The following is a 72,089-nucleotide window of genomic DNA, read 5'->3' on the forward strand; positions in this document are numbered from 1 at the left end:
TCCCTGGGGGAAAAATAAACTTTCTATAAAAAACAGTTTTATGGATTTACTCAGAAAAAACACCATATACCTTTTCCTCTGTTTGGGAATCCCTGTAGAGGAGAAGTGCCACCTGATCATGTTATCCTGTAGATAGTCATTCATTACCCTGTTTGTTACCAGTGTTTGAGCGTGACCCTGTTTTGTGTCCACTAGGGAGAAGAGCTCTTATTTTTGCTAGTCACATTCTAGGCTTTGACCTCCATTTTTAGATTTCCCAGTCAATACAATCTATGAAATTATGGGATTCTCTGAGGAACTTCTTTGATATGTACATGAGAACAATTTTCATTTTCAGGGTGTTTCATATTTATACATCCTTCCTAGCATTTCATAGTTGAGAAGAGGAAGGAAAATAAAAACATATATTTGATGTACATCTTTAACCAAAACTCCTACAAAGATGTAACATGATACAAAAACAAACTGCTTCCCAAGAACAAAAATAACAATTTTATTTATTAGATTTTTTGCAGTTTATATTATTATGTTCCTAAAACAAAATGTATTTATTTACTCCTTGTGATTTATTTTTTGTCATAAAAGTACTTGATTTTAGGACGTCTTTCTTCAGTCTTTGGAAAAAGGTATGAGAAATTATGATGCCATCATACAATTTATAATTATGAAAATAATATCTAACTTAATAATTAAAAATGCCTTTGAATATAATGGGAAATATGTGTAAATGAAAAGTTGTTGTTTGTAATCCATCTCATCTTCTAGAAAAGTACCTTCACTGTGAAAAGATACTAGAAAAAAGATTTTTAAAATCCTAGATTTCAACCCCACAGGAGAGAAACCATGATTTCTATGTAAGGTAAAATTAATGTTTGGCACTAATATAGATACATAACTGAGCTAACAATTGATGACCATGAAGATTCAGAGGGTAGAGAGAGTTTAGTGTTAGCAAAGTGAACCTTGCATTTCCGTTCTACATGCATGGTTAGCAAATGTAAGTTATAATAGTTTAATCTGTTAATGAAGAAAAGCCAAACTCTGTAAAATAGTTGAAGATGTTTATTATGAGCCAAAGATGAGTGATCATGACCCAGGATACAGCCTCAAGTACACATGCCCACGGTGGTAGGTTACAGCTTGTTTTTATACATTTTAGGGAGATAGAAGTTATAGGCAGATACATAAATCAATACAGATGAGGTATACATTTGTTTGGAATGGAAAGGCAGGACTTCTTGAAGAAGAGGGATGGGTCTCACAGGTCACAGATGGATTCAAAGATTTCCTGATTGGCCATTGACTGAAAGGAAGGTTTTGCCTAAAATTTAAAATCAGTAGAAAGAAATATTTGAGTTACCATAAGGGGAGTGGGGGGGGTTGTGGAACCCAAGGTTCTTGTGATGTAGATGAAGGCTCCAGGTAGTACGCTTCAGAGATAATACATGGTAATTTTCTCTTATTGGTTCTTAAAAGGCATCAAATTCTTAGGTAAATTTTTCCTGGATCATGAAAAGACCTGGAAAAAGAAGGAGATTATCTAGAGAATGCAAATTCACCCACACAAGATGACCCTTTCAAGATATATCAAATAAACATATTTTGGGGTAAAACACTGGTATTTTTCAGGGCCTGTTATCTGTCATGTGATATAATACCAGAGTCAGGTTAGAGTTGGATATCTTATTGCTGCCAAGAGTCTGCCGCGTCAGTCTTACGATTTCTAGTTTAATGTTAATGCTTGTCGGTTTTGCCTAAACTCTAAAGGGACAGGTTGTAATGAGGTATGTCTGACCTCCCTTCACATCATGAACTGAACTCATTTCAGGCTTTCTTTGGAATCTTCTTGGTCAAGAGGTACGGAGGGTCCATTCAGTGAGCTGGGGAGCTTAGAATTTCATTTTCGATTTACGAATCTTAGTAGTGAGGCAGTTGTATCATGGCACTATCTTCTTTCTATACTGAATCATTGTAAAAATGTGTTCAAGTGATTCTATTTCTCCTGAGGTTTGTTTTCATCTAAAGAATCAAATACAAAGGTCTTAAGAATCAAATACAAAGATGGCATGCATATATATATATATACACACACACACACACACACACACATAATATACATATATATACACATGATATATATATCACATTATTTTTGCTTTAGTGAATAATTCTATAGAAGGTAGCTTGGCATATTACAAAGAAAGAGCTGTGAAATATCCAGGAGATATGTTCCTTCAAGTACCGTTCTTCCTGGCATGTACGAATTGCCACTTAAAAACATAAATGTTGTTCCTCTGAAAAATTCAAATGAGATCAATTAATACTTTCTTGAAGATAATTTAATTGACTATTCCTTGATGCAAACGATTACCGGTGTTGGCCAAGCATAATATAGACTCAGTCAGCTGTGAAAGCTTTTTCAAACAACCTTGCCAACATAGAGACTCAGCCACTGAAGCTTCTCCCTTCCCGCAGCCCTACCGCAAGCATGGACCTTCAGAAACAAAGACTAAATAGGGGTTTGGTGCATAAGAGTGCCAGAATGAAGTCAACAAAAACATATTCAATTGTGCCAGGTAGTTGAATTTTCCTGTATTCCATTCCACGGCTATGGCCAAGTAGTTTAAGTGAGATTTTTTAAGATAATTAAACAAAACACAAATATCTACAGTTTATCCAAATGGGGCAAGAACTCCAGATGTTGCTAGTTATAGGAGTTATTTCAAAGTATTAAGGCATATACAAGAGTTTAGGAGGCAAAATTTATCAAGTGAGTAAGCACATTAAATGGACAAAGATTCCATATGGTCTATGCACAAAATTCGGTTTTAAAAACCCTATAGCCTTTATGTGTAGAATATAAAATAAAACAGTGCTGTTTATGAGACTGTTCACTACTCAAGGCAAATTGGGTGCCTTCTAGTTGTAGTGGTGTTTGTTCTGTTCAAAGAAGTTAAAGTTCTCATACAATGATTCATTTGACAGAAAGAACTTCAATGAGCAATGTGAAGTAAAGAAGAGAGAGTAAGATGAAGGGAGGAGAAGAGAGTTCAGAGATGCATTTGTCAGTTTATCAAGGTATAGTTGAAGCTACCTCACTTTCCAGACACACACACACACATGCACGCACACACACACCCCCCCTACCAAACAATAGTAAAGAATGTATGATCCGTTCTTCCTGCTTTTGCATTTCTCTCTGCCATCCCACTAAAATAAGATTATTATCTCTGACAGAGAAATGTTTGTTCAAGTTAGCTAGATCCTTTGCATACCATACTCGAGAAACCCCACAAGGAAGCCAGGAAAAATAATTTTCTATATGAATAACTCTATAAGGAAAGTTACTTTGTGTGTACGTGTGTTTTCAAGTCACCCTTTTCGTGAGGGCTTAAGGACGATATAAAAAAGCAAAGCAAGGACTACATCTTTCTGCTTTCTCTGACAAGCAGCAGTAACTGACTCTTAACAAAGCAAGTGTTCTGCTGATGTCTGAGAAATCTAAGAGATTGACATTTTGCTCTGGACAAAAATGGGGATGTGTATTTTTTTGTAATTTTGTGTCAGCATGTGTTGGAGCAGTGCACTTCCTATGAGATTGATGCCTTTAATTGCTTGAAATAGAACATCTGTGGTTATCTGCCTTATTTTATCATACACACCACTATCAATCACTCAGGAGAATAACACCTGGTAAAGGTTTATCTGTTGATAGAGTGTGATAAAATCAGCATCCCACATTTTGACATATGTTTTCACAGAAGTCACTAAATCTACATATGCATGAGGTTCTTCCTTAGAATTCCTCTGGAGTTATCTAGTTTTGCAGATAATTTTTTTAAAACAACATAGTATTAGCTGATGTTTTCTGACAGCTTACTTTATGTAAAGCATTGTTTAAGGTATTTTAAATGCATCCTCTCATTTAGTCCTCAAATCCACCCTTTGGGGCAGGAATTACATTTCCCTTTACTGATGAAACAGATGTCAGATAGTCAGTAATTGGTAATTTTTTAGTAAGCTTAGGCAGCTAGTAACTGACAGCCAGGGTTTGAACTTAAGACCTTCTCCTTCCAGTGCCTGTAGTCTAAATCATTGCATAATGTAATTTCTCAGTACATTTCGGGCAGGTTATTTTACATTTGTTATAGGTGAGTTCTTTGCTCTGGGGATTGTACTATCTCAGTAAAACCCAAAGCCATATTGAGTCATCACTGTAGAAGGAAGACCTAAGATGTTTCAAGAAAGTGATGGATTTGAAGAGCAATTTGAGAACAGGCAGAGTGGCTATGCCTCAGCAACAGGGGGCAAAGCTGTTATCTTTGAGTGAAGATTGTAGAGAATAAAATCAGAGCTCTCACATGGAGAGAGAGTCAAAAATATCTGAAGAGAAACGTCAGACAACCGTTTGACAAAGTACAGGCTTTCAAAATGGTAACAAAACCAATGTTTATTGTATGAAAATATCATGACCTGTTTTCTTTTATGTAGTATCAGTTACATAGATGTGAGAGTCAACATGTGTATTCTGGTAAGGGTTTTGTGCAGGGTTGTATAAAAAGTCTATATGTTTATATATTTAATATGTTTTATATATTATGTCTGCAAATGGTACAGTTTGTGTTGTTATATAGGGTTAATATTGGTATATCTAAGGTTAGTAGGTACAATTTCTTTTTAGTTATACATATACATTCTCATATATGTATAATTACATATATAGATAGATATAGAATATATATATTCTCATATATTCTCAAAACTGAACTCTCAAGTATATATGAGAATATTTATCCATATCTATCTGTCTATATAGCCTTTATGTGTAGATAGATATGGATAAATATTCTCCCTCAGAATGCTTTTTTTAGAAATGGAATCAGTGAATGAGTTTGTCACATCTATGCATATAGGTATATAGCACTAATATATTTGTGAAGTGACTATATCTTGTTCCAGCACTGTTAACAATTTAATCTTTTCTTTTGACTCTGGTCCTTTCACACTGCATGTGTTTGCATGCAGAATCTTTCAATCTCCAACAAAGCTCCTAAATTGTAATGCTAACCAGATCTTAGTGTCTCTGACAGTGTCTGCCTTTGCAGACGAATAGCTCAACTCAGAATAGCAGTAATTTGCGATTTCCCTGTGACTGGTTCACGAACAGATTATTTGGCAGGGGTGAAGAGAAGTGAGCAGGAGTAAGTATTGTTTTGCAGAAAGCCCAAAGGGAAGAGCCCTTCTTCCATTATGAAATTCATGATGTGAGAGATGGGACATCAAACTGTATGCACACTGTGTATTTAGGTAGCACCATCCTTCTTTGAAAGAGAATCCTTTTTTAATGTTCTTTAAGAGAGTGAGTTCACAGCTACTCTGTGTGTATTCTTATAGCGGGAATGCTGGGCATATGACTCAATTCTGTCATGTAGGCAAGAGAGGCACCAACAGGATCTCAAATAATTTCTGTATTATCTGAGAAACTTGTGGTACAATGGAAATAACTTGAAACAGGAAAGTCTACTATTCTAGATTATGAATCAAAAGAAAAACTGAACTCTCTCGAGTAACAGAATTTCTCTTTGGATATTTGTCACTATGAAAGTTAAAGTAATAGAAGTTTGTGTTCCTTTTACTATTAGTTCTAAAAATGTAAATGCCTAGCCTGCTTTTTCATTTCTATAAGTTATTTAATATTATTGTAATTCTTTAAAATAATCCTGAGGTTTAGATATATTTTCTCAATTTTATGGATAAGTTAATTGAGACTCAGAGTGATTAAACAGTTTCTCCAAGGTCATAGAGTGATTGAAGTAGTGCAGGTGGAATCCTTACCCAAATGTGTCAGATTCTAAAACCTGCATTTCCTTTCATTTTGCCTTATTATTTCATTGCAAGAAAGAGGAGGCTATTTATTAACTGGGCTTGTTGCTTGGTTTTCTATTAAGATTTCCCTTGTGCATTTTTATCACCAGATATTCTGCATGAGTACACTTCACAAAAATACTTTGCATTTCTGAGTAAACAGTTGCCACGCTTTATACTTAAATAATCTGTTCTTATTTAAACAATATATAGTGAAGTCCAGAGCTAACTCTGTTTCTAATATTTAAGAAACTAAACCTTTAGGGGGAAATTAGTGAGTTTTACATGTTAACTCACAATTTTGAACTAGCTAGTAGTACACAGGTACAATTTATGTTCCATCATATGGACCCTGATGTATTCTAACCTACCTTGTATTATGTATTAGACTGGTTTCCAACTCTAAGAGAGGGGACACACAGAAATAACAAAAGAAGAGAAAACATTCAACCCTGGGACTATGTGACCAAAAGAAATACTGAGCATGAATTCACACATAAAAACATTTCAAATGTTATCCTGATAGTGAAATTTGCCTCAAGTGAGATTTATCTGATACTGTTCTCTGTTCTTCAGATTTGATTTTTTTTTATTTCTCTTCATTTTTCATCTATCAAGACTCTCAGTTTCAGTGGGAGTTAGACAGTCTGCTTTGTTATCGCTCTCTCTTTTCTTAAGACAGGTAACCTATTATGCCAGTCTCTGTGAGCTTCAGAAGAAGAAAATGAAAACCAGAGTGAGAATGTAGAGGAGGCATTAAGGGACTGTGGGAGTTTCATGAACTAGGCAAATCATAACTGAAAAAGAAACACAGGCAGAAACACAGGGTTATTCTTGTTAGATTGGTTCTTTGGTTTTTGAAATGTTCATTTCTAATTTTGCAAACTATATCAGTACAAAAGAATTAGATGCTTGTCTTTCAATGTGACAAGAATTTGGGAAAACATTACCCACTGAGAACTCTAAGTGAAATTATTAATAGTAAAACTAAATATTTTCTGAATCCAAGTCTATGTTGTTTTTTAATACTGAAATGCCATTCCAAACCTCCCTTCTAAATCTATCTTGTAAGACCCTGCTATGCTCCAACCACCAATGTGAAGCTCCTCCAATTTCCATGCTACCCCCACCTCCTGGCTGCTTCCACTAGACAGGATTAATTACAACTTCTTTTTCTTCTAACAATATGTAACTAGCCCTTCCACCTAGTACTACTTAACTGTGACTTGTGTTATAGACAGTTGTGAGTTGAGTCTGCTTTCTATGCTAAGTATAGCTTCCTATCTAACTCCACCCATCAGACTACAAGCACCGAATGTCTGACATACAGTGGGTGCACAATCTTTTACCTTTAAACTGAATTGAAAGTTAATTTCTAGCTAATTCTCAGGCCAAAGCAGAGTGTATAGGACTGAGATTATTTAGCAAATCTGGTTGTTAAAGTTCTATATTCTCGTATACCCAAAGATACTCTACAAACTAGTGCTGAGAAAATTTCAAAAGCTGCTGGAGAAGCTTTTAAGCAATACAGAATCATGAACCGTGAATTCCAAAGCAGCTTCTGATGCCTGTATTTTCAATAACATTTCCTGGTGCTGCTAATGAACAGCAAAGTTTGGTAACCACTAGTTACAAATTACTTTGTATTTTGCAAGGCAAAGTATTAATAAGGCAATAAAGAAATATAGACAAAGTAAATTGTGTATTTATTCAAATAACGTACATTCATCTCCAGTTTCACATAGTGCACAAAATAGTGTTTATTGTTGGCCTCTTTTATTAGAATATAAGCTGTAGGAGAGCAGGAAACATGTTTGTCTTATTTGCCTCTAAAATTCAATGCCAAGTGCATGGATAAAACAGTCACCCCATAATTTGTCTCTCCTGATTCCAGTTAGCAGCAAGAGTTATTTTTCCAAATCAAGAGCCAAACATAGAATTTTCTCCTTGTAAACATAAGGCTCCTTTTCTCTTAAGGAGTGGTTTTCAAACTTTAAGATACATCAAAACAAGTTATGGGATTTAAAATATATATTATTTTCTGGATTTGCCTATAGAGATTCCTTCCCATTTGATCCTTACTGGGGTCAGGCAGCTCTGAAAATAATTCTTAATCACAGCCAGTATCAAAAACATCTACTTTGATTACAAAAAGCCAAACACTTTCATAGCACTCAGGATAATTCAAAATTGGACCCCATATTGCCCCAGGTTCTTCTTCATAAGACATTATACTTCAGCCATGAGTTGCTTTTGACTACTTGCAATCCCCCAAACAATTTTCATTCTTCTCAGGAATCATACTTTCCCATGACCAGAATACTTTTCTGTCTCATCATTTATATTCAATGAAATTGCCATATGGCTCAAAATCTAGTACTAAAGTTACTCATGCTGTAAAACACTTGTTTGCCCTAGAACTTACTATTTTCTTCGCTTTGCTTCCATAAGACAGTTTATACTTCTTATAATATTCATTTCATAAACTCATATTTTTTGTTGGCCTCTTTCATTTAAAGATTGCAAAGCACATATACGCACATAAGTACACAGACATACGTTTAATTTTTATATCATCATCTTCTTGAATACAAGTGGGCACATAATAATGCTTAACACATATTTGGTGAATTTCGTGAAAGATGTTTAGCAATATGGTTCATGCACATACTCAACAAACTAGTTGGCATTGTATGTGCTAATTGTAGTATGAGACTGTAAAAATAATTAGCAATAAGTGTGTATGAAACAAATGGAATGCAATTATAATAGTATGAATATTTAAAGAATAATAGTTTGGTAATTTTTTGTATCTAGCTTTCCATGAAATGGGTTTATTTCTCTAACTGACGTCTTCACCTCTTATCAGTCAGCCAATAAATGTAACAAAAGCACCTATTTATGTAAGTCCTCTGTGGCCATGTAATTTCATAAAAATAAATAAGAAACATGCGTCTAAGTTTAAACATTCTAATTGCATGTTATAAATGTTTAGTAAATGAATAACTGCATAATTACACATTGGAAACATATCCAAACTGTGGAAAAATCAGGTGGTTGAAAGATAAAATGTCAGTGAAATATTTTAATCCCTTAAAAAATGTTATGTAACTTTTTGCTATGTTTTGCAAAACTGTGATCCAAGATGCTTTAGAATAACAATCTAACTTACTTTTGAACATTTTCAGAGGAAAAGGTAAATTATCAGTGTAGCTTATTAAAACTAATGTAAATGAATTACACAAATTATTTTATTCTATTAGAACTCTCTTGAGGTAATATGCCTCTAAGTGTTTTATAGCCAGTGACAAGGGCTTTGTTCTATGGAGATATTATTTACAATGCTAGTAGAATAGAATTTAAATTCTATTTTATTGTTTAGTTTATGTTGACTCATTTGGTATAAAATATAATTGAAAGTTTTTCATCATTACCTAAGATCACTGCTACTGAAAGCAATAGTTTTAAAAATCCCAACAATCCATGAACGATAAATCTAATATATCAATTTAAATAATAAAATTTCTAAAATCCGTCAATTAGTACTGTTGAGAATTATTAATGTTGGTAATAATGTTAACTCAGCCAGACCCACATATTTTATAAAAGAGAAATTTGATATCCAAGGAAAATAAGTAACTCATAAAATGTCACAGAGATAACCAATGACAGAGCTAGGACTGGAATCTAGGCTCCCAACGACTCACGTAGTACTAGGGCTAGTTCCATTAACTTATGTTGTCTTTTGTTGCTATTTCCATTTCCATGGTACATGCCATTATCTTGACTGGTACTCAAACCTCACCGTTAGTGTCGTGTCTTGCTGTTCTGTGGCCTTAGCATTTGTCTTGAAACTCACTGCACCAGAATCAGTCTTTTGATATATGTTGTTATTTTCACTTCAGAGTTTATGCTTTGGAGGAGACCTTGTCTGAAAACATAAACAAACTATGAGCTGTGATTAATTCTAATGGTATGGTTGGAAAAAACTTTCACTCTTTCTATTATGCCTATCAGTATTTGTTACATATTTGAAGTAAGCAACTACTATATTACCTTTACAATAAAAAGGTTTAAAAGGGGATTTAAAATAACAACAGGAAAAGTTTATTCTTCAGGTGGTAAAGGGAGCAATAGGATTCTCCATTTGCAGATGATGTGATGTTATATTTGGAAAAACCTAAAGACTCCACCAAAAAACTGTTAAAACTGATAAACAAATTTAGTGCACTCGCAGAATACAAATTCAACATACAAAAATAAGTAGCATTTTTATATGCCAATAATGAGCAATGTATAAAAAATTGAAAAGTAGTATCATTTGCAGTAGCCACACATGAAATTAAATACTAGGAATTAACCAAAGAAGTGAAAGATCTTTACAATGAAGATTATAGAATACTGATGAAAAAAATCAGAGAGGACACCAAGAAATGAAAAATCATTACATGTTCATGGATTACAAGAATCAATTTTGTTCAAATGTCTATACTACCCAAAGCAATCTACAGATCCAATGCAATCCTATTGAAATACCAGTGATATTTTTTACAGAAATAGAGAAAGAAATTCTAAAGTTTATATGGAAGCATGAAAGACATAGAATAGCCAAAGCATCCTCAACAAAAAGAACAAAATTAGAGGAATCACTTTATCTGACTTCAAAATATATTACAGAGTTATCGTAATCAAAGCAGCATGGTACTGGCATAAAAACAGACATAAACCAATGGAAGAGAACATAGAAGAAATCCACACACCTACAATGAACTCAGTTTTGACAAAAGTGCCAAGAATATATGCTGGGGAAAAGACAGTCTCTTCAATAGACAATGCTGGGAAAATTGGATATCCATATGCATGTGAATAAAATTAGACCCCCCTATATCTTACTATATACAAAATCAAATCAAAATGGATTAAATACCTACATTTAAGACCTCAAACTATGAAAGTACTGCAAGAAAACATGGGAGAAGATGTCTAAGATATTGGTCCTGGCAAAAAGTTATTGAGCAATACCCCCAAAGCAAAAAATGGACAAATCGGATCACATCAAGTTAAAAACCTTCTGCACAGCAAATGATACCATCAACAAAGTAAGAGACAGCCCAGAGAATGGGAGAAATATTTGCAAACTACTATTCTGACAGGGATTAATAATCAAAATATATAAGGAGCTTAAACCACTCAATAGAAAAAAAAATCTAATTTAAAAATGGGCAAAAGATTTGAATAGCCATTTCTCAAAAGAAGTCATTCAAATAGCCAACAGGCATATGAAAAGGTGCTCAGCATCCCTGATCGTCAGGGAAATGGAAATCGAAACTACAATGAGATATCATTTCACCCCAATTATATCCAAAAGACAGACAGTAATAAATTCTGGTGAGGATGTGAAGAAAAGAGAAGCCTGATACACTGTTGGTTGGAATGTAAATTAGTGCAACCACTATGGAGAACAGTTTGGAGGCTCTTCGAAAATCTTAAAATAGAGATACCATATGATCCAGCAATCTCACTGTTGGATATATACCCTAAAAAGGCAATCAGCCTATTGAAGATATCTTAACTCCTCGTTTGTTGCAACACTGTTTACAATAGCTAAGATTTGGAAACAATCTAAGTGTCCATCAACAGATAAATGGAAAAAGAAAATGTGATACATAGACACAATGGAATACTTATTCAGCCATAAAAAATAATGAGATCCCATAATTTGCAATAACATGGATAGAAGTGGAGATCATTATGTTAAGTGAAATAAACCAGGCACAGAAAGACAGATATCACATGTTGCCACTTATTTGTGAGACCTAATAGAACAATAAAACTCATGGACATAGAGAGCAGACGGATGGTTACCAGAAGTGGGTGAGGGTAGTGGGGAGCTGGCTGGGAGTTGGAGAAAAAAATGAGTAAGACCTACTATTTGATAACAGAACAGAGTGACCATAGTCAATAATAACTGTACATTTTAAAATAACTGAGAGTATAATTGAATTGTTTGCAACTCAATGGATAAATTCTTAAGGGGATAGATACCGATTCTTTATGATGTGCTTATTTTATGTTTCATGCCTGTATCAAAACATCTCATGTACCCCATTGTAGGTGGGTACACCTACAATGTATCCACAAAAATTAAAAATGAAAATAAGTAAAAAAAATGTTTATCTTTGATTAGCACCTCTATCATTCCTGTTGGTTCTCTAGGCTGATTTTTATAGTCTATTAGGAGGCTTGCTTCTCATAGGAATACATGGAGGGAAAATAAAATTAGGAAGAATTCTTCTGCTTTTAGACTGCATTTTATTATACAAAATCACAAATACTGTATTAACTACATAGCCTTTCTCTTACGTTTTCAATCTTTTTCCCTTTAGTGGCTCTTTTCACTTAGCCTATAAATGTGATCAAGATTTTCTTGTTCTAGAACAGTTAAAACAAAATCAAGCAGACATTCCATCTCACTTTTACCCCCTTTCCCCTTTGATCCTGCATAATTATTGCCATTACTTATTCTGTTGTTACCGTATATATTTTTCCATCCTTAGAGTATGCAATAACGCCTGGAGCATAATGGGCAAACAGGAAGAAAGTTAATACATACTCTTTTTTTGTTTGTTTGTTTTTGGTTTTTTTTGTTTTTGTTTTTGTTTTTTTTTGAGACGGAGTTTCGCTCTTGTTACCCAGGCTGGAATGCAATGGTGCGATCTCGGCTCACAGCAACCTCCACCTCCTGGGTTCAGGCAATTCTCCTGCCTCAGCCTCCTGTTAATACGTACTCTTACTGAACTTTAGATTGATCTCTCTATGCTGTCCATTTCTGTTATTTAACATGCACTTGAAAATAATGAAGGCAGTGATGGAATCAACCAAACTTTCCCATAAAATAAACAAAGATATCAGATGAGTTCTCTGAATTTGAAGTAACTTTATATTTACTGAAATGGACGGGAATGGAAGGGAGCAATTTCAGGTATTCAGTTAAATATGCTCATAGAACCATGTACTTTTCCTAATCAGAAATTTTCAAACTAAAATTTAATATGTTTTATGAAATTATTTGTGCTATGTCAATCTCTCCAGGTAGAGTGAGAGCTTAATGAGGGCAAGAAAAGTGTCTACGTTTTTTACTGCCCTTTCCAGAATCTAGCAATTCTGGCTTGACCAAAACCTCCCTCTACAATCACTTGGTGAATGAATAAAAAATGAATGAATGGACATGCTGAACAGTTTTCAGGACCTTATGAAAATGAAATTACAAGTTGAGTTTAGGAAGGATATTCAGCATATTTAACAATTAGCAGACTAAATGTTACACAAGTAATTTAGAAAACTTTCTAAAGTTTTCTGATAACTATTGTGAGGTGAAAAGTATATCTTATCCTTGAAATCAATTCATTTATAAATATACTAGTATCTTCGAATAAGTTTTGATGATTCAGAGCAGATGATTTCAAATATCCAAAGCCTTCATGTGGATGGCTTTTTAAAGGGAATTGGGTAAGCTTTTATTTTTGCTTCATTCTTTAAAGCTAAAAGCTGAACAGTGCTCTAAAGCTAAAAGACACAGTGCTAGAGCCATTATTTTCTTATGCTTCAGAAAAAAACCCATAAGTTATATCAGATGACATAGCATACTCCTTTCAGGGTGGTAAATAAATACTCTTGTTATTTGTCTTGGAGATACATGAAACCAGGTAAGAAAATGGCAAGATTTATTCTGAATCTATAAATTAGACTAGCAGATTTGCCATATTTTAGGCTATTTCATCACTTGGTAATCTGCAAGCTTCTATCAGTGAAAGTATAAGAGCATTCTTTTTGCTATAAGATACCATTATTTCACTGCAATTCTGTTAGGATTTCTGTGAGGTTCCTTTATATAGAAAAATGCCCAGAGCTATAATTTCATTGTCTTTCAAGGGTTGTATCTAGTGTGTTAAAATTGTCTTAATATCTTTAGTTCTGGATTTTATTTCTTTTTACTTTTTAAATACTATTTTTTAATTTTTAGTATTGCATTTTAAAGAGGATACACTTGTATGTGAGTGTGGCTGGGCAATTTTCTTAATGTCCAAATATAATTATTTTTTAATGATACTTAATTTCTTGGTATCTTTTTATAATTTGACTAAGAAAATTTGGTACACAAACTACAATGATTTCCATGATGTGCAAGTGACAAGTGACAATGTTCTTTGATTGGCATTTGTACCTATGATCCTCTGGGCCTTACAATGTTTGTAAAACAAAACATTAGAGTAATTGATCTATATCATAGTTTTAGTCTTCATTCCAGTTCCCTTCTTGTAATGTCACATTATTGAACACTAGCATATTTTGTTATAAAAAAGGTACAGATTTTATTCATTATGTTCAAGTTTTTATTGATTTTTTTAAACCTGGGAAGTTAGTGGCATATTGGGAGTGTAGGGAATGTGGTTACCTCCAACAACCTATAGGAAAGATTTAGAAAATTCCTCATGGTGTTGAGGGAATGTGTTCTCTTTCCGGGTCCACAAGGGGGCGTATTTTTAAGGGCAAGAACTTCCTAGTGCCATGCGCCCATCCCATGCCTCTCCATCCGGGAGATTTAATGGTTTGTGGTTTAATTTTCAAACGAGCAGGAAGAATCAAAGAGTCGTCAGTCCAGCGGAAGTTCAAAGGAACTCCTTTCATTGGCCAGGGGTCTTGGAAAAGGAGGGAATTCCTTCCAGGTTAAAAGTCCCTTTCTTCCACACCCCTTTGGATTCCATACTTGGGTCCTCTTCCACACTATTCGTGGAAGCCTTTTTCTCTCTTATCTTTTTCTCTCTGCTTTTTCTCTTTCTCTGCCTAAATAAATCACGTTCTGCAAAAACTTTTTGGGTCTGGTATTTACAAGTGCACCCACCGTAGTCCCCTCTCCCATTCTTGGGAGAGCGAGAGACCAAAAGCCTGAAGCCCACAGGGAAGCGAGCTGAGCTCTCCCCTGCACCCCAAAACCTGGCAACAGTGTCAAATGATTAAGATACATCCCTAATAGGAGACAAATTTTCACTAGAATTCCTGGAACATATTCTTGAATTATAGTTTCATCGATGATATTAACCAAGTTAAAGGATGAATTTATCAGTGAAGGAATGTAGCTAACCTGGGGTAACTTTTTTGTTGTTATTGTTTGTTTATTGAGACAGAGTCTGCTCTGTTGCCCAGGCTGGAGTGCAGTGGCACCATCTCAGCTTGCTGCAACCTCTACCTCCCAGGCTCAAGCAATTCTCATGCCTCAGCCTCCCAAGTAGCTGGGATTACAGGCATGTGCTACCATGCCCTCCTAATTTTTTAATTTTTAGTAGAGATGGGGTTTTACCACGTTGGCCAAGCTGGTCTCAAACGCCTGGCCTCAAGTGATCCACTATCCTTGGCCCCCCAAAATGCTGGGGATTGCAGTTGTGAGCTGCTGTGCCCAGCCAGGCATGTTTGAGAGGGATATTCTCTCTCTCTCTCTCTCTCTCTCTGTGTGTGTGTGTGTGTGTGTGTGTGTGTGTGTGTGTGTGTGTGTGTGTGTATGTATTGTAGAATTGCAGTCCAGAGAAAAGCTAAGTCTGGGGGATACAGGCAATCCTGCACCTATCGTCTTTAATAATAAGTTGACAAACTGTAACCTGCTTGGTACATCAGTCCTATGTGAATTTAGCTGTTATAAGCATACCAATAAGCAATTAATCGTTTGCAAATGTACTAGTAAGGTTTTGGTTTAGAATCTTCAATGCTTGGACCACTTGTACTACTAACCTGTTACCTACTTCTATTTATAATTCTAGAAGAATTCAAATAACATGTTTTCTTCATGTCCTATAAGCTTTTGATGTTTAGCAAGACAATTTGACCTAGATTATTCAAATATATGTATTAATTTTTGTTACATCAATCTTGGATATGAAGACTGCTTCTTGTGGAATTATTTTATGTTTAACTTACTCCAGGTGGGTATTTCTGCTGAATTATACAAATACCTAAGACCAGAAGATACAGGAAGTGGAAATAGAGTCAAGTAAATCGTCACAACCAAAATTAGCAGATGCCAGTGCAGAGTAAAGATACATATATGTATACAGCACCAGAAAAATGGCATAGAATCACCATAAGCGATACATAATTGGTGCCAGGTTGGTACTACTTTTTATTGAAAGCAGCAGGATGAACTAAGCAACATTTCTAACCTACAACCGAACCTCCTTGTCTGTTTTGGCTTTTTTGTTTTTTTTTTCTGAGATGGATTCTTGCTCTTGTCGCCCATGCTGGAGTTCAGTGGCACAATCTTGACTCACTGTAACCTCCACCTCACAGCTTCAAGTGATTCTCCTGCCTCAGCCTGTCAAGTAGCTGGGATTATAGGATCCTGCCACCACGCTCAACTAATTTCTGTACTTTTAATAGAGATGGGGTTTTGCCATATTGGCCAGGCTGGTCTCAAATTCCTGACCTCCTGATCTGCCCGCCTTGGCCTCCCAAAGTGCTGGGGTTACAGACATGAGCCACTGTACCTGGTCTGTTTTGGCTTTGATATCGGCTGTTTCTGAAGGAATTTCTTCAAGGTAAAATGTGTTTATGGTATTACTATTAGGAGAATTTCTTCAGTTATTTATTTAAAATTTTAGTTTTTTTTAAAAAGAAGAATAGTTTTAGTCATGGCAGAAAAATAGGCATTAGTTTCTCTCTCCAAATGTAAATAACTACAAAATTAAATTAAATGTATGAAACAATAGGTTGTATTCACAAGAAACAGACAGCAGAGAGATATGTTTTTGATAGAAGGAAAACACGTGAGGTAAACTTTAAATTCAACCTTATTTCCTTTTTTAAAAAATTATACTTTAAGTTCTGCACATGTGCAGAATGTGCAAGTTTGTTACTTAGGTATACTCACGCCATGGTGGTTCGCTGCAGCCATAAACCCATCATCTACATTTGGTATTTCTCCTAATGCTATCCCTCACCTACCCCTAACCCCTGACCGGTCCCCGTGTATGATGTTTCCCTCCCTGTGTCCATGTGTTCTCATCGTTCAACTCCAACTTATGAGTAAGAACATGCAGTGTTTAGTTCTCTGTTCTTGTGTTAGGTTGCCAAGAATGATGGTTTCCAGTTTTATCCATGTCCCTACAAAGGACACAAACTCATCCTTTCTTATGGCTGCATAGTATTCCATGGTGTATATGTGCCACATTTTCTTTATCCAGTCTGTCCTTGTTGGGCATTTGGGTTGGTTCCAAGTCTTTGCAGTTGTGAACAGTGCCACAATAAGCATACATATGAATGTGTCTTTATAGTAGAGTTATTTATAATCCTTTGGGTATATACCCAGTAATGGGATTGCTGGGTCAAATGGAATTTCTATTTCTAGGTCCTTGAGGAATTGCCATACTGTCTTCCACAATGGTTGAACTAATTTACACTCCCTCCAACAGTGTAAAAGTGTTCCTATTTATCACATCCTCTCCAGCATCTGTTGTTTCCTGACTTTTTGATGATCACCACTTTAACTAGCATGAGATGGTATCTCAATGTGGTTTTAATTTGCATTTCTCTAATGACCAGTGATGATGAGCTTTTTTCTTATATGTTTGTTGGCTGCATAAGTGTCTTCCTTTGAGAAGTGTCTGTTCATATTCTTGCCCACTTTTTGATGGAGTTTTTTGTTTCTTGTAAATCTGTTTTAGTTCTTTGCAGATTCTGAATATTAGCCTTTTGTCAGATGTGTAGATCACAAAATTTTTCTCCCATTCTGTAGGTTTCTCCCATTCTGTTCACTCTGATGATAATTTCTTTTGCTGTGCAGAAGCTCTTTAATTTAATTAGATCCCATTTGTCTACTGTGGCGTTTGTTGCCATTGCTTTGGTGTTTTAGTCATGAAGTCTTTGCCCATGCCTTTTTCTTTTTAAGGACACTTTCCAAAACAGGGTACAAAGCAGGGAACCTAAACAGTTCATATCAGTCTATCTGGGTGCAGAGACATTGGAGCCCAGGCATCCTAAGGTAGTCGGAATTCATGGGGGCAGGCTTTTAGAGAAGAGAAAAAACTAAAGGAGGTAGCTCTAAAATCTGCATTGAGTTCCCTTGAGATTTTATCAAAATGCTAAAATGAATATACTTGATACTTAAGGTGAAAATCTTTGAAGCATAAGAAAATAACTACTACAGGAATTTGAGATAAATAGATACTCTGGAATTCACACAGTCTTTGGAGACCCTGGATTTCTCAACAGAAAACTAGAGAATCTCAGTGAATATTATTGATCCCTCAAAATCACCATGTCTTAGCAAAAGGACTAGTTTATATATGCTTTATTGTTATCAAAATCTTGAAAATAATTATTTTTTTAAATTATTTTTTAAATTTTTTTTTTGAGACAGAGTCTTGCTCTGTCTCCAGGCTGGAGTGCAGTGATGCAATCTTGGCTCACTGCAACCTCTGACTCCCTGATTTAAGTGATTCTCCTGCCTCAGCCTCCTGAGTGGCTGAGATTACAGGCATGCACCACCATGCCCAGCTAATTTTTGTGTTTTTAGTAGGGGTGGGGTTTCACCATGTTGGACAGGATGGTCTCGATCTTCTAACCTCATGATCCACCCGCCTCAGCCTCCCAAAGTGCTGGGATTATAGGCTTCAGCCACTGCACCCAGCCAAAAATTCTTAAAGTGTCAAGTCATCTATCACTAACTTATTTAAAAGAAGACAAACAAATGCAATCACTCAGTAATATGTCATTCACAGTATTCAGCATGCAAATAGACATGCTGATCCATAAATAGGAGGAAATACTACAGTTACTAAAATTAGTTGCAGAAATAATAAGAATTTTAGTACTATCATACAAAGAATTTAAAATAAGTATTATAAACATGTTTGAAGACTTACAGTAAAATACACCACCATGAGGAAAACACAGATACAGGGATATAAAATTTTTTATTATAAATGATCATTTTTTACATTCTTAATAGTAATAAATGGAGACAGGCTCTCACTATGTTACCCAGACTGGTCTCGAATCCCTGACCTTAAGCAGTCCTCCTGCCTTGGCCTCTCAGCGTTCTGAGATTACAGATGTAAGCCACTTTGTCTGGCCTCAAAAATTATTTTTAAAAACAGTTACCTGGACATACTGGAACTGAGAAATTAAACATCCGAAATAAAAATATTACTGAATTGAATTAATAGAACATTTATTAAGAACTGGTGAACCTGAAGACAAGATAATGGAAAGTAAGCTGAGATAGAGACAGAAAATGATTGCAGTTTAGTGACCTGTGAGATAATCTTATACAGTCTAAACTATGTGTAACAGATGCTCAAAAAAGGAGGACAGATAAATTAGAATGGAAACATATTTCAATCTTAAAGTCATGTTTATCCAAATAGAGGGGAAAAATGTCAAAATAGAGATTCAAACAGTTCAGTGAGCCCCATTCAGGATAAAACTTGGAAAAGCACATCTTAATCCAATTACTGAAAACCAAAGATAAATAGGAAACATTTTAAATCAGTTAGAGACAAAAGACATTCTATGCAGAAAAACAATAGGAAAAATGTACTGCTGGCTTTACACTGGAATCAATACATGGCAGAAAATGATGAACCTATAACATTACAAAACAGGAGAAATTATCTTGAATTATATACCTAGAAAATGACCTTGCAAAAGTGATGGTAAAATACTGATATCTTCAAATGAATAAAAGTTGGTGAATTTTGTCACCAGGAAGTCTGCTGTGTAGGAAGTATTGACAAAAGTTCTTCATGGTGACAAAAAATAATATCAGACACAAATGCAAATTTATATGAATAAACATTGTGATAGAAATGGAAAGTATGTGGGTAAATATAAGATTTTTTTTTGCTCTTATTTATAAAAATAAGACAGTTGACTGAAGAAAAGATAAATAAAATGTGCTGGTGTGAAGTTTATTATGTGTGGAAAAGTAAAATATCTAAGAATATTAGCATAAAGAATGATGGGTGTATAAGACAGCACTCTGTTTTAAATTTTAAATTGTATATGAAATTATACAATATGCATTTAAGATATATTTTGAAAAGTTAAGGACCTATAGTGATTCCTAGAACAACACTGAAAAACAAGAAAATAAAACTGAAATCCAAAAGAAGACAGAAATAAAAAAGAGTTGAGAAGAAGAGTTGAAACAAACAATGAATAAAAAATATAAAATAGATGTCCACTCAACAGTGTTAAAAAGTAATCCCATTAAATGCATTAAATAAAATAATCACACAAATTAAACCGCATAGATTTTCAGATTGCATAATAGATAAGCAAGACAACTACATCTTAAACTAGATTCTTTCTAAGTATAAAAGTACAAAGAGATCAAAATAAAAAGATAAGAACAAGGCACCTTGAAAACTAATTTTAATAAATCTAAAATATTAATGGAAACAAAGCCATGAAAAAGTGTTCATTAGTCTTCAGGGAAATACAAATTAAAACTTACGAGATACCATACCTCTAACAGGAAGGCAAAAACAAATTAAAAAACAAAATGAAATAAAATACATCTAAGCTCTGGTATCACCAAATACTGGCTCATTATTTTGTGATAAATTATAAGTGATGGATTCTTGCACACTGATGGGTGGAAGTGCTAAATGGTAAATCAGTTTGGAAAAGGATTGCTGGTTTCATAAAAAGTCATACATATCTCACAATCCAGGAATCCCTCTCATGAGACTTTTCTCTTGATAAATAAAAATGTATGTCCTCAAAAAAGACATACAAATGTTCATAGCAACTTTATTCAAAATAGTAAGAAATTGAAAATAGACCAAATGTCAATCCACAAAGGAATCACTAACTTTGAGGTGTATACATACGAAATAAGAGAATTCAGCGACAGAAGGAAATACCTGCTGATATGCACAACGCAGATTAATCAGACAGCAATGAACAAAATAATTCATACACAGACGAGTACATATATTATGATTTTACCCTTCCAAAGTTTTAGGACAGGTGAAATTAATCTGTGCCGACAGAGACATTAACAGGGTTTGTCCCTGGAAGGGTCATGATTGACTGGGTAGAGACATGAGCAAAGTTTCTCTTGTGACATAAATGTTCTGTAACTTGACATGATTGTATGCATTTTCACATTTATTAAACTTTTCAATTATAATCTATTTTTAGCTAAGTATGAATTATACTGAAGAAAACAAAAGACATTTTCTAACTGTTACACATTTTTCTATATTAAAAATGTAAATTGAGCTTTAACAAACCTTAATCATGAGTGAGGAACCCAGATAACATATGCATATTCCCTAGTTCCAATTTAGCTACATTAGTAAGTCTGATTTTCACGTAATTTTGTGCTTCCTAATTAGAGACCCTCAGTTATTGGAAATGTAAAAAAAAAAATTAGAAGATTGATTAAAAAATCCGTAATACTGGCATGTGTCAGCACAAGAAATGTCTTTTTCTTCAAATTGACTTGAAATGTATTTGACCAAAGATCTTGAATCTCTGGTTTTGTTGCTATGGTTCCTTAATTTATTTTTTTATTGTACTAATACAGACACATATAAGAAGTCAAGTAATTCTGCAAGGTTTTTATGAAAAACAGTCTCTTGCTCACTGATTCTGTTCTCAAAAATATATGTGCGCTGCTACTTCTTGAACTATTTACTCTGGATAGACTTTATTTTCTATTATTGTCTTTTTGTGGTAGTTGAGAGGTTTCCTTTCTTGCATATATATACACTATTCCGACTTACATGGTTCTAACACTCCCATTTTTTTTCTTTGTAAATTATATTTAATGAAACAACAACGAGAACTTAAGATAGTATAATTATGCTTATGTTTATCACTCCTAAATAGCTTCTTTTAAAATTATTTTAGTTTATTCTATAGTTGTTGTTACATTTGTTTGCTTAGTTTTTACACTGGGACTGGCATTCCACCGGATATACCTCAAAATATCTTTCAACAGCTAACAGTACGTAATTTTCAATGCCGAGACACAGTCAATATTTTAAATTCCATTCATCCATCACATTTCACCCTGGCTGTTCCTCCGATAGCTTCCATCTTACGGCAGCAAGTCTGGGAAGATTGCTTTTGCTATCTAGATTACACTTGCTACCCTGGGAAGTCCCTTTTTTTCTCCTTTCCTGGCTTACACACCGTGATGCTATGTCTTTCTCTTTCATCCTCTGCCATCATCCTTCTATTCTCTTTGTCCTTAAAAGTTCACAATTTCTACTTTTCTCTTGTGATTTTGATTGGATACGAGCAAAAAGATAAGCACATGTGATCAGTATGCCATGTTTAGACCAACTTCCTGAGCATGCACTTTGTATTATTCTCTATCATTGTTGTCTTAAAACTTAAAATGCCACAGCAAAGAAGAGCAAGTAGATGAATAATTTTGTTGGTATGTGAAAAATGGCAATCAATTAAGTTATTGATTCAAAGGAAACAGAAATGCCCATCTATCTCCCAATCCAACCTGATGCTGTCCTAAATCCACTTCTCCTTGTGCTCAATATTACTGTTAGTACCTTATGTTATGTTTAACAGCAATTACTTTTACATAAATCATATAAGAAAGGACCTGTCATCATTATTACAAAGAAACATCTATAATTAAAAGTAATTAGATACTTGTCAGCTACAAGAAAATAGGCATATTCTCAATTCCTTATCTATAAAATTGAATTAAAATTTCCTATATTATGTTATTCTGAAGAAATATTAAATTTTGGTTGTAAATGATTTTGAATTCTAAAGTACCGTTAACAGTAGAGAGGTTTATTGGTGCTTAATCTGCACAAAAAGTTATGTCATTAACTGGATTAGTTTGTCTCTAGAAAATGGAAAGCAACCTGGAAAAACAATTTATTGCCTTTTTGGCAAAAGTAAGTAAGGGGTAAGGTTTGGAAGGCAGATTAATTTGCATTGCTGCACAGGGAAGGAGCAAGTGGTGTTGGTAAGTGCTTGATAATCTCAAAGAAATTAGAGCACCAGTTCCCTGATTTAGGAAGTTCTGAAGAGACCAATGCCCACTTCTGTGCATAATGACGGTAATTAGGCAATTGATAACTACAATTGAAGGGAGTTTTTAATGCGTTTTAATTCTGTTTGTAAATACAGTTGATTGATTTGCTGAACAAAGATAGTTTTGAGATATGTGATGTTGTCTAATAATAGACAGAGGTTTGATCAGCAGTCCTCATAAATGCATGTGGAGCCAGATGCTACTCAGTGATTAAATTGTTAAATAATAAAATCGATGAGTGGATGCCTTCTCCTATAATATTTAATGATTGCACAAAGGAAGTATCATGCATTTTTTTTACATATTAGGATTGGAATTAATTTTCAGCTCAGATCACTGAAAAAGAAGCGGCAGATACAACATCATTCTGTACAATTTAAAGTAGATATGCAGAAGAGAGAAGCAGTTGGTCAGGGTACTCAGCATGAAAAGACAAGTAGTGGATCAAAGCTCAATGGGGAAAAAGGCCACCTCCAGGAGCACACAGCAAGTCATTAATAACATTCTGTGGAGCAGACTAAAAAGATACGTTATATCTGAAAACGGCTCTAAATTAAAAGTAAAAAATAAGCAATTACCAAGAATTAGTGCATTCTAAATGAATAATCATGAGTACCGTGATGCAGAAAGGCACAGAGCTTGGAATTTTTTAGGGCAAACATAGCAATCAAAGCATGTGAAGCACAGACAACTGGGTGAACAATGTAAACAATATAAAGAGAAGGTAAAACTGAACCAAATAAAAACTGCGAAAATTCTCTTATTCTGAGTCTGATGTGTTTCTGGGATAAAAGAATTAGAAACTGTTTAATAAAATTTCCTGATGTAATATTTATAACTGCTCTGGATAATTTAGTATAAGTTGATTATGTAGAAAACTAGATATAATTATCTGGTCTTATGGCTAGAGATGAGATATTCTCAACTAGTCCTTAGGTTAGTTTTCATATGTTTCTGAGATACTATTAAAATTAAATATCCATACTAGATGGATGGCATATCTATTTGCATATACAGTTTCTGGTACCCTAAGTGGATAAGACTAGATGAGTCTCCTATATAGAATGACAAAACTTACTTCTGATTGGTCGTATTTTATATTGCACTTACATAATTTGTATGTGTTTTTAGAGCCAGAGATAACCTAGAAGGCAGAAGGCTAAAGTGATGGCCAAAATTTTGGGGGTATCTTCCACCAGTGGTATTATTGCCTAAATAATTTTGAATTCACAGTGGAGGCAATAGAAGTTGCTAAAGTCAGAGAGAAGGTTGAAAAAAAAATATGTCTGAAGGAGCTGCATGTGACTCTGTGAAAGTCACATAGTCAAGAGATTAGAGATATCTGTCTAAGAAATGTCTCAACTTAGCAGGCATCCAATTTTTCTTATATAGTCTTGCAAATATGGTTTATAGGATTTATCAAACTGGCTATAAGAGATATCAGTAAACACCCATTAGGATAGCTATTATTTTTTAAAAAGGAAAATAAATGTTGGCGAGAATGAAGAGGAATTTGAATCCTTGTGCATTGCTGGTGGAAATGTGACATGATACAGTTGTGTAGAAAATGGTAGAATATTTTCTCAAAAAATTAAACACAAAATTACCATATTATCCAGCAACTCCATTTTCTGTATATACACTCAAAAGAAAGCAGGATCTTTAAAAAGTATTTTTATAACATGTTCATAGCAGAATTTTTCACAATAGTCAAAATGTGTAAGCAACCCAAATGTTCATCGGTGGAGAAATGGATAAACAAAACGTGTTATATACATACAATGGAGTATCATTCAGCCTTAAAAAGGAAGGAAATCCTGACCAATGCTATATTATGAATGAGCCTTGAAGGCACTATGCTAAGTGAAATAAGCCAGTCATAATAGCATATAACAGGATAAATATCACAACAATATAGTAGAATAAAAATTCTAGGCCAGGTGCAGTGGCTCACGCCTGTAATCCCAGCACTTTGGGAGGCTGAGGCAGACAGATCACCTTATAACTGGGGGAGCATACTCTCAGCTCACAGTTCTGAACAGGTTCTTAGCCTCACTAACCCTTAAGAATGGAAAAAGGGGCCCCAGAGGCACAGTAAGTCTGCCGTTCGAATAAATGTGGTGGAACCAAAGAGTTTTGCAGAAAAGTGTTTTATGAGAGAGAGAGAGAGAGAGAGAGAGAGAGAGAGAAAGACAGCTCCCATGCTGTCCTGGGAGGGGACCCAGAGAAGAAATCAGTATAGGCAAGGAGCAGCTGGAGTTTTAACCCTTGAGTTGTTCCCTCCCCATTTATGTTCTTGTCCAATGAGAGGAGTTCTTTCAAACTTCCTCTGGAGTGATTGATCTTTGACTCTGATACCAGAATGGCTACTTGGTCCACAACTCTGAGTTACAGAGCCCCTCGTCCTCCAAGAGCTTTCTGCGGTTTTTTTTTCGGCGGGGAGGGCAAAGGAGTCTCAATTGGCTTTTTCTACCTAGCCCTGGGGGAAACCCAAAGAACTTTATATCTGAAACCCCTGTGGTTCCTGGATGGAGACCCCTGTGGTTCCTGGATGGAGACATGGAGCCGGGAAACTCCTGTCTTTGAAAGCATGCCCCTTGCAGACCCAGGAAGAGAAGCCCCTCAAACTGAGGTCAGGAGTTTGAGACCAGCCTGGCTAACATGGTGAAACCCCATCTCTACTAAAAATACAAAAATTAGCCGGGCATGGTGGCACTCACCTGTAATCCCAGCTACTTGGTAGGCTGAGGCAGGAGGATCACCTGGACCTGGGAGGCAGAGGTTACACTGAACTGAGATCACGCCATTGTCCTCCATCCTGGGTGAGAAGAGCCAAACTCTGTCTGAAATAAACCAAAAAAAAAAAAGTATTATTGAACTTATATGAGGTACCTACGGTGGTCAGTTTTATAAAGACATAAAGTGAAATGATGATTGTCAGGGAATGGGGGCAGGATGGAATGAAGACTTTATGTTTAATGGGCATATAGTTTCAGGTTGGGAAGATGAAAAGTTTTGGGGATAGATGATGATGGTTACACAACATTGTAAATGTTCTTAATGTCATAGAACTATACATTTAAAAATGATTAAAATGGCCAAATTTTATATCTTGTACATTTTACTACCATTATAAAAAAATAAAACATTATCAGCATCCTTTCCTGCCTACACATCAAAAAAAGATCAGAATCAAAACAAAAACAATATGTGGACCTAAGTTTGTGACCATGAGGTTTTACTACACATATTTTTGTATTTTAAATTGTAGGACAACATTATGGCATGATTTTGTTTATTGAAGAATATATCTATCTTATATATGAATGTATTTTTTGTGATAAATAAAAATGTAGGTATGCATAGATACAAATGAAGTTTTTAAAAATATTGCTATGAGCATTAAAAACCAGATTTAAAAAGTAATAAAACAGAAAAGAAGAATGAACATATGAATAGCAGATCGGATGCAAAAATTAGTATCAACGTGTCAGTCCTTGATGCTCCCATATTATCATTCTGTAACTACTTGGTAGCCAGGCACTGACTAAATTAACTTTAGTAGGAAGCTGGACAGGGAACAAATCTCATTGTTTGGGGGCTCTGCACCAGTTAACTTACATAATTACAAAGAAAAGTTTATGATAAAAATATCAAAGAAAATATTGATCAGAATATTAATTTTATGGACAGTGTTGGTAGGCAGAAGAGCCAAAGAGAAGAGAGTCATAGACAAATGCAATACCACACCGCACGTTCAGTGTGTTTGAGATTTGTTAATGTCTTCACTCAGAAAAAGCTACTTTGTTTGGTTTTTAAAAAGTTAGGGTATGTTATTGCCTAACCATTTAGGCTGTCCTCAGAAAAATGTAAAGTATCTCTAGTTCAACATTCTCACCTATCTTGGAAATCTAACCCTTCCAAACTGGCTATCAATCCCTTTCCCCTAGAAATAACTTTGTTCTTAGTAGTTGCAATGATGACACTGAGAGTGGGTAGGGTGTTAGATTTAGCAGGGAATTTCGAACAGCAAAATGACTGGTCTATAGTTAGAATTATTGTACCTCTTGGGAGCTGTATATACAATGTGCCTAGCTCTGTGTTCAGAAAGACAGATTCCTGAGATTGGCAAATGCATCAGAACCACATAAAGTTGCTTGAGAGCGTTTGCATCGACAAAGGGGTTTGCAGAAGTAAGGGGAAGCAAAAGGAAAGCTGAGAAGAAACAGCTGATATTCACTGCAAAATAGCTTAGGTTAGAGGGCAGCAGAGTGCAGTTTTCCATCTCTATCTACTTTTGCTGCCAAGACACAAATGTCCAGTGGAGCCTAGTATATAACTAAAAGGGCTGGCAGATACCAAAATGAAGGACCTGCTCAGAGGAGAGACCCAGGATTGGATCTCCAGTCAACTGCATGGAAGGATGAAGCCAAAGTGGTGACCATTAATTCATACATTCGTTTACTCTTCCATGCATTTATTGAATGAGTAGTCTTTGGCATTGGGTTAAAACTGTGAACAGGATGAGCAAGGTCCTTACTGTGGGGGAGATAAAATTATACTGAGCAAAGAGAGAATGCTTGAGCCATCTTTGAAGCTCGTCAAGTGTTCGGTTCTCATACTTTTATTTTTTTAATAGACAAGGGATAGAGAAAACAGAATAGAGAATACCAGTGATGGTCAAGCCTGACGCCTTCTGAACTTTTTCTTTTTTTTTGTCACTGAAGTGACATGGAATAGAGGAGGAAAGGAGAAAGGACGTTGCTCAAATGTATGGTCTTCTAACGATTATCTCAACTATTAGTAAATATGACTAAATTGGCAAATAGGGGGTGGAGTGAGAAGCATTCCCTTCCATTTATTGATAAACTTTAAACAAACCTCTTTGTAGGAATTGAGGTCAGGTTATGAGAGTAAAGTATACAGAGAAATGGATCACAAACAGACACACAAAGCATATGTCTTGAAAGATAAATTTATTTTCTGTCTCCAAGAATCTGATGTTTTGGAAAAATTGAATCCAGTGACTGTAAGTCTCTAAAACTGTATTTTAGACTGTTTCACTTTTTTACTTAACATCATGTACTCAAATGTCACCAGCTTTCCCATTCTGCCCCCAGTTAAATATTTCCCAGTTTCTGAGTTTCTCGGATACTGCCCAAAGGTAATACTAATCAAATCTCAAAGCCTTCTCTGCCCAGAACTCATCTTACCCCTACATGGTTGCCCCTGCAATAACCACCAATGACCCTGGAGAGCTCGCTGTTCATTTCAACAGTACCATCCTCCACTAGTGACCCCTGCTCCTGCCCCACTGTGGCCTCAGGGAATGCTGATCACTTTGTCTTCCCATAAAACCAATGAAACCATATTTTGCTTTGTGTAAAGACTTACTTATGGAGGAGAAGTAATAGGAATATAGTCCAAATACTTATTTTTAAATGCTATTCGAATTTGCTACTCTCAGAACCCACAGGCTCAAACTTGACCTCAGAATCCTGTACCAAGCTGGCTTCTTCTATAACTTCTGAAACATCTGCAGATGGCAAGGATCAAGTCACCACCATGAATGCTCTGGCACTTTTACTCCCTAGACTTCAAGCCTGTCTAGACCCCCAAAATGAGACATCTTTCATACTCTCATCCCGAGATCCATCTTTTTTACTGACCCAGAGTTCACTCCTTTCCAGAATTATAACTGTGGAAGTCATAAGAAGGAAACAACACAATTCCTTGCTAGCATGGAATCTGACTTCACAGGCTCCAGGAGAGAGAAACAGTAGCCTAATAGCACATCTATCAATCTTGAACTTATTTAATCATAGATATCACGAAGTATTTGACCTTAGACTATACATTTCATAATATATCAAAGCTAGTCTCGAGGGGTAATATTGGGTAAGGGCTATGTAACCAAAATGCTTTCATTTGAATCCTAGGTCTATGACTTTCTAGGTATGTGATCATGGAGACCTACTTAACTTCTCAATTTTCTCATCTGTAAGTTGGGGATAATGATAGTACCTCTTTTATTGAGATATTTGGAGAATTAAAAGAATTAATGTATGAAAATGACTTAAAACTGCATTTGGAACTATTAAAAGAGTGTTTGTATAATAAACAGTATGGAAGTATTAGCTCCTGTTATTAGTATTATTATTAGTAGTAGATTTTTAATGGTGTTTTCTCCTGCATCAATTGATGAGAAACGTAGGGTTTACATTTACTTGCTATAGTCTAGTTTTGACTCTTGATCATTGATGTGCAAAAGTAGGGCCATAAATTCACATGCATAGCCCCGAAACAAACATTTTCAGGTATAAGAAAATTTAAGTATGTATTTTGGGAAACAAACAAAAAGTTTTGTACTTATGCAGACCAATAATACGGCTAATATACTCAAATTATCTCTTAAATTGTATATTTACTACTGAGGATGTAGCACCAGTACTGGGTGGCTGCACAAGCTTAATGTTTCCTTTGTCAATCATAGGATGGTAATTGTCTTATACATTTATTCATAATTAAGAGCCTGACACAGCAGTTCTTTTAAGAACCAAGAGAATATCTGCCTCAAAATAAATTTTGTTATTTCCTTTAGGAGAGAGATATTTCTTTGCAACCACCAGTTCAACAAAATTGTCCTCATTTCTAAGCATTATTAGTACCTTCAGCTTGGAGATAACCTTAGCATGTAGTCCCCTTTAGGTAGCCAAAGGACTTCACAATTTTCATTCCCCATTACCATCTATGCATGCTCCTACTTTCAAACAGGAGAGGCCTTCCACTCCACTACACAAAAGGGAACTGAGGTAAGGGGTGGTTAAAATGAGTTGTTCAAGGTTTCACAACAAGTGATAACATCATGCTCTGATGTCTTCTGATTCCAAATTCAGTAATCTTTGTCTACCTGACTTTTCTTAGCCTTAAATTCTTACTTAAATTATCACACAATTCTTTATTATCTTAATTCTATAGATGAAAAAACAGAGGCTTTTAGGAGTGTAGTAACTTCCCCACATTCACATGGCTGGCAGTCCTTTGAAGGAGGCATATATATTCACAAACATGTATTCTCTCTAAATATTCCTGAATATATTTGAAAGTTAGACTAAGAAAAACATCATTTTATTTTGGAATAAATTTACCACGCTTTGCCAGTGTATAGATAAGACTCAGAGTTTTGACCTTATGAATGCAGCGCTCGAATCAAATGACGTGATCAATGCAGTAGTGCATTGATCATGACTGATGTGAAGCTGATATCAATTTATATTGAGCCAAAATCAGTCACAGAGGCTGCTTATTAGTAGGGTGACCATGTGATTTATCATCTAAATCAGGATGCTTGTAAGAGTAAAAGTGGTGCTATTAATAGCCTTGCTAGGACAGCAGGATTATCTGGGCTTGTCCTAAGCAGACGCACATGCATGGTTAGCCTTCAAATAGCCTATGAATGTGACCACTGACTTACGTGAACAGATTCGCTTCCAGTAAGGAAAATATATGGTCATTCAGGGACAAAAAGAAAAAAGTGAAAGAGTTTTCACATTTTGGAGGCAGACATATCCTTGCAAGTTTCATCAAATGAGCTTTGTTTGCAAAAGAGCAGGATTCATATTTTGATCATAAATACTACTCATCATGAATCCCCTGAAGGACTGGAAACTCCTAAAATGTGTTTTAATAATAAATATTTTCATGTAGCTTCAGTCTCCTCACCACCCCATGTATCTGGTTTGTGGAATCATAATGCTTGCCTTGTTTGAGCTGTGAATAGATTCTTCTATCCTGTCTCAAGTTATGTGCTTGCTAATTTCTCCTTGGCAGGTGGCCTGCAGAACAGAGCCCTGATTTCAAATGCTATCTCCAAACAGAATGGCAGTGGGAGGCCAAAGGAATCTATCAAGAGAAGCATAATTGAAGAATGTTTAAAAAGTTATCATGGCCTCTCTTGATTTTGTTGCTAATCTCATATTAAATCCTACAGTGTTTCTTTAAAATAATGGCATGGAAATGACTTAAAGGAATCTTGCTCTTCCTAGGACCTTCTCTTCTTTGTTAATGTATTTATTAATACTACACGTTTAGGATTTATTAAACTGTTTTAAAATATTAAGCTGAAAAGATTGGTCTGTCAATTAACTGAATACTTGAACAGCAGGCAACTTTTATCCCCATGTTTGTATCACTGTTTCTTTGATGCAAGTTTGGCCCTAGGCAAAGTAGTGCATTCAGCAAGATTTCTCTTTTATACCCATCTAACCTCTTTCAGTGCCTGTCTCTTCCATTTTGTGTCTTCTAGTGTTCTTACTATTATTTAGTACTCCACGGCCTTGCTCTGTCTGCATGTCTAGTCATAATTCTGTTAGATCTAGCTAATAAGGGCCTAATGTACCCCTCTTCCTAAGGTCTTCACGTTTTCACTGTAGACTTTTAAGAATTTCTCTCCTCTACAATGTTTCCGAGCACCAGTAAAATGAATCTGTAACAGTGAAATTTCAGACACTATCAACATGCGATGACAATAGTCTCTGGAAAACTCTGCTAAAAGCTATAATCTTATAGCATGAAAATGATACTTGCTCATTAAACAGGTTTATGTACCTTGTGAGCACTGATGATTTGCAGATCAGAGGAGAAATTGTAGGAGAGACTGAGCTGGCTTTCTACTGGAGGACAAATATGTACCCCACCATTACCCCAGTATTCTTCGAAAGCAAACATGAGAGATGTAAGCCAGAGATAAACCACTAAACTGTGAGCCACTGGAGTAGAGGCTGTGTTTCTTATTTGCTTTCTATCTGTCTTTGCATCTGGCCCATGGTACATCCAACTGACTCAGGTTTTTTTGCTGTATTATTTTGGTGGAAGGAAAAAAAAATAAGGAAGAGAGGGAAGGATGGAGGAAGGGAGAGGGCAAAACTGGGATTTGAATCAAAGCCTGTGTTTTCCATCATAAAATCTCCCTGTGTCTTGACTATAGTGGGTTGATTGCTTCTGCTATGTCCCTCATCTTTGCCATGCCATTATGTATTCATGAAAGACACCAGGATCATGTCTGGTCGCTGAAAGATTATCTACTAAAAAGCAATATGTTTTTTTCATCCAGAGTTTTTCAAATTCATAGCCTAAGGAGCTTCTGTTTTGAATATTAGCCTGAGTTTTTGAGATCTTGAACTTTTGAATCACGTATCTGGTGAGAGAAGTCTAAGACTCATAAAGAATGAATTTCTGATCCACAAATGTTCCAATTTCATTCAGAACAAATGTAGTTGTTAAATATGGGTTGACTGGATGAATAATATATAGCATAGAGAGTTATCAAACAGTTTTATAGTCACTTGTTGTGTTCACTGGTATTTGTGCTTCTACTACCTGAAGACTTGTGGTAGGGTAGTCTTTCTCCACCTCCTTAAAGTAAGATGCAGCCAGATGACTCATTTTAGTCAATGAAATGTGCTCTGAAGTGATATGTGTCATTGTGACGTAGACATCCTTAAGATACACCATGTTTCCCCATTACCACAATGTAACAGAAAATGGTGAGGTTCTGGTTGGTGGAGTTGAGTTTGTGTCCCTGAGTTAAGATTATGTGGAACTCCCGCACTGTAACTAACATGTATTATGAAAAAGAAAGAAGGTTTTTCTGGCTTAAGCCATAGAGATCTAGAAGATATTTGTTACTATAACATAACCTAATCTATTCCAATAGTCACATACAAATTCAACAGAAGCCAGGGTTGACACTACATTTAATAGGATCACGAACCCATTTCTAGATCAGCCTAAGAGGAAACGGCATTCTTGATATGATGAAATGCCCTAGAAATTTAATTCCAATTTTCTTCAAGTGCCACCTATACCATATACCTATATGACTTTGAAGGAAAGAAAGAAAAAGAGAAAAAAAAAGGAAATTTCAATTTTAATTTTACTTTACATATTTACCTTTTTAAAATTTATATAGCAACTCTAGACTATTCCTTGTGTGAGTTTTTAAAATAAGTATTATATTTTAAAGTTGGACATAATGGCATAAACTTTTAGTTCCAGGTAATTGGGAGGCTGGGGTGGGAAGACAGCTTGAGTCTAGGTGTTTGAGTCCAGCCTGGGCAGTATAGCAATACCTCATCTGTAATAAATAAAGTAATATTTCATTTTAGAAAAGTTTTAGATTTACGGAAAACTTACAAAGATAGTACAAAGAATTTCCCCTCACAGTTTCCCTGTGATTGCCATCTTACATTAGTATGGTACATTTACCGTAATTAACGAACCAATACTGATAAATTATTAAAGAAGGTCTATATTTTTTCAGAATTTCTTAGTTTTTATTTATTTGTTTTTTTTCCCTTACTAGAATCCCATCTGGGCTATTCCATTACATTTAGTTGTGATGTCTCCTTCGGGTCCACTTGGATGTTATGGCTTCTCCTATCCTTCGTTTTTGATAAACTTGGCAGTTTTGGGGAGTACTGTTTACATATTTTGTAGAATGTTCCTCAATTAGAATTACTCATGATTTGACTGGAATTATGTGTTTTTGAAAGACGATCTTAGAAGTAACATGACTTTTTTTTTTTAACATCATATTAAGGTTACCTATTATAACATGCCTTACCATTATTATGTTGACCTTCACCACCCAGCTGAGGTAATTTTTGTCAGATTTCTCCATTATAGCTACTTTTTTCTCCCTTTTCCATATTCTTCACTTGGGAACTAGTCCCAGTCACTATTCATGGTTAAGAGGTTATATTTTATCTCCTTGTGGTCAGGGTACCTACATACTTTATTTGGAATTTTTCATCTCCCATTCTTATTTTCCCCAATTTATTTGTTTATTTAATCATTTTTACCAGCATAATAAAAGGGTAATACCAGAGTAACATTAAATTTTACCTATTTGTTTTGGTGAAATTATTCCAGCTTTGGCCATTGGGAATTCCTTCGTTTGGTTCCCATGCCTGTTTACATATTGTGTGTGTGTGTGTGTGTGTGTGTGTGTGTAGGGGTGTGTGTGTTGTGCACTTTCTAGCATCTGCAAAATGATCTAGGTTCATCTTAGACATTTCTTGCCTCAGTCCCAGAATCAGTTATTTCTCCAAGGATCCCTGGTTGCTTTTATGAAAAATAAATATTGGAAATCAAGATCTGAGTCCTAGGTGTCCTTATAGCTACTGCAGTGCCATTGATTCTAGTCGTCTCAGTGGACAGAGCAAGAAAATGTTTGTATACTAATTCACGTATATACACAAAACTGTAACTACTTCTATAAGCATCTTTATCTACATTAAGCTAAATATGAGTTTATGCTAATGTTGCCAACTCTAATTCATTACCATCATTCTACACATTTTCACTTGGTTGTCTGTAAACTCCAACAGTGAGAAACATGGTTCCCAAGCTATTGCGTGTTTTTAGTTGCATATTACAGATATGGATGCTGAAATTCAAACAAGCATTATCGTTAACCTAAAGTCTATAACTAGGTATCAGCATCCAACCCGAACCACAGCTAAACTTCTGAGTTCAAATTCAGTGTTCTGGAGCTTTTGATCCTATGGCATGTTCTGCAGGATTTGTCAATATTCTCTGGGTAAATTGGGCATGCTTTTGCTATCAGCACTGAATATTTGAAGTGAAAAAATCTTTAATCTTTTAAGAGATATGTAAAGACCATTTACATTTATGTATTGGGGATACTCCATTGTATAAAAAGTACGTATTGAGGACTGCTACATTACCTCTTCCAGGCAGTTCGGATGCATTTGAACAAGACACAAAAAAATCCATGCCCTCATGCTCACTTCTACAACATGCTCTAAGCTGATGAGTTAAAGAGAAAACAGAACAGATTGGATTTAGTATAGATTTTATTACGATACTTTCTGGTCAGCGTTTTGATCTAGCTGGAAAAGAGTGCTACCTTGTTACCATTATTTTTTTTTTCTCTTTTAGTTGCCAATTAGCAATAACATTAATGAGATCATACCCTTTCTTAATTTTTATGCGCTGAGAATTTTTATACACCATGTGTTTTTTTAAAGGCTAACATATGCTATTTACACCTTTCTATCTGTACGATGAACAGATATTTTAGTTTTTTTATCTTTATTTTTTTCTAGAAGATTGTCAAAGCTCTTTGTTTCAGTCTATCTGGGTAGAAATAAGTTTTCCTGTAATTGCAGTTTCCTTCTCATTCTAATGACATCTTTGTATAAATTTTCAGAGCATTTTTAAATTGCTATACATACAGTGAAAGCAATTCTAGCAAGAGTTAGGGAAACTAACCTTTGGAAATTGCTTTAAGCTTTGGTTTAATATTCAGAAAAAAATATGTTCTAGTAGGATATTTTTACGTGGCAGTCAATTACTTTTCTTAAAATTTGTCAAGAACAGTCTACTGATTTAAACATGAAGTCTGACTTAATGATATCTGAAGATGAAAACATGCTTCATTAAACAATAATTATTCTATTTTCAGTAAGTCTGTGGGCATGCCCACGTGTAATACTCCTCCCAATCCTAGCTTGTTCTCATATCAACAATCTCTTTGTTGGTCTATTGGTTTCTCATCTCACTACTTAATACATCTTCATATCAGCTTAGTTTCCCAAAAACATGATTTTCATAATGCTACACTCCTATTGAAAAGCCCTGTGACATTTCATTTCCAGCATCTTAATATCACTTCGATTCAGAGCAGGATTTTTGTTCTCCAACCTATAACTTAGTATGTGATTTTTTGAAGTTGTTAAGTGGTCTCTTCACTGTCCCTAAACTTCCTATGCTTTTAGTCATGTTTTTAACTTCACCTAGAATTATTTCATCTCCCTTTCTGCTTACCTAAATCTTACCCATTGTAAGGACAGCGTAAATTCTACTTCCTCCTTAAACTGTCCTTACTGCTTTAGTCGTGTTGATTTCTCTTTCATTCAAACAGCTCCAGAATCTAAAACTTGTCATATTACACATACATACATATTTGGTTAGTGTGTGTGTTTATAATTGGCATATACATTCTGTCATGTGGTGTTAACTCTTGTTCTATATAACCAATTTTCTCTTCCCAGTCATTGTAAATTTGTTGCAAGTTCTATGCCTTCTAATTCTTGATCTTTACATTGCCTTATGAAGGGTTAAGAGTATGATGAGGGCCAGGCGCGGTGGCTCACGCCTGTAATCCCAGCACTTTGGGAGGCCGAGGCAGGTGGATCACGAGGTCAAGAGATCGAGACCATCCTGGTCAACATGGTGAAACCTCGTCTCTACTAAAAATACAAAATATTAGCTGGGCATGGTGGCGCGCGCCTGTAATCCCAGCTACTCAGGAGGCTGAGGCAGGAGAATTGCCTGAACCCAGGAGGCGGAGGTTGCGGTGAGCCAAGATCGCGCCATTGCACTCCAGCCTGGGTAACAGCGAAACTCCGTCTCAAAAAAAAAAAAAAAAAAAAGAGTATGATGAACACACAACATAGATAATTCCTAATTAAAAAGCATTTAACTTACAAATTTTGTTGACATATTAGCAAATAATCGTTTTGCCTTCATCTGCCATAATCTGTGCCTTTGTTTCCACGTCTAAGAAAACTACTGTGGAAAAAAATTCAGCTTGGAATTTTAGAAAATATCTGGATCAGAGATTTAGGAAATAAATGATTCCAAGTTACTGAGAATAATAATAAAGGTAATCATTAATATTAATAGAGGTTTGGACTACCTATGTGATCATTTCAGGCTTCCTGTTTTCATTTTACTTGGTTAAAAAAAAATAGGAATTTTAGAGTTTAATGGACTTACAGGTAAATTCCAGACCCACCCTTTTACAGTTGTATGGTTTCAGCTAAATTTTCTCTACACAAGGGATAATAATATTGTGCACTCCAGAACCACAGGGTCATAACGCCCATGTATTGTTTCTAATTATCATATATAGTACATGCTCTCTCTGTTTTTAGTTTTTATTTCTCATTGTGAATACTGGAAAATTCTGACACATACTAAAAATTTAATAATGACTATTGAATATAGACCATATATTTTAGAAATAAGCACCTGCAGTCAAGAGAGATCAAATGACTTGTTCAAGTTTACCAAACTGGATAGCTGTGCCCTTCAGAATACAGCCCAGGTGCCCGGGGTCCGGGAGCTTCTCCTGCTGTTTTGTATCCCGTCATATGCCTCATTATGATTCTCTTCATTACTCCCTGTACACTGCTTCCTCCACTGACCTTCCCATAATGTTGGTGATCAATAGCGTCCCATATTTTGGTGGTATTTAGAGCAAGGATCCACATCACTATTGCTTTTTATGCTATTGACTCTGGCTTTTATGTTGTTTCAGAGCTTCAATTATTGAACACAGGAATCTCATTTAAATAATAGAATAACTACTGGTTTGCATTAGGAGCAAGATAAAAGTATTGAAGTTAATAAAAGGGCTATTGATACAATCGTCTCACAGCATCCTATCTCACAGATAATTTTTAGAATAAAACCCATAACTACAAAAAGAGATATTTTCTTGATTTTGTTTTCTGCTGTTGATAACATCCTGAATTACACTGTGCTTGGCACAAACTTAAGGTATAGTGATCTCTTGTCAATTAGCTCTCTTTTCTGTAAACATATTTAAAGTAGGTTTTGGAAACATTTTGTTGATAGAAAGGAAAGACATTTCAAAAGAATAGCAGAATTATGAATTAAATCATAGAAATACTTTTTTAAAAAAGTTCACCTAAGATTACTATAATGCAAGCCAGAGAAGCCATAGACGCCAGGATCAGAGCTGTACTGACCACTGCTCTTTAACTTTCCATAAATCTCTCTCTGGCCCACCCCTCTCTGCGTATGACGGTAAAAGCAGAGCCCGTGTTTTAATATTTATTGGTATTCTAGTTTTATGATTAGCACCTTCTTATCTGCCATAGCGCTTTCTACTGCCCTGTGTGTTCTTGCTATCTTTAAATGTAGCAAACCTCACTAACAAAAATGTTTGTCTCTTTTCCATACTCACTTTTGGTATTTCTATTTTTTTAAATTTCAACTTTTATTGTAGATCCAGGGAGAATATGTTCAGGTTTGTTACACTGGCATATTGAGTGATGCTAAGGTTTGGGGTATGATTGATTGTGTCACTCGGATGCTGAGCATACCACTCTGTAGGTAGTTTTTCAACCCCTGTCGTCCTCTCAGATCCTTACCCACTTTGGGAGTCCCGTTTCTGTTGTTCCCATTTTTGTATCCATGTGTATCTAAAATTTAACTCCCATTTATAAGTGACAACAAATGATATTTGGTTTTCTGTTTCTTTGTTAGTTTTCTCTAGATAATGGCCTGAAGCTGCATCCATCTTGCTTCAAAGGATGTTATTACATTCTGCTTTATGGCTGCATAGTATTCCATGGTGCATATGTACCACAATTTCTTTATCCCGTCCACTGTTTGTGAGCTCCTAGGTCGATTGCATGTCTTTGCTATTGTGAATAGTGCTGATATTTGCTATTTATTTATGGCTGTGACTGAGGAAATGGAATACAAAGTTCATATTTGCTTGAATAAAGTATTGTTTTCATTCTAAAAATGGTTATTGCAAGTCAATCTATAGAATGAATGATCCTTTTATTCTTCTTAAATGTCAATAGAGTTTACGCACATGTTAATTTAATTTTCAGTGTCCCATTTATCATAGAGGATGTATATGTTATCTAAGCACATTAGAGAGACAAAGGCTAATAAAACTATTCATTGCCAAACTATAATTGAAGACTCTCCACTCCGTTGTTGCAACTATTATCGCTTTACTTATACCAGAGTTGCTATGGTCTAGATGTTTGTGCCCTCCCCAAAATACAGGGTTGAAGCCTAATCACCAATTAGGTTGAAACCTAATCACCTAATCACCAGTAGAAGGTGCGTCCTTTGGGAGGTAATTAGGTCATAAGGGTGGAGCCCTCATGAATGGGATTAGTGCCCTTATGAAAAACATCCCAGAAAGTTGCTTTGTTACTTCCCCGATGTGAAGACACAGCCACAGGTGCAGTTCTGTTAACCAAGAAGCAGGCCCTCACCAGACACAAAACGTCCTGGTGCCTTACTCTTGGACTTCTCAGCCTTCAAAACTCAGAAATAAATTTCTGTTGTTTATAGGTAGACAGTTTATGCTTTGTTGCTATAGCAGTCCAAATGGACGAAGACAGCACTGGTACTCAAAAATATTTAACCAATGAATAAAGCCCTTTCATGGAAGAATTAAGATGGCAAGTCAGGTAAGGAACAGAAAGAAATAATGAGATACAGTGAAAAACATGCTAGATATGTCATATTGTCTGAACATGAATCCTGGCTCTGTCATTTACTACCTGTGAGAATTTAGACACACCATTTAACATTTTTAACCTCAATTTTTTCCCTTATTGGTAAAATAGGAATGCTAATACCTCCTTTGATGGATGAATGAGGTCAAGCACAGGAGGTGCCACAGCAGGCACATAACGTATTACAGTTCACTCCCTTCATATTTGAGTGATTAGTCCATTATTTAAATAATAACAGTCATAAAGATCATGTAACATCATGTTCTCTTACACTGTGTCTATATGAAAATGAATAAAAACATATGTGTACAATTTAATAAATTGTAGAGTGAGCAGTGGAGTGACCGCTAACTTAGTACAAAAGACAGAATAGTATCAGAACCCCAAATGCTGCTGCATATCTCTTTAATAACATAACCTCCCTCCCGTTCCTCAGCAGTAACCTCTCTTCTAATTTTATAGTATTCAATTTCTTTCCTTCTTTTATAGTTTCAACTTCAATATCTTATTATGCACACATTAGTGTGTGTATGTGTATATATACACATATGCACATGTACAGTCATGTACCACATAATGATGTTTCAATCAACAATATATCATAACAGTAGTCCCATAAGATGATAATGGAATTGAAAAATTGCTGACCCCTAGTGACGTAGTAACAGTTGTGACTTGGTAGTAGTAATGTTGCAGTCGATGCATTACTCACACGTTTTTGTTTAAGTATTAATACAAAAGAGTAAAAAAATTAAGAATATTAAAAGTTTATATGTTAAGTTATAGTAAGGTCAGGTTAATTTATTATTAAGAAAGAAAATTTCAAAAATAAACATAGTGTAGTTTAAGTGTGCAGTTTTTGTACAGTCTAAAGTAGTGTTCAGTATTGTCATAGGCCTTGACATTCACTTACCACTCACTCACTGACTCACCCAGAGAAACTTCTAGTAAATGCCTCATATGTGTAATTTTTTGTGTTTAATACTGTATTTTCACTATACCATTTCTGTTTAGTTGTTTATATACATAACTATTTGCCATTGTGTTAAACAATTGCCTATAGCATTCAGTACAGTAACATACGGTACGTGTTTGTAGTCCAGGAGTAACAGGCCGTATCATATAGCCTAGATGTATAACAGGCTTCATCATCGACGTTTGTGTAAGTATAATCTGTAATGTTTACACAATGACAAAATTGACCAAGGATTCATTTCTCAGAACATATTCCTGTTGTTAAGTGACACATGTTTGTATATATATTTAATTTGGGATAATATAAGATCTATTCCAGTGAGTTGGCTTTTCTTCCTTGTGTCTCTAAAGTTCAACCATAAGTGTAATTTACTTTTATTACTATATATTTTTAAACTGTGTAGCACATTATTTTTTGCAAAACTGTATTTAGGTTGCTTTCACTTTGGTGTTGTTATAAACAATGCACATATATGTGTGTGAGTGTGTGTGTGTGTGTGTATGTATAAAACTATGACTTTTGCACAGGGATGGGTGGATTACATAGCATGGTATATATATCTTTTAATGTTTATTTGCCAATATTTTGCCAGTAGTTTTCCCAAAGGAGTTATACCCATCTATTCTTCTACCAGAAGTGTATATATATTTTTACTGCTCAGAATCTTCACCAAAATTTGGAATTAATATTCTTCTTAGCTATATAATGATAATAGTTTTTGCATTTATTTTTCCGGGGTAGTATGTTTGTTTTATTATTATTTTATGGTCTTAATTTGTATTTCTCTGATTAAAGAGAAGTTTAAAAACTTCATGTTTAAACTTCTTCCTGTGTAAAGGATTAGTTGCCTTTTTCTTATTGATCTGTAAAAGATATTTATATATGCTACATATTAAATTTTCATTGGCTATTTATATTGCAAATAATGATTCCCATTTTATGTCTTGCATTTTTTTCTAAGAATATGGTGTATTTTTATGAACAAAACATTTTCTTTAGAATTCATGCTCTTTGAGTCTTTTTTAATATATTATTTTCTACTCCAAAGTTAAAAATATTTTTCCTCCGCTATCTTTTAAAATATTTATTATTTATCTTTGCATATTTAAGACTATTACCTATCTGGGATTTATTTGTACTTGTAGAGGGTAAGACCCCAAAAGTATTTTATCCATTTGGATCTCCTCCACATGTCCCAACTTATTTAATTAAAAACACCATCAGTTTCTGACTATTCTGTAGTGCCAATTTTGTCACAAATTAAACATCCATAAATGTACATTCAATTTCTGGTGTTGCTATTTAGTTTCTTTGGTATATTTGTCTATCTTTTCTCCAATGTTACCATGTCTCATTGTGGCTTTTAATAAATTGTTCTGTTCGATAGAGCAATTGCTCCCCATTTGTGTATCGTTGAGTAATTAGTATTCACTGTTCTCTGCCCTTTGACTTTCTATATACACTTCAGAATAATTGTTAATTTCCACTGTAAAATCCCTGCTGAGATTTTTATCGAGTTCCTATTGAATCTATAGATCTATTTAAAGACAATTGGTACTTTATAATGTTAAGTCGTCCTATGCCTAAGCATATGTATCACTTAGTTTTTTCTTATTAAATTTTTATAGTTTGTTCCAGAGATGTCTTATATATATTTTATTAGATTTAGTTCTCAGAATGTAATATCATTTATTATATTATAAATAACATGGATTCAAATTACATTTTAATTGCTTTCTTTTATAAATATATAAGCTGAATTTTGTATAGTCAATCCAGCTAAATTAAAATATTTGGTTGATATTTTAGGTTTTAAATTGTACAATCATATCACCTATGGATATTAACTGTTTTATTCCTTTTCAAATTTATTTGAGTTTTTCTTAATGTCCTTATTAGGACTTGAAAATGTTTAAGATTTTTGGTGATAGCTGGCAACCTTGTCTTATTCATCTCAGAGGGAAGCTTTCAATATTTCCTCATTAAGTAAAATTTCTGCAGGTATATGCTTACATATGTAGTAGAACTTCATTATTTGTGGATTTTGATTTTTTGCAAATTATTCTACTAGCAAAAAATTTATTTGTAACCCTCAAATCAATGCTCTCTGAACTTTCATGGTCATTCAGAGACATGCACAGTGTCACTCAATAACCATCTTCCCAGCAGAGGGTGAACAAGGTGATTCTCTGTCTTCTTGTATTTGGCTCTCATACTGTAAAGAGTGCCCTTTCTTTGCAGTCTATTTGGTGCCACATTTTCCCAATTTTTATGTTTTTTGTTGGGTGAGCTCAGAATGTAATATGGCCACCGAGTGTAGTGAAGGGCTATCTAGTTTTACTAAGCAAAAGAAGACTTTGATATGCCTTACAGAAAAAAAAAATACTGGATAGGCTTCATTTAAGTCTGAATTGCAGTGCTGATATCTGTGACTTCAATGTTAACAAAAATATATCCTATTTATATCATGGTAGTACTGAGTTCTGGTTATATACATTGCCTCCTGCCAATATTCAGGAGTAATATTGCTGTGTATTCTGTTTCTGTGTATTCTGGTAGTGTCTTTGTAGAATTTTAAGACCAAGGCTATGCTAGTAATCAAAAATTGTTGGCGGCCGGGCATGATGGCTTATGCCTATAATCCTGGTGCTTTGTGAGGACAAGATGGGAGGATTTCTTGAGGCAAGGAGTTCGAGACCAGCCTTGGCAAGATAGTGAAACCCTGTCCCTATTTAAAACAATAAAATAAAAATTAGCCATGCATAGTGGTGCACATCTGTAATCCGGGCTACTTGGGAGGCTGAAGTAGGAGGATTGCTTGAGCTCCAAAGTTAGAGGCTGCAGTGATTTATAACAGTGCCTCTGCATTCCAGCCTTGGTGATAGAATGAGACCCTATTTCTAAAAAAAAAAAAAAAAAAAAAAAACAACCTGGTAAGGAGTCTTCTTTTTCCCTGTATTAATCAGGATTGACTAGACTATTCTCTATTAACAAACATCTTCAGAATCTCATAAATCACACACACACACACAAAGGCAAACACACATGTACTATTTTTCTTTAATAAAAAATCTGTTGGCCTGGGATTCCTACCCTGGATAGAGAAAAGTCAGCTCAATTGTAGAGATTTGCCTTTAAGAAATTCGAGCTTTGTTGATTCTTTCTTTGTTAATTTATTATGTGTGCGTGCTTTAAAAATATTAGTTAATTTCCTTTCTTTCCTAACACAAGCCTTTACATTGTTAAGTTTTCCTTTAACTACGGTTATAGTTGTATCCCACAAGTTTTGATATACATTTATATTATTATTTAGTGGAAATAATTATCTCAATTTTATTATACTTCCTTTTTTGGTCTGGTGATTATTTAGAAATGTACTTATTAATGTAATTATTGATATGTGAATATCTGAGGATTTTCTACTTGTGTTTTTGTTGTTGATTTGTGGCATAGTTATATTATTATCAGAGGACATACTCATGATTTCAGTCTAAGGAATTTGTTTGAGAGTTTCAATCTTTCTTAATTAATGTATTATCTTTTACCTAAGCAGTAGGAGAGTGGGGAAATTTAAATTAGTAACCCAGGGACTCCTTCAGAATCAAACTCTTGATCTGGTTGTTGATTCTGTTAGTCTATAGCAACAAGAGATGAGAGATTTACTCTATCATTCATAAAAACTGACCATTTCCTGGGGTAGATCCCTGGGTCGCTACAGCATTTAATCTGGTTTGCCTACATTGAAGAAGGCAAGAATGACTTCAATGTGCTCTTAAAATGGGATATCCATCCTTCACAAGCCTCATTCCCAAAAGCTTTCATTGCCTCCACATCCATAAATGAAGTTAGATTCCATGAGGCTCAAGCAGAGACAGATTAAAAAGTCAAAATAGAGTGAGCATGGCTTGTATTTATGTGAAAATATCTTAATTACATTAAATGGAAACATGCTATTGTGTCAATATTGTTCTTTCTCCTGTATTTTACCCATTAGCATGCAAACATGCAGTTATTTTTCTCATATCTTTATCCTACTCTGCCTCTACTTCATTTTTTTAGTTGTCATTTTTTTTTCTCATTTTAATGCTTTATAGAGTTGTGTATCCTGAGTCTCTAGTTGTCTCTATTCTCATTTAAGTGAGCCTAGTCAGGCTTATATGCTGCTGCCCACCACCACATGAAACTGTCCATATTGCAGGGTTCAGTGGCCTCCATGTGGCTATTTATAGTGATCAAATATCACCACTTATCAATTTTGAACTGCCAACATCATCTCTCAACCTCCTTACATATTTTTTATTCAATGTATTGGGTTGAATAATGCCCTCCAAAAACTTACATCCACCTAGAATTTCAGCATGTGACCTTGTCTGCAAATAGGATATTTGTAGATGTCATTAGCTAAAATCAGATCATCCTGGATTAGGACAGGCCCTAACCAATAACTGGTGTCCTAATAAGAAGAGAAAACATATACAGGGTCACACACAGAGACAAGTTGGCCATGTGAATGCATAGGCAGAAATAGGAGTGATGGAGGCCAAGAAATCCAAGAAATTCTGGCAATCACCAGAACTAGGAAGAGACATGAAAGAATCCTCTCTCAGAGCCTTTATAGCAAGCACAGCTCAGCTGACAACTTGATTTTAGGTTTCTTGCCTCCAGAACTCTGAGAAAAATAAATTTTTGTTTTTTTAGGGCGCCCAGTTTGTGGTACCTGCTTGGAGAAGCCCTGGGAAACCAATATGCTTGCATCTAGGACCTCATAGCCTCTTGGGTTTGTTCATAGCCCATTGGCCTTTCCTAAGTCTGTTTGGTTGGTCCTTCTTCTTACCCCTGACCTCTTGACATGGTGATCCAGGCCTGCTCCAAGAACGTTTTTATCAACCTACACTCATGTCCTTTGTGACTTCACCAGTCCCATGACTCCAAAAATGTTGTGTTCCCTGAAAACTCCCAAATGTGCATTTGACATGAAACACCCTAATCTCAAGTCTCACATGTAATCAGCTTGCCAATTGACATCTCCACTTGTATTTCTAGTAAACATTTCACACTCAGTATGACTCACCAAAAATACAATAGCAAATACCTTTCCTCCCTTTTACGACCTAGGATTTATCTTCACTTTTTATCATCTCAATTAGTAGCACCTCCAACTTTTTACTTGCTCAGTCAAAAAGTTTGGAATCTTCTTGTAAGCCTCACTTGTTTTTCATCTGAAAATCTTGTATGCTTTATGTTCAAATGTATTGAGGACTGTATTTACTGCTCATCACTTTCGCTGGTAGCAGAGCACCATCATCATTGAGTAGGGTTATTCCTATGGCCTCCTAACTGCCCTCCTGCATCTGCTCTTGCTCCTCCCCGTCAGTCTATTCTAGACGCATTTGACAAAGGGATCCTGTTCAAACACAAGTTCCATTGTATCAGTCTGAGGGCCTAACTCTCCCATGGATATTCATCTTGTTCAGAGTAACAAAGTCCCCCTTAAAGCATATAGGCTCTGCACGTTCTGACTGCCACTATCTGTCTCTTCTCATCTCCTGCCACCCAGAACTCCTAACTCATTCATTCCAGCCATGTGAAGCTCCTCATTTTTCTTTCAATCCTAATCACATTCTTTTTTTCCAGAACTTTGGATTGTCTACATTTTGGGCCTAAAATGCTTTTTCTACAAATATTTTCATGACTTGTTTCTCACCTTGTTTAATTCTTTGCTCAGATATATCCCTTTCAGTGAATTTTACTCTATACTTTAAAAATTACAATCTCCCTCATTTGGTGCTCGCTGTCATCATTTCTTGCTTATTTTTTCCCCAAAGAGTTTATCATATTAAATTTCTAATATGGTACATAACTTATTTATGTGCTTTTAATGTGTATCTTCTTTGACCAGGAAGGTAAACTCCTTGAAGTCTTTATCCACAATACCAAATATATGACTGGCACCCAATAAGTTATTTCACAGATTAATTAGTGAAGAAGTGATTAAATAAATTTAGATGGTACCAGTCAGATGCATTTGTGGAGGACTTTAATTCTGAACTGAAGATAATGAGATGAGAGATATAGTATGGGGCATCCATTTTAAATGTATTTCTTAAATCAGCTTCAATATGTTTCATTACCTGGAACTGAAACCTAATAAATATGCATATAAATTCTTAAGAAAATGAACTACTTTTATAGGCATATGCTATACATTGACTATTACACACGTTTTGTTTCATTTTAATTTTTAAAATAAAATATTTTCATTTTTATTTCAAGTCTCAGAATTATTTTCTTTTTATAATTGTTATTAGGTGCTTATTTTATTTCAGACACTGCAAAATAAATAATAATGGTGTAATAAAAATAATTGTAGTCATCAATGGAGCAAGAACTATTATACTTTGGTAATTACTCACACATACATACAAACATGCATAGACACACACACACACACAATCTCACTTAATCTTTACAGCAACTGTAAAATAGGTATTATTGTTCTCAATATACAGAATAGGAAATTGAAGTTCAGGAGGTTAATTAAATTTTTGAAGTTCACACAAGTAAATACAAGAAGATTTGAACAACTGTTTGTCTATATCCAATACCTTCTCTCATTGGGTAATGCTGCCTCAGAGTTTATAAATAGGGGAAAAGACATAACTAAACAGATAATAGTTGTTTATTGTTAAAAAATATTGTAATATTTACATTCATTATACTAGAATGCCAAAAACATTAGCTATGTTTTGTGGTAATTTCACAGGTGTTTATGAAGTAGGGACCTGGAATTGAATAGACTCCTAAAGGAATGACAGAAGTTTGAAAGAGCATGAAGAGTGGTTGTGAAACCAGACAGAAGAAGAGAACAGCAAATATTTGAGAGAGATTAACAGGTACTCCTCAAGGTGAAAAACTCTATTTTATACATATAGCATAATGTTACATCTATTATTTGCATGTTCAGTGATGAGAAAATTTGTTCTGTAAAAAAATGTGAAATTACAGTATTAATAATACCTAACATTGAGGACTGACTTATAGTGTAGTAAATACTTTACATGGATCATGCCATTTAATCCCCACAGTAATCATAGAAAGCAGAAATCTGTATAAAACCTATTTTTAAGATGAGGAAACTGAAACACAGAAACATTACAAGTCTTGACTAAAATTATACAACTTGCTAAAGCTACAAAGCCATTGGCATAAGGAACTGGTACTTAAACCCAGTAATATCACCCTGAAGCTCAGACTCTTAACAGCTATGTCATTATCTGTCTGTCTCTTTCCCTTCCTCTCTGTCACCCCAGTCATACAGATCTCACAGATAAATTAATAGTACTTGAGAGGTATTTTTCTTTTTTATTTTTACTTCCTTGGTACTGAAATTTCCTTATGTGTTTGAAATTCTGCCTTCTATGGGGAGATACTTGCTTTTTTAAACCTTTAGAAGTTAGGTTATAAAAAGATATCTGACATTCAGCCAATCAGAGGTTTTGCCCATATTTTCTGCACTTCAATGAGTGACTTAAAGACTAAACTACAGTTTAGGTTTATATTTGTCTCCTCACCATGGAAAGTTGTAGTGCTGGCAGTAACATCCAGATCCTGGGGCTGTGCTGGAAGCGGAGTGACAGGCAGTGTCCAGGGTAAGCATTGGTGGTTGATTGCAACAACCCGTGTCCAGCAATAACATACCTCTGTTCTATTTGTTTTCTTGACTTGATTGTGGTTCTGACGCTGAGCTCACCTAACTCTTTTTCCTTTTTTTCTTTGTTTTTTGGTGTGTGTATTTCTGTTTTCTTTTCTTTCTTTCTTTCTTTTTTTTTTTTGCAACTTCTAGGCTTTGTTTTCTGGCATTTTCATCAATTGATTTTGTGCACTTCCTTATATGCATTTATTGAATTATTATTATTATTATGCTTAAATTAGCTAGATCCTTGCATATTTGAAAATGAGAATCCATTCTGTAGGCAGAAAATTCTCATCCAAATTTCTTGAAAGTAATCTAAACCTTCATACATTTTCTCTACATGATCTTTCAGGAGGAGTAAATTGGATAGAGCTTGGTTTTATCCATAAATATGTAGAAGTGATTTTTCTGAAACTGCTACAAATAGAAATGATTTTGTTGATTTTTTTCACTCTCATTTTTCATAAGCTAACACTGAGAGCACAAAAGAGTTTTATTTAGGTAAGAATGGTCAATGATTTAAGGGCTGAGACATTAAATATTAATAATTCAGAAATTTATTCTACTTCTGAGCAAGCATCTTTATTGATCATAAGCATTACAATAAGAGTTGAGGTATAAAAAATGCATGTATTCAGAGAAATCGTGTGCTTAGGGATGCTTAAATTATTGTAGACCTTTTCAGAAGTCATGTGGTTTTTTAATCACATTATTTTATCACTTGTGATAAAATAATGTGATTAAAAAGTTTAGCCCAGGAATGCTATAGGAAGTATACAACAAACTAAGAAGAAAACAAAATCTGTTGCAAAATCTATTAAGGATAAAAGTGCAGATTAGAAACAACTATTTAGCTAGAGAACCCTTATCATGCTTTTAAAAGAATATAGGTTATTGAAGTGAGGGACCTAGCTATTATTTCTATGGACTAAAGGAGACTATACTAAGTTTTTCAAATCTGTTATCTGTATTCTGAGGGTTTACGCTCTTTGTATTTTTTTAAACATATAAACTTTTGAATTCGCAGCTGGCTTGCTAATTTAGCTCTAATTTTAGTTTTGTTGCAAGATCAAATTATCTTAGTGTTTGTAGAACAGTAATTAAAAATTATTTTTTATGATTTACATAAGACTGAATAAACTCATTTTACTGACCTGTCATCATCTGTTCCATTTTTTTCTTTCTGCTGGTAAAGGGGTTGGTAGTGTGTTTATTGTTCTACTTTAATTTCAACAACCTAATCTTATTTAAAGAAACAATCAAATAATTGATGTTTATGTGCACCTATGTATTGATTCTTAATGGGCTATATTCAGCAGGGTTAAAGCAAAAAACAGGTTAATTAATTCTGTGTTCCATTCTGGTCTCTTTCATTTGAAATAACAATATCTACATTGGGTATTATAAAGTCTATTTTAGTTTAAACCAAAATTTTCACCTTATTATTTTTTTCTTTCTACATAGTTCTATGAAGTTTGGGAGAAAGAAGAGTCATTTTATTGGTTCCTTTGCTATTTTTGTTCTTCTTTCGTCTTTGCTTTATGATTCAAGTAAGATACAGAGTTGTGAAGGAGAGGAAAAGAAATAGAGAAAAAACAAAAAAGTAAACAAAACATAAAACAAAAAAAGATGGCCTGGGTCCTCAGCTGTTCAAGCATCAAAACTGATCTTTGGTGATTTATTTGGAAATTTTTTTTGCAGAGACTTTGTCCCTTGACAAGCTTTATGACCTTGCTTTCTAACAAGCTTCATGAACAACTCTCCAGATACCTTCATGCTCCTTGTTAATTCCTTTCTCCTAAGCAGTGTCCTATGGCCTCTTTCTGTTGGGAAACACATGCCAAGGGGACAAACCTACAGTCCCACTTAGCCCACAGGGAAACTTATGCACCTTGTCTTTCGAGGGCCAATGAGGTATCCTCCAACAAGTCTCCAGCTCTGCTCTATGACTTAATTTACATTCAAAAGGTCTTGGGGATATGTGTCAGATTCTCTTAAGAACTCACTCATGCTTATTCAGTTTGATGCAAACAAATAGAAGTTCAGGAAGTAGCCAGCTGGGGGAAAAATGCCCATCTTCCTTCTTGCAAGCCATCTCCATATTTATGATCTGATTTCTTGGACCTCTCTACTTAGCTGGCATTAGATAGAAGTGCTATACTTTTCTCCTACAAGGATTGCTCACTATCTTTTAATAATGCTTCTAAGCATATGATATGTCTGTTGGGATCTTGAAGCGATCCAATAATAATTTGTCTTTGTTCCTTGTGTGAGATATGAACCAGTTGAGAAATATGACCAAGAAGCAGGAAGATGGGAGTCTAAATTAAACCTTTTCAAGTGACAGAACAAATGTTGACATGAGAACCAAATGGGTCCTTCTAATACCTAATTCTGAACCCTAGAATAAGACCAATATACTAATATGATTATGGAGCTTTGGACTGGGTTACTCCACATGTGATGCTGTTACCTAGATAAGCAGAACAGGGTGTTAGATCTCAGAGGATATTCACCTCTCCAAAAGGAACAAGGTGGGAACTGAACTCAGTATCTTGAGTTGAGTAAATGGGCAAGGAGAGACCAGGAGTGAGGCACAACTGAGTATCCTCTTAGAATACATCATCAGAGGAGGAAAGAAACATTCTTCTTTTTTTTTTTTAATTTTTTTTTTTTGAGACAGAGTTTCGCTCTTGTTACCCAGGCTGGAGTGCAATGGCGCGATCTCGGCTCACACATTCTTCTTAATGATGAATTAATTCCTTTGTTTCAAATAATGAAATGAAAAGCTTAAAATTTATATATAGTAAGGCAAGTGATATTGTAGGAATATGCATGAGATACCATGTTACTATAGAACATCTGGTCTAGACCAACAGTGAAGGTAGTAAGATTATAACAATATAATGTTTAACTGTATTATAATTGTCTAAAAATGAAAACATTATAATTATCTTAAAAATTATTTTATGCTAGGTATATTTTATAGCTGAAAAACCCAAAGCTTAGACAGACTAACTTTGCCACGTCTCAACATGTAGTAAGTGGTCGAACTGGTCTTCAAATTCAGATTGGTTTGATTCTAAAACGTGTAACTTTTGGTTTTCTGAAATGATGCTTCTACTGAGTTTTAAAGGGCAAGTATGAGTAGTTAACTAGATTGCAAAGGTAAGAGAGAAAACGATAATAAAAATAGTGTATTTTTTCGCTTTTGTTATGTAACAAACCACATCATAACTTACTAGTTTGAAACCAAGGTCAGTAAACTATGGCAACAGTATTTTTACTGGAAGTATAAATTATGTTTAAAGAAAGTTTTATTGGCATACAGTCATCGCCATACATTAATCTATTGTCTATGGCTGTTTTCTTGCTTTAATTACAAAACTGAATGCTTGAGACAGAGATCGTATGATTTATAAACTAAAAGGTATTGTCATATGGAACTTACCAGAAGTCTAGATTTAAAAAAATACATCTTTGTTATTTCTCACAGTACTTTGGGTTAGTTGTATGTTTCTTATTACCTGGGTCAGCTCATCTAGGGCTGCATGGACAAGGATAGTCCCTTGCACAGTGCTCAGCAGTAGACAGAATGGCTGTTCCTAGAAAGACTTCAGCTAGAGAGGCTGGTCTCTGCTCCGTGTGGTCTCATCCTCTATTAGATATGTCTTGTTGTTTTTTTTTTATTTTTTAATATTTTTCCCCATGCAACAACCTCATGGTTCCAAACAGCAGAGATGTCCCAATGTACAAGCACATTTCAAGCCACAGCCTCACATCCCATTTAGTAACCCCCATTAACCAACACAATGGCTTACAAGGCACAGAATGAGCACTCTGATAAGCTGCAGTCATACTCCATGGAGAACAGGAACACATGGCCTGTCATAAGTCAACAGGGGCTCTTGCGGTCCGAGAGCAGTTCTGGTGACTCAACAGCACAGCTTATTTTCTTCTCAAGAAAATGTTACCTCCTTGACTTAGCCTGCCATTTAGTGATTCTTCTCTATTCATTTGTGTTTTCTGCTCAGCTTTTGTCATTTTTTTTCTCTCTCATGGTTCAGATTAACCCATTTTTTGATCCCTTATAATTTGTACTGCTTTTATCTTAAAAACCCTCCAGTTTTGTTTTTATGTTTATTTTATGTATTCTCTGGAAATCACACTTCAACTTTTTTAAGAGGGTTTAAGATATAGTTAGCCAGATGCACTATGGTTAAGAAATCTCTCTTTTTTTTTTTTTTTTTTTTTCAGAGTTCTTACATAAGGACACTTCATAGCTAGCTGCCAATCAGCCTCTGGATTGCCACCTTGGGCCAGATAATAGAATCCTATGATTAAAAGAGTTTTTTTTTTTTTTTTTAAAAAAGAAAACACATTCTGTCCACTAAAAAATTACCTATAATCTTTTTAGAAGTAATGTCTCAGAAAGATGTTGTTCCCTACATGAGCATTTTCCAACAAATATGTCATAAATATCTTTAAGTGTGCCAAGATACTGAAACCCTCAGGCTGGAGTGCACCAAGGCAGGCCTTGGGAAAATTAGAGTTCTTGGTTGGTTATCTCCATCTCATTGACAGTTTCTCCATTTACCCTAATGAGTTAACAAGTATTACCACATTTTATATGTGCCATTTCATGAAAAATAATAGCAAACACAGAATTTGTGCTTTCCTCTCCTTTCTCTGCTCAGCTGGGGTAGCCAAAGCTGCCTAGCTTTCAAGAACAGATTCTTCAATGTGTAGTTTCCACAACAGTGTTTTATTCCTTTTGACTTTTTGTAGCATTTCTAATTTTTACCATCCAATTTAAATTTTTTTTGTTAAGTTTCTCCATTATTTCACTAAATTATATATGCAATTGCTATATTTCAATCAAAATGTTTATTTCCCCAAGGGAAATGCAAGAACAAATCCAGGAACATTTGTTTACTTCTCTTTGTCATGGCATTTATTATAGTATTGAGCACAGGGTAATATTTACCATTTTTAAAATGAATTTAAATACATTTTTAAAATAGAATTAAGCTTGAAAAAGGATGGTGTACAGTACATTTTGCAGAGAACAAGAAACTTTCTGTGAAGACAACATTATATACAGGCATTAATAATTAGACTAACTGCAATCTGTGAAAAATTGTAAGTCATATATGAAAATGAATAAATGTCTAAAAGCAAACAACAAACATTTCTACATGTCTTCATTCTAGGACACAGTAGCTATCAAATTCTCATAGCACTTCTTGGATGTCAGTTTAAGAAAGTAGTATTCAATGACAAAATTATTCTAGTAGGATATTTCTTCACATGATTAGTTCTTAGGTTGATTTCTACTTCATTATGGAAAGACTTGTTTAGAGGTGACACTGTGTCATGGCAGGCATTGCATCTAATCACAATCAAATTAGCATTGGATCATTTACTGCTGATAATCTCACTTTGGCAACCATTATCAATCAAGTTTCTCTGAGGTCGGTTCATGCTTTAACAATTCATATGTCACAGTTGTGATTTTATGGCTATGAAATGTAATTCCCAAATGTTCAGACTACATGATCTTGAAACTAAGTAGGATATGAAAAATCACACAATTCTGTGGCTAGAGCTACAAAATTTAGTTTGAAAAAAATATGCGTATAGGCTGATATTTGAAGCATGAGGAAGACGAAGTCTCTACACTGAGGAGTCTGACTTGAAGTTAGGCAGACACTATAAATATAAATATTTCTTTTAAACTGAGCAAGTACTTGGTAGGAGAAAAACAATTGGTACAAGAGCCAAGATCATTGTAGGAAATGTCAGAACACTTAAATCTCTTACTTCTCTGTTCTTGTGTGCGTCCCAGCCTGGAAGCCTGATGAAAATCTCAGAATAGATGTTTTCTCTTCTCTATACTCTGAAATAGCATGGTTGGTATGATGAAGGTGACCCTTCTATGACAGGAATTCATAACGTAGGCCCACAGATGGGTTCAATATATGAAAGAAATCATTAGAGTTATATATATAATTTTGTCTGGGGGGAAAATTATACATTTTTACTGAGAAAAAGTTCATATATTATACAGAAGTCTCTGAATTAAGCAGATTAGAACACTTTATAAAAGTACTATCCAATAGGAATATAACGTGAGTCACAAACGCAACCCACATACATAATTTTACATTTTCTAGTTGTCATGTTATTAAAGGGCAAGACTGCTAAAATTAATTTCAATAGTTATTATATTTACTCCACAATGTCCAAAACATATTTTCAGTATATGTCATGCATCACTTAATGACATGGATACGTTCTGAGAAATGAATTGATAGTTTCTTCATTGTGCAAACATCAGAGAGTGTACTTACACAAACCTAGACGGGGTAGCCTACCCTACACCTAGGGTATATGGTATAGCCTATTGCTACAAACCTATGCAGCATGTTACTGTATTGAATACTATAGGCAGTTGTACCACAATAATAAGTATTTGTATATCTAAACATCTAAACATAGAAGAGGTACAGTAAAATTACCTTATTTTAGTTTTATGAAACCACTGTCATATATGCAATCAGTTGTTGACAATAATGTTGTATTGTGGCTCATGATGCTATATTCAATGTAAAATCATTAACAAGTTTTTATTTTAATGGTAAGTCCTCAGAATTTCGTATGCATTTTACACACATAGCAAATCTCAATTGGGAGGAGTGAGATATCAGATGCTCATTAGCCACATCTGCCTATCGGCTGCAATAATGGACAGTGCAGCTCCATAGTCTCCCTTTTGTGTTATCTTTCCACCATGAATATGGTTTCACAATTTTCACCACACCCACAGGCTTTCAGCATGTCCTGATGTCTTCGTATCTCTCTCTTTCCCTCCCTCCGTCCTTCTCTTCTCCTCCTTCTCCCCTTTCCTGTCTCCCTCCTGGTTAATGCCAATTTCCTAAACATCCATTAATTCAGTAAATACTTTTAAGAACTATATTCAAGATGAGGCCAGAGAGATCTATTCTTTATAACATAACTTGAGTTACTGCTCTCAGAATCAATTATGAAGTCAAAGTCCTATTGTAGGATTTCAGTGTATTCATAAAGGAAGGAAGCTTTAGAGGTTGGACAGGTGCATGAAGAAATTAGTCTCTCTTTTTACCCAAAATTTTGCCCCTGTATACGTATGCTTTGTTGTAAATAATTTCTATGTAATATATGTGTTGCCTAAAGACTTTGCGAAAGTAAATTTACCTTCTCATATACAATTAATTATGTAATATTTTTGTGCATTATCCTATGAAATGGAACTGTTTTGAAAAGCAAGTGAACAGTGACACAGATAATATTATCTCTCTCTCACCTCTCTCTCTTTACAAATCAGTCCTTCCCATTACCTAGTTTTGGAATCATATCTCTAACTTTTGAAGTCTTGTGATTTTGAACTTCTCTTGCCAAGTAACTTTTTATACAATTTATTGTTAAATACACAAGCAATAGTCCATGTTCTAACATGTCTTCTGTTAATTCACTCAATCAGCAAACATTTATTTAGTGTTTTTTAAATAGTGTGATAGGTTTTAAATAGGCAGAGGATAATTACATTAGTGAGAGGTTTATTTCATTTGTCCTACTGAAGATACTCATGAACTCACACTCTATGCCCCATTGCGTGTGGCTCAACTAAATATTCAGTATATCTGATAGCAAAAAAAAAAAAAAATTAAAAATGTATTTAAAAAGCCAGAGACCAGAGCTCTTATCATTCAGCGAGAACTTAATAGTGTCTATCTCTGACATTTTGGGATGATTAGTTTAGTTTCTACCATGCCCAATTCTCTGACCAGAGACCATTAAGTTCTGCTATCTGGTCAGAAATTTGGGCATTGCAGAAAGTATACTACATACTTAATTAAAAAGTTTCAAGCTATATAAATAAAAATTCCAGACTATATAAGTAAAAATCCATGAATGATTATTTCTGCAATGATCGTCATCCTTAGTCAGCTAAAGTATAAAACAAGGTCATTTATCTATTTCACTTAAAATTTTGGAAGTTTCATTTTCCTATTTTAGCACTTTTCTGCTTTACTCACCAGGTTCTTCTCTTCTGTGAATATTTTAAAAAACACCCACATTATTTTATTATATGGAATAGATAATTTCTAGTCATTCTTATCTGGTTGTTGAATCAGGAACTACTTTTACCACTTCAGGCTTGGAGAAGGCGCGACTCTTCAAAGTGGTTACTTCAGAACAGGTTGCTGTGCCGAGACTCGTTGTTGCACATGACAGCCCAGATGTTCTAACTATTAAACTATTATAACAAAAATGTTACGATTTGTTCTTCTAGGCAATGCAATTGAGACGATTTCCTTCAGCCTTGTAACTAGTATGATTCCAAATTATTTCATCTGTTTAAAAAATACATTGGAACTTCTACTTCTGGGCAAGATTGTGTAATAAGGATAAATTTATGTTACACCTTGAAGCAACCAAAAAATGATACAATGGCTTACAAGGCACTGGTTGTTTGAAAACAAAAGAAAGTAAGCTCTGAAAGATGAGAAACAAATAAATCCTAAAAATTCCCCCAACTTAGTGTAGTGAACTTCCAGGCAAGCACAGAGAGATAGCATTCAGTTGGAGGCCATTGAATCCCTGTGTTGAGGAGACAAAATTAGGAGTTCAGGAAGAACAAGGTAACTAGAGTTATCAGAGCAGAGAAAGGAATGCTACAAGAGCAGGGGCTCTGGAGATAAACAGAGGATTCTCCCCAAGTATTCAGCTGAGTCTTGACAAGCTCATGCATGTACAGTAATTTTTTCAGGCCTGAGAAGGAACCACATCAGACTCTATAATTAGAGGAAACAATGGCTAGTGCTTAAAACAGGGCAGGTACAAGTGCCTGTTCCAGAAAGAATTGAGAAATTCATGATTCATGGGACATTAGATAGAGAACACAGAAGGTTCCTGCCTTGGTAAGGAGAATTTAATCCTAGACTAAATGCTACACTGTTCTTATCTTATAAAAGTGAGCAAGACCTATACAAATCAAACCTCTATTACCTTGACTTAAATGAGTCCCAAAATAAATCTTCTGAATGTTTTCTAAAAAGAGTATTAAAAAGGACCGGTATAGTGCCTCATGCCTATAATCCCAGCACTTTGGGAGGCCGAGGTGGGGGATGGGTCACCTGAGGTTGGGGGTTTGAGACCAGCCTGACCAACATGAGAAACACCGTATCTACTAAAAATACAGAAACTAGCTGGGCATAGTGGCAAATGCTTGTAATCCCAGCTACTTAGGAGCCTGAGCCAAGAGAATCGCTTGAACCAGGGAGGCAGAGGTTTCAGTGAGCTGAGATCCACCATTACACTCCAGCCTGGGCAACAAGAGTGAAACTCTGTCTCAAAAAACAACAGTAACAACAAAGAATATTAAATATCTGTCCCCTAAAAATGCAAAATCTTAAATGTTAAGCACTTATTAAAAATTATTCTGCAAGCTGAAAAGCAAGAAAATTAAAACAATATTCAGGAGAAAATTTACTCAAACCCAATTCAAGACTAACACAGATGTTAAAGGATGAGGATATTAAAATAGTTATAACATAGACTAGATACTATGACATAAACAATACGAAAAACATACAAATCAAATTCCAGAGATAAAGACTAAAATTTCTGTAGGGAAAAATACAGGTTGTGGTGGTGGTGGTGGTGTTTTTTCCCGAGATGGCAGGCTAGCAGCTTTTAGTGTGCCTCAGCCAATTGGAAATACCAACACAGTGCATGGAAATCAACTCTGCGAGCTTTAATTCAAGAAGGCAAACAGGAACCCACTTCAATTGTGAAAGACATCCCAGATCCTGGGAAAAAGAAGGTGGGCAAACTGTCACCATGATGGTGTCTGGCTGATAAAAGCGAGTGAAATCCCAGTTGGTAAGCCTGGCAGAGAGCTTACCTCTGGGACTCACTTTTGCACTGGGAATCTGAGCAGCCCAGGACAAAGGAGAGCACTTTGTTTCTCCAAGGCCCTGGAGCTAACCTAGGGAAAAAGTTGGAGACACTGAGAGAGGGAGACGTTGGGAAAACCTGCAGCATCTTCCAAGACGCTGGATGAAGAGCAGGATACCATTTTTAATTCAGATGCATAAAACGTTGTTCACTCTTTAGCAATCCAGCAGTGTGGCCACACAGGTATTTTAATGTTGGACCAGAGATTGGAGTACTTGCTCTCAAGTGGGGTGGGGGCCTCCACGGACAGAACTGTGAAAAATGCCTCAGGAGTAGGTGCTGGATTTGTGCTCTCCCCCATCACAAGCTTGGGGCTGGAGAAGAGCTGCTACTGCTACAGTTTCTTCTAGCCGGTGACATAAAGCCAGGGCCAGTTTGGTGACTTATGTCACTTCTGGGTATCCCAGCTTGCTCCCCCTGAGATCACGATATGGCAAGGCCCTATCTGCTCCATGCCTGGGCAGATCTCCAGGCATTTGGAGCACCTGCTTATCCAGTATATCAATAGCCTGACCTACCTTGTCATTCTGTGCATAGATCATGGTGCAGTGAGGCCTTCTCTGCTATTATCCTAGGCAGATCTCCAGGCATTTAGAGAACCCACTCACTTGAAACAGCAGCCTGAGCCACTCTAGCCTTTCTGTACAGAGACCGTAGTGAAGCAAAGCCTTCTACACGTAACACCCAGGCAGGTATCTGGGCATCTGGAGCATTCACTCTCCTGGATTAAGTGTTTAGGTGACCCCCATACTCATGTAGAAAACTTGGAGCCAAGAAGGTTTCTTAGTGCCACACCTAGGCAGATGTCTGGGCACATAGTGTCTGGCACTGGATTCTCTCCTGGTGCTGGTGCATATGCCTGCCATTGGAGGACCTGTAGGTGGCCTGCCCAGAGAAGCCCCACTCAACTTGCTCCCTCCCCTGAGGGTGAGCATGGAGCTCAGCCCACTGGGCAGTCCGTGGATTAGCCCATTGCCTCAAGCAATGAGAGCTTCTTTTAGTAAACAATGGTCAAGTATATACTCAGCCATCTTGGCCACAGCTAGCTCTTACTCATAAACACCATCTATGGACTCGTTAGTTGAACAGTAAAGCCCAATATAAAACCTGCAGACAGAAGTGCATAGGGCTATAGAAACAAAGTCCAAAGACCCTGCCCGACATTCTCTATAATCACACCCTCTGCTGGGGGAGGGGTGTGGAGGGGAAGGCGAGGAAAGTAAAAAAGAAAATAATAATATAGAAAAAGAAAGAAACAAAAAATTTTATCTGTTCCAAAGTAATTATAAAAATTAGAAGTGTTAGCATCTCCCAATGAAAAGAAGCAGTGCAAGAATTCTGGCACCATGAAAAACATAAACGTAGTGCCACCACTAAAGGATTTCATGAGCTCTCCAGCAATGATGCCTAATAAAACATCAATGACATGAGACAAGGTTGAAAAATCCACATAAAGAAATTTCAAAAGCAATCCAGTAAAAGAAGGAAGAGATATACATCTTAAAAAGAAATCAGAGCTTCTGGAATTGAAAAACTCACTTAAGGAATTTTGAAATGCAGTCAAAAGCTATATCAGAATACTAGATCGAGCAGAAGAAAGAATTTCAGAGCTTATAGACCAGTGTTTGAACTAATCCAGTAAGACAAAAATAAAGAAAAACTTTTTTAAAAATAAGTAGTCTTCAAGAAATATGGGATTATGTAAAGTGAGTAAAGCTACATATAACAGTCAATCCTGAGCAAGAAGGAGAAAAAGTAAACAACTTGGAAAACATGTTTGAGGGAATAATTCAGAAAATTTCCCTTATCTTAGAGAGGTAGGCATTAAGCTAAAGAAATCTTGGGAACGCTTGAAAGATACTTTATAAAATTAATATCACCAAAAGAGATAGTTACCAAACTTTCCAAGATCAATGCTAAATAAAAAATTCTTAAAGGGAGTTAGAGAAAAAAAGTCAGATCTTCTTATTAGAAATCTTAAAAGCCAGGAGACACTGGAGGCCTGTTCAGCATTCTGAAAGAAAAGAAATCCAACTGAACTTTAAATCCTGCCAAAATTAGCTTCATGAGCGAAAGAGTAAAACAATTGTTAAAAAAAGTATGGGACTTTGTTAAAACTAGACCAACCTTACAAGAGCTTCTTAAGGGAGCTCTTGTCATATATGCAATCAGTTGCAACAAAAGAACAATATCTGCTACCACAAAAGCACACTAAACTAACCCACAGACACCATAAAGCAACCACACAATAGAAACTACAATCTGTTAAAAACTTCAAGACAGAATCAAAACCTCACATATCAATATTAACCTTTAATGTAAATTTTCTAAATACCCCACTTAAAAGGCACAGAGTGGAAAGTTGTATAAAAATGAGAATCATCCCTCTGCTGTCTCCAGGGGACCTATCTCACACACAATGACATCCATAGGCTCAAAGTGACGGGTTGGAAAAAGATATGTCACACAAATGAAAGACAAAAAAAGAGCAGAGGGTCCTATTCTTATATCAGATAAAACAGACTATAAACCAACAACAGTAAAAAAGGACAAAGGGAACATTATAATGATAAAGGGTTTAATTCAACAGGAAGACTTGACTAACTTAAATATATGGAAACCCAACACTGGAGCACGCACATTCATAAAACAAGTACTTCTTGACCTATGAAAAGACAGATAGCCACAGAATAATAATGGGTGATGTCAACACCCCACTGACAGCATTAGACATATTATTAAGGCAGAAAACTAACAAAAAAACTGTCGACTTAAGTTCAACCCTTTATCAATTGGATGTAATAGACATGTATAGAATATTCCACCCATCAATCACAGACTATTCATTCTTCTCATGTACACATGAAACATCCTCCAAGACCAACCACATGTGCAGCTGTAAAGCAAGTTTCAATAAGTTCCCAAACGTTGAAATCATACCAAACATACTCTCATATTATTACAGTGGAATAAAAATAGAAATCAATATTGAGACGATCTCTCAAAACTACAGAATTATGTGGAAATTAAGCCACTTGCTTCTAAATGACTTTTGGGTAAACAATGAAATTAAGGCAGAAATCAAAACATTACTTGAAATTAATGGAAATAGAGACACAATAAAGAGGAAGGTTTACAGTGTTAGAGCCGGTATCAAAGTGTTAGAAAGATCTTAAGTTAACGATTTACTATCACACCTATAGGAACTAGAAATGCAAAAATGACCGACCACCAAAGCTAGCAGAAGAAAAGTAATAGCTAAAGCCACAGCAAAACTAAATGAAATTGAATCTCTAAAATTAATACAAAAAATCCACAAAATTAAAAGTTTGTTTTTGAAAGAATAAAAAAGATCAATAGACTGCTAGCCAGATAACAAAGAAAACAGGATAAGATCCAAATAAGCACATTCAGAAATAACAAAGGTGACATTACAATGAATACTATAGAAATACAGAAGATCTTGAAAGACTATTATGAACAACTCTCTGCAGATAAACCAGAACATCTAGAGGCAATACATAAATTTCTGGAAACTACAACCTCCCAACATTGAATCAGGAAGAATTTGAAACCCCAAACAGACAAATATCAAGTTCTGAAATCAAATTAATAATTTTAAAAACCCTACCATCTGAAAAAAAGCCCCTGACCATATGGACTTATGGCCAAATTGTACCAGATGTACAATGAAGAATGGTGCCATTCTACTAAAAGTATTCCCCAAAATTAAGTTGTAGAGATTTCTTTCTAATTAATTCTACAAAGCCAGCATCATCCTGGTATCAAAACCTGGCAGACATGATGAAAAAAGAGAACTACAAGCCAATATTCCTGATGACAATTGACACAAAAATCCTCAATAAAATACTAGCAAACCAAATCCAGAAGCACATAAAACGTTGATTAAACAGGATCAAGTAGGTTTCATTCCTTGGATACAAGGTTGGTTCAACATACCAAAATCTATAAATGTAATTTATTACATTAACAACCAGAAACAAAAAATCTAATGATCATCTCAATAGATGTTAAAAATCCTTTTGATAAAATCCAGCATCCTCAGCAATCTAGGCATCAAGAAATATACCTTAAAATAATAAGAGCCATGTATGACAAACCCACAGCCAAAGCCATACTGAAAGGACAAAAGCTGGAGGCATTCCCCTTGAAATCAGAAACCAGATAAATGTGCTTATTCTCACCACTCCTATTTGACAGAGTATTGGAAGTCCTAGCCAGAAAATTAAGCAAAAGTAAGAAATAGGAGGCATTGAAATAGGAAAAGAAGTCAAATTATCTCTCTTGACTGATGATATAATTCTGAAGTGTCTGCCAAAAGGCTCCTAGACTTGATAAAATACTTCCGTAAAGTTTCAGGATACAAAGTCAGTGTACAAATATTAGTGGCATTTCCACACTTTCAAGCTGAAAGTCAAATCAAGAACATAATCCCACTTACAACAGCCACACACACAAAATAAAATACCTGGTAATATATCTAACCAAGGAGTTGAAAGGTCTCTACAAAGAAAGCTAAAAAACACTGCTAAAAGAAATAGTAGACTATACAAACAAATGGAAAAACATTCCATGGTCATGGATTGGGAGAATTGATATTGTTAAAATGGTCAAACTTCCCAAAGCAAGTTAGAGATTCAACACAATTCCTATCATTTTTCACAGAATAAGAAAAAAAAAAAAAACTATTCTAAAATTCAAATGAAACCAGAAAAGAGCCTGAGTAGCTAAAGCAATCCTAAGGTGGGGGAAACAAGTCCAGAGGCATAAAACTACCTGGCTTCAAACTATAACGTGAGGTTACAGAGCCAAAAAAGCATGCTACTGGTACAGAAACAGACACATTGATAAATGGAACAGGTTAAGGAACCAGAAACAAAGCCACACACCTACAGTCATCTGATCTTCAATAAAGCATGTAAAAATAAGCAATGGGGGAAAGACTTTGTATTCAGTGAGTGGTGCTGGGAGAGTTGGCTAGCCATGTGTAGAAGAGTGAACCTGGACCCCTTCCTCGTACCATGTACAAAACTTAAGATAGATTGAAGATTTAAGTGTATGACCTCAAACCACAAGAATTCTAGAAGAAAACCAAGGAAATACCATTCTGGACATTGGCCTTGGAAAATAATTTATGACTAAGTCCTCAAAGCAATTGCAGTAACAACAAAATTGGCAAGTGGAACCTAATAGAACTAAAATGCTTCTGCACATCAAAAGAAACTATCAACAGAGTAAACAGACAACCTACAGAACGAGAGAAAGTACTTTCAAACTCTGCATCTGAAAAACGTCTACTATCTATAATCTGTAAAGAGCTTAAAATATTCAATAAGCAAAAACCCCCTTAAAAAGTGGGCAAACAACATGAACAGACACATCTCAAAAGAAGACATAAGTGGCGAAAAATCATGAAAAGTGCTCACCATTATCAATCATCAGAGAAAGGTAGATCAAAACCACAATGAGATACCAACACACATCAGTCAGAATGGCTAATATTAAAAAGTCAATAAATGATAGATCCTGGTGAGGCTGCAGAGAAAACAGAATCTTATACACTGTTGTTGGGATTGTAAATTACTTCAGCCACTGTGAAAAGCAGTTTGGTGATTTCTCCAAGAACTTAGAACTACCATTTGGCCCAGCAATCCAGTTACTGGGTATGAACTCAAAGGAAAAGAAATTGTTGTACTCAAAGACACATGCACTAATATGTTCATCGCTGCACTATTCACAGTAGAAAAGACAGGGAATCAACGTAGGTGCACATCAGCCATGGACTGCATGAAGAAAATGTGGTACAGGGACACAATGGAGTACTGTGCACCAATAAAAAGGAATAAAATTAGGTCCTTTGCAACAACATGGATATGGCTGGTGGCTGTTATCCTAGGCAATTAATGCAGGAACAGAAAACCAAATGCTACATGTTCTCACTTACAAGTGGTTACTGAGCACTAGGTACCTATGGACACAAAGATGACAACAATAGATACTGAGGATTAGTGAAGAAGGCAGAGATAAATGGGGACAAGTGCTATGAAACTACCTATCGGGTACTACGCTCATTACCTAGGTGATGGGATCATTCATACGCCAAACCTCAGCGTCACACAATATACCTGTGTAACAAGTCTTCACATGTACTCCCTTATTCTAAAATACAACTTGAAATTAAGAGAAAAATACACTCACTGATGAAAATTATAAGAATGGATATATCAGAAATAAAATATTAGCAAGCTTAAAAACATAGCAATGGAAATCACCCAATATGAAACACAGAAAGAGAATGGAATTTTAAAAAAGAATGAAAGAAAAGAGCATCAGTGAGAAGTCTGACAATTTTGTGTAGACAAGTATATGTGTAATTGGAGTGTAGGAAAAAAAGGATACAGTGGAAAGGGAAGACAGCAAAATACTTCTAGGAGTAGTGGATAAAAATTTTTCCAAATTTAGTGAAAATTATCAACCAATATATCTAAGAAGCTCCATGAACCCCAATAAATGAAATATACAAAATTATTATCTGGCCTATCATAATCAAAATGCTCAAAACAACAGCTTGAGAAAAAGCCTTAGCAGCTAGAGGGAAAAAATATTACATACGGAGAGACAAAAATAAAATCACAGCCGTTTTCTTGCCAGAAACAATGCAATCAGAGAGACAGTAGAGTAGTTCTTTAAGACACTAAAGAAAAAAAAAAAAAAAGAACATCCAAACTATCAACCTAGAATTTTTTACTCAGTGTAAATACCTTCACAAAAGATAAGATACAACTATCTTATTTTTTTCCCTCTACATACATTGAGACACACATCAAGCAGTAGTATAATTTTTAATAATGAAATGTAACCTAGAAAACTAATGAGAAGAAAATTGTTATATTTACTCATTTAAAAACTATTTTTATTGTTTTAAATGAAAACAATGTTCCTGATTTTTCAAGATCCCTTTTTAAATCCTTTTCATTTAGAGAACTTCATTTAGCCATCATTTTAAGACAGATGCATTGTTGAGGAAATCTCTTAGTTTTCTTCATCTGAGAATGTGTTGATTTCTACTAATAAATACTTTTCTGAACATAAATTGAGGTTAACAGCACTTGAAAAATGTGTCACGTTGTAGGCTGAACTGCTATTCTTTCACTACCTTCTTAATTTGGAAGCTTAGGTCATTGGTTTTACATATTTTTTCTTTCTTTCTTTGTTTCTTTCTTTCTTCTTTCTCTCTTTTTTTTCTAACATAGATATTTAAAGCTATAAATTTCTTTCTAAAACTTTTATAGCTGCTAACTCTAGAGCTGAATACATTGTGTTTTCTAAACCTTTTAATTTAAAATATCTTACTATTTTCCCTATGATTTCATTTATGATTTACAAGTTGTATACACTTACAAGGCTTAATTTCCATGAATTTCTAAATACCTTAGGGTTACTAATTATCACCCTACCACCACTGTGTCAGAAAACACATTCTGTATTACCTTTATCATTTGGAATTTTTGATGCATATTCTATCATCCAGCATGTGGTCTATCTTTTGATTGTTCTAAAGTGTAATTGAAAGCAATGTGCATCATCTGAATTTTTCTGAATTCTCAGGCTTCCAGAGACATTGCCTTATACCCATCAAGACCTGGAATACTTGAAAGTCATTCTCTGAGATCCTCTGTCTTGCTCAGTCTTCAATTGGCTTCAGCCTGGTACTTGAGAATGTCCCTGTCTGCCTAAGGAGCTTACTCAGCTCTTGCTTTATCTGGTCCTCACTTTGCTACTTAAATGTTCTCAGTAAAGGCCTGTGGAAAACAGTTGAGTGAGTGCAGATTTGCCTGATATATTGGGCTCATTGATTTCCTGTGATTTCATTTTTTCTTCTACTTGTTCTCTTTATTTGTGAGGAAGGGACATACTTTTGCAACTTAAGAAAATTAATCAGAAGTGAAAATTCTCTCCTGGAATACCTTTTATGATTTCACTGTAATTCATGTCTTCTAAGAAGCCATCTGTTTTTGCCTGCAGGCAGAGTCACTCATGACTATACCTCCATAGTAACACTAGGCAAGATATGATTTGATGATTTATTTACACTTGTCTCCTTTACTTAGCTGTATGCTCATTCAGGTTAGGCTCAGTATTTTTTCATCTTTTAAACTGTAATGTCTAACACAGTGTGTGGAGCATCTGTTATGTTTTCTTATTTATTTTATTCTTTTGCCAAACTGGTATTTAAAAAATAGTGTGACTATGACTGCCAGTGTCCTATAAAATGGCACTGCTGAAATTGAACTTAGAAGAAATTGATAGATATAATGCTTTTACTCTGTTAGATAAATAATTAGCTAATTTATGCTAATGTTGGACTATTAGGTAACAGACTCCTTAATGAGCTCAAGTTTTTAAAAATATTACTACTTTTTTTAAAAAAAAGGATACTTAGGCTGGTTGTGGTGGCTCACCCCTGTAATGCCAGCACTTAGGAAGGCCAAGGCGGGCAGATCATGAGATCAGGAGTTCAAGACCAGCCTGGCCAACATGGTGAAACCCCGTCTCTACTAAAAAATACAAAAAAGTTAAACCGGGCATGGTGGCACACACCTGTAGTCCTAGCTACTTAGAAGGCTGAGGCAGGAGAATCCCTTGAACATGGGAGGTGGTGGTTGCAGTGAGCTGCAAATGTGCCACTGTACTCCAGCCTGGCCCACAGAGCAAGACTGTCTTGGGAAGGAAAAAAAAAGATACTTATGAGGTTAGAAACACTTCATACAAGATCTTTTAGTGACTTGTGATGTTGTGTTAGGCTGACCAACTAACCTCAAACTCTTCATTAATAGACTGCAGATAATAAAACATACTCGATAATTTTTTAAGGGCATCTCAGAGTCTATATTAAAGGACTTTGATGACATAGAAAATGTCAAAGAAGTTTAAAATACTTTTCTCCTCTCCTTCTTCCATGCACTTTTTTTTTGTTTTCTTTCTTTCTTTGTTTTATGAACGATCAAGTACTTTCTTTTTTACTTCTAGCAACTACTGTGACAACGTAATAAAACACTAAAACATTTTGAGTGACCTTTCCCAGGATTTTCCTTGAGGGTCCAACTTGCTGTATAGGAGGGCCATCAAAATGTTAACTTATTACTTGAGTCCTTATTGCAAAGCTAGTTCTTTGTGGTAGTAATTTATCATCAGCATTTTTTCCTTTTTTTCATACTATAGAACAACTGATCCTGTCTATGAGTAGAAAATTTGCCAACCACATTTAGTCAGATCTTTTGCCTCAGTTTTACTCACTGTATGTCTTCCCAGTTCATGTGACCAATTCTCAACTTTGTTCTCATGTTACAGGAACTCTATTTTTGACCTATTCTTTTGGTTTTTGAAATATCATTAATCTGAATAGTGGTTTTCCAAAATAAATATGATAATTTTTAACACTATTCCTCAGGAACAGAAGTCTTACCCCTCTCTTAGTTCTCTTAACTAGTATGTACTTGTAACGAGACTATTTTCTTTTCTTGAACTTCGGAAAAAAAAAAAAAGCAAAATTGGAATAATAACTAATGGGCTTATTTAAGCTTAATACTTGGGTAATGAAATAAACTGTACAACACACCCGTATGACACAATTGACCCATGTAACAATATACTGTACGTATACGTCTGAAATTAAAATAAAAGTTTAAAAAACAGAATGAATATAAACAAAACAAAACCCAGTAAAAAAAATAGTCCTACAAGAGAAATTAAAAGTGTGCAAAATTTGTGATGGTGTAGAAGACCACGTTTGTGAGATAGGCTTATTTTTTATACACTGCATATTAACATTGATTAAGAATAAATTCTAACTTTTGTACTCAGTGCCAGGTCCTCAGATACTATAAACTACTTTAGTCCTATTGAAAAATATCTCTTTCCAGCAAACCTCAATATTTTCTAATTCTCTAAAAATAATACACTATTTACATTTCCCCTAAGAGAAATATTGGCAATAACACAGATAAAATAGGATTTTCTGACACAATATTGTGTAAATGAGGCATAAAGTTCACCAGATGTCATTTTTGGTCATTCTTAGTCACCATCTACAGAATTCAGACAGGAACACAGATTTTATGATTGCATATAATATTAAAATAGTAATTTACAATTTACATATTGTCAATTAATTTGGAATTAAATTAATTTAAGTTAATTAATTTGGAAGAAGGAGCAATCAGTGAAAGAATATGGGCAACTTCTAGAAGCTGGAAAAACGCAAGGAATTCCCCCTGGCACCTCTAGAAAGTTACAGCCCTGTTTTCCAACACCTTGATTTTAGTCAAAGGAGACCCATTTATCACTTCTAGAACTGTAAGATGATATACTTGTATCACTTAAAGCCACTAAATTTGTGATTATTTGTTATGGCAGTATAGGAAATGTCTGCTTAATTTCAACTATACCTTATCTCTGATTAGGATAACCTGAATTATGAGAAGATCCTGACTGATGTCTGAAAATTTTTAGGTTAAAAATTGGTGTAATAAATAAAAATGTAGCTCTAACTTGGCAAATAATTTAGCAATTAAGTTTCATTGCCTCCACAGACTTAAAGTTGTTTCAAAACATTAGGCAGATAAATATATTCCGTAAGTTATCAATATCTCTGATCAGTTGCTTCTCGTAATGGTGTTTTGTTCTTTTCTCAAACTTAATATAAACATTAAGTTGATAAATGTATTCAATAAGTTACCAATATCTCTGGTCAGTTGACTGCTTCTCGCAATGGCATTTTGTTCTTTTTTCAAATTTGGTTCTATGTTATTAACCTATGGGGATACAGCAATGCCTGGCTGGCCTCTTTTTAAGCTCAGAATTCTTGGTTTTCTCCACTGCCTTAATAGTACTAACTGTCTAGGGTAACTTTTGGAAATTTTAAAGGGCATTTCTGGTTGTCTCAATGGGATATTACTGGCATTTAGTGACCAACGCCCAGGTATGCAAAACATCTTGTAAAGTTCTAGACAATTTTGTACGTTCTAGAACTGTTCCAATCAAAACACTAATATCACCCTTCTTGAGAAACTCTGAAATAATTCTTTCTTCCTTATTTTTTTTTTGTTACTTCTCCCCTACATATTTGGAAGAGAATTGATTCAACATTGGTATTATTCCAGTCTTTGCTCTTACCTTTCCTCTGTATCGGAGAAGTCCTGTGCCTGCTGAGACTCTAAGGAAGTAAAGATTCCTTTGACTCTAAAAAGTTTTCCTTGGGTTTTCTGTGGGCTCTCTACTCATGATTTTGATAAATTTATTTTCAGTTTGGTGAATGTTACTGAATATTTTTAGGATTGTATATACGTACATTCTTTCTTTAGTAATGCTTCTGTGTAGGCGAGTGGGGAGAACTGAGCCTTCTAAACCTACTCTTTTACAATGCTGTTTTACGTCAATTTCTTTGGGAAAAAAAAAAATGCTTATGGAAAAACACAAGGAAAATGTAAAAAACACAAGGAAAATGTAAGTTTTTTTTTCTTTCTGTTTATTGTTTCTTTGAAAAGGAAATGTCCATCATCTTGACTCTTTCTTTCTTCTTTAAGTGGAATAACACTGTGCAATGTAACTTTCTTTAGTGATGAAAATGTTTTATATTCTGCACTTTCCAATACAGCAGCAAATAAACTCACTTACAAAACACATGTTGCTAGTAAAATAACAGAAGAACTAAAGTTTGGTTTTTTTGCCAACTTTTATCTTAGGTTCAGGCAGTTTATGTGCAGGTGTGTTACATGGATCAATACTGTGTGGCTTGGAATTTGTGAACAAATGATTTGGTCTCACCCTGGTAGTGACCATAGTACCTGATAGGTAGTTTTTTCTTATTTTTTAATTGCATTTAGGTTTTGGGGTACATGTGAAGAACATGCAAGATTGTTGCATAGGTACAAGCATGGCAGTGTGATTTGCTGCCTTCCTCCCCTTCACCTATATCTGGCATTTCTCCCATGCTATCTCTCCCCAACTCCCCACCCCACGCTGTTTCTCTCCTGTTTCCCCCCGACAGACCCCAGTGTGTGATGCTCCCTTCCCTGTGTCCATGTGTTCTCATTGTTCAACACCCACCTCTGAGTGAGAACATGTGGTATTTGATTTTCTGTTCTTGTGTCAGTTTGCTGAGAATGATGGTTTCCAGGTTCATCCATGTCCCTACAAAGGACACGAACTCATCATTTTTGATGGCTGCATAATATTCCATGGTGTATATGTGCCACATTTTCCCTGTCCAATCTATCATCGATGGGCATTTGGGTTGGTTCCAGGTCTTTGCTATTGTAAACTGTGCTTCAATGAACATTCATGTGCATGTGTCCTTATAGTAGAGTGATTTATAATCCTTTGGATATATACACAGTAATGGGATTGCTGGGTCAAATGGAATTTCTATTTCTGGTCCTTGAGGAATCGCCACACTGTCTTCCACAATGGTTGAACTAACTTACACTCCCACCAACAGTGTAAAAGTGTTCCTATTTCTCCACATCCTCTCCAGCATCTGTTGTCTCCAGATTTTTTAATGATCGCCATTCTAACTGGTGTGAGATGGTATCTCAATGTAGTTTTGATTTGCATTTCTCTAATGACCAGTGATGATGAGCATTTTTTCATATGTTTGTTGGTCTCATGTATGTCTTCTTTTATAAAGTATCTGTTCATATCCTTTGCCCACTTTTGAATGGGCTTGTTTGTTTTTTTCTTGTAAATCTGTTTTAGTCCTTTGTAGATTCTGGATATCAGTCCTTTGTCAGATGGGTAGACTACAGAAAATTTTTTCCCATTCTGTTGGTTGCTGATTCACTCTAATGACTGTTTCTTTTGCTGTGCAGAAGCTGTGGAGTTTGATTAGGTCCCGTTTGTCTATTTTGGCTTTTGTTGCCAATGGTTTTGGTGCCAATGCTTTTGGTGTTTTGGTCATGAAGTCCTTGCCTATGCCTATGTCCTGAATGGTTTTGCCTAGATTTTCGTCTAGGATTTTTATGGTGTTAGGTCTTATGTTTAAGTCTTTAATCCATCTGGAGTTAATTTTAGTGTAAGGTGTCAGGAAGGGGTCCAGTTTCTGCTTTCTGCACATAGCTAGCCAGTTTTCCCATCACCATTTGTTAAATAGGGAATCCTTTGCTCATTGCTTGTTTTTGTCAGGTTTGTCAAAGATCGGATGGTTGTAGATGTGTGGTGTTGCCTCTGAGGCTTCTGTTCTGTTCCCTTGGTCTATATCTGTGTTTTGGTACCAGTACCATGCTGTTTTGATTACTGTAGGCTTGTAGTATAGTTTGAAGTCCGGTAGTGTGATGCCTCCCACTTTGTCCTTTTTGCTTAGAATTGACTTGGCTATGCCGGCTCTCTTTTGGTTCCATATGAAGTTTAAGGTGGTTTTTTCCAGTTCTGTGAAGAAGGTCATTGGTAGCTTGATGGTGATAGCATTGAATCTGTAAATTACTTTGGGCAGTGTGGCCATTTTCATGATATTGATTCTTCCTAACCATGAACATGGAATGTTTCTCCATCTGTTTGTGTCCTCTCTTATTTTGTTGAGCAGTGGTTTGTAGTTCTCCTTGAAGAGGTCCTTTCTGTTCCTTGTTAATTGTATTCCTAGGTATTTTATTCTCTTTGTAGCAATTGTGAATGGCAGTTCGTTCTTGATTTGGCTCTCTTTAAGTCTGTTATTGGTGTATAGGAATGCTTGTGATTTTTGCACATTGATTTTGTAGTTTTTAAATCCTCACCCTCTTCCTATCCTCTACCTCTAATAGGCCCCAGTGTCTATTTTTTCCCACTTTGTTTCCATGTATACTCAGAGTTTACCACCCGCTTATAAGTAAGAACATTCAGTTTGATTTTTCTGCTCCAGGGTTAATTTTCTTGACAGTGGACTTCAGATTCATACATGTTGTTGCAAAGGACTTGATTTCATTCTTTCTTATGGTTGCATAGTACTCCATAGTGTACATGTACCACACATTTGCTTTATCAGTTCCACTGTTGATGGGCACCTAGGTTGATTCTATGTTTTTCCCATTGTGAACAGTGCTGCAGTGAACACATGTGTGTATGTGTCTTTCTGGTAGAATAATGTATGTTCTTTTGATTATATGCCCA

The sequence above is a fragment of the Aotus nancymaae genome, unplaced genomic scaffold (assembly GCF_030222135.1).
Source record: "Aotus nancymaae isolate 86718 unplaced genomic scaffold, 86718_ANA_hifiasm-v0.15.2.pri h1tg000059l, whole genome shotgun sequence".
Taxonomy (NCBI): Eukaryota; Metazoa; Chordata; class Mammalia; order Primates; family Aotidae; genus Aotus; species Aotus nancymaae.